Here is a 60948-nt window from a genome sequence, read left to right on the forward strand (position 1 = left end):
CAAGCCTCTAACAGCAAGTTAGTGAATATGTCCAAGGCTGCCAAATATCAAGACCATCAGCTTAGACATACCCAAGACTTCTGATGTGTGCTCCCAGACTGCAGCATCATCACTATTGAGCATGTTGAGATGAGTCAATCTGGAGGCAATGTAGATCCACTCCACATCCGTAACCCCAAGCCCTCCTTTACTTCCACTCAAGGTTGTTTGATCTAGCCACATGAACACATATATACTGAACATTTCTGCCTCTCTCTCAGTCTTAGCTCTATAAGATGGCTCTATCCAGAGTTTGCTCGCTCTCTATCTCTCGTTCATACACTCTCCGCCTCTCTCTCTCTCTCTTTCTCTCACTCACACACACACTCTGCCCCAGCTACCCTTAATGTGTGCTAGTTTCCACAAGCGAGGGGGAGTTGGAGAGACAGAGAGAGAGAGAGAGAGAGAGAGAGAGAGACGGAGATACGAAGAGAGAAATAAACCTCTAAAAATACATCCCTCCTGTCCTCCTTCTCTCGCAAACGATGTTATCCGTGTGTGTGTGTGTGTGTGTGTGTGTGTGTGTGCGTGTGTGTGTGTCCTGACCTGTTCTTGCTCCTGTGGAGGTTTTTTTTTTCTCGCTCTTCCTCTGGTATATTAAGCGAGTCTGCACACACAGCTGCCTACTACACCGGTGCCTTACAATGCTCCTGCTCCGCTATCATTCAGCGCTCTCTTTCTATCTCTCTTCTTTCTTTCCCTTTCTCTCTCAGACACACACACGCAAGCGTTCAACACACTCTCTCTCTCTCTCACACACACACACACACCGTTACAGAGCACTTTTAGACCCACTCACACACGCTCAAACACACTCGCAATTCACTCTCTGAGTACTCTTGGGCTTACTCTTATACTCTCAGGCTTTTTTCTTTGCTGTACGCCCACACTCACACACACACACCTTCTCTCACACACCCATTCCTACTTGCACATCGTCCAACACACACTCACTTGCATCAACGGTTAAACTCATTCACTCACACACACATTCTCACTTCAATTGCCCTTTTTCTCCCATACAGTCACCGACGAAAAACACATTCACTTATTCAAACATTTGCCCACACTCACCTTCATGAACACGATGCACTCTCCACCCACTTACTAAACCGCTTAAACATCCACACACACACACACACACAAGCACACACAGACACACATCTTTGTCTCGTTGCTGCCTGTGGACTATGTTACAATGCTGATTCCAAGGCAGCGGATTAAAATTGCATTGCGTCTGTGGATGCCTGTTCTAATGCTCAGGATTGTGGTGGCACACACTTCGGTAAAGTATGAGACACTCGACACACGCACACACACACAAACCATATTCACCTACTTAACACAGCACAGAAACGTATTGAAGTTTTTGTGGCTTGTTGCTGAACTGATTTCATGTTAGTTAGATGTTAGCTGGATGCTAGTTGTTCCTGAACTAACTTCTTGGCAAAGACATGTTGCTTAAACTTGTTGCTGAACTATTTTCCCATGAGATACTTGTTGCTGAACTGGTTTCCTGTTAGATGAATGTTGCTGAATTAGGTTCTTGTTAGATAAATGTTGCTGAGCAGATTTTTTGTTAGATAGGTGTTGCTGAACTGGTTTCCTCTTAGATATACTGTATGTTGCTTAAGTAATTTCCTCTTAGATAGATGTTTCTGAATTGGTTCCTTGTTTGATGGCACTGAATGTTAATTTGTGTGTGTGGGTGTGTGTGGGTGCAGTCAATGTGTAATTGGAATGACCTTCCCACTCCAGAGCAGGGTCAGCTATCGTCATCCGTAGGCTGAAAAGTCATCTTTTGTTTTCTACCCAGAGAATCACATCCCCTCCCCACTGCACTTCATAGAAAATCCCATCTATCTCTCTCCTTTGCTCAATTCTATTTCTTTACTCTTACATGATCATTCTATTGCCAAGGCGACATGGCTCTGACCCTTGACCTCCTTACTATCAGTAGCTTGTAACGTTGGTAATCTAGGACCCTTATTCTACTGTTGTACTTATTGTAAGGCTTTCTGGATAAGAACATCAGTTAAATGCCTAATATGTTTAAAAAAAATGTAACATCAAGAGCCAGACAGTTGGCAGGATAATGTTGCATCTCAGAATTTGAGTATCATCCGAGGTAGAGATGCACCTTTATGTTTTATATACCAAACATTGGAAAATGTGCAGTAATGGAATAAATCAGATTCAAAGTAAGAGTTTAATGTGTGCTTGTCCCACAGATCCAGGGCTCCATCCGTCCCCATGCCATCATCATTCTGCCAAACAGCGCGGGGACGGAGGTTCTGGTGTGTTACGAAGACGAGGGCGTCTACATCGACACCTACGGCCGCATCACCAAGGATACAGTGCTGCAGTGGGGGGAGATGCCTGCGTCAGTCGGTAAGTTTCATTCATACACACAGAGATACATACAGGGGCACACCTATAGCTGGCGTGAAAGTCAAACTCGCTGTTGAATTTTAATGAACTTATGAGCTATTTTCAAGATGTATACTGTATATAGCATATTGGAATAGCCCTGCCTTCAACTGTTACTTCACTTACTGATTCTGGATCAGTAGCTGTCCTCAGCACTGGGAACACACACTGAACCCAACCTTATGGAGACAGATTTGGGACAGGGTGGGCTAAAAATAAGATGGAAGTGATTCTGCATGGTGTGTGTTGGGTCCAGTAGATGGGTCATTATTCTAGGATAGGGATTGTCTGTGGGGAATAGATTCTCTCTCTCTCACACACACACACACACACACACCACACTCCCTATTTCTCTCTCGCTCTATATATATATATATACATATACGTCCAGTCTATAGATATCTTTCTGTATTTCTGTCCTTCTCCATCTCTCTCTCTCTCTTGCTCTCTCTCTCTCTCTGTCTCACACACACATAAGGCAAAAGTGTTTATTGATTTTCATCAAGACATTTAGTCTGAAGGTATGACAGTCTCTCTACCTGTCTCTGTCCACCTCCTGTCCACCCCCATCTCTCTCTTCAATTCAGTTCAGTTCAATTCAGTTCAATTCAATTCAATTCAATTTAATGAGCTTTATTAGCATGATATATGTATGTCTTTCTCTCTCTTTCTCTCTCTCTCTCGCTCTCTCTGTCTCTCTCTCTCTCTCTCTCTCAAATTCAAATCAGCCTTATTGGCATGACAGGAATGAGTCCTGTGCTGCCAAAGCAATACAGTGCTTCAATTGTAATAACTCCCCCCCCCCCCCCCCCTCTCTCCAGCCTACCTTCAGTCTAACCAGGTGATGGGTTGGGGGGATAAGGCCATAGAGCTGAGGTCAGCCAACACAGGGAACCTGGAGGGTGTTTTCATGCACAAAAAGGCCCAGAAACTCAAGTTCCTGTGTGAACGGAATGACAAGGTAGGATTTACATTGCACCCCCAATACATAGTGCCCCATTTTCATTCAAAGATTAAGTTATTCACATCACATACTTGTACTTCTCTGTGTAGTTCAATCTATCGTGATATATTGTGAACATTTATTGTAATTCCTAAAACTGAATCTCCCTCTGCAGGTCTTCTTTGCTTCAGTGCAGTCGGGAGGCAGCAGTCAGATTTACTTCATGACTCTTGGACAGAACTCGCTGTTCAACTGGTGATGCCTGGATCTGTTACTCTGGGATCAACTGGTGGTGTCTGGATCCATTTATCCTGATCGGTTCTGCCATTGATCTCTGGGGGTGGAAGACGTCATACAAGCATTAACAACACATTCCTGAATTCATTACTCTGTCTACAGTCTTGTCTACTTCATTCATCTCTGTTCAGGCGTATGTAAATATGCCCGGATCCACAGCTCAATTGATCAAATGGAGATGAATCTGGCTTCAGCAAACATGCCTGAATCCACGACTTCATCCTTATCTAGAAGCCCGGACCCACAACTCCTTCAACTGGATCAAAATTGTTTGGATCTATAACTCAGCGATTGAGTGGATATGTCTAGCTTTATACATTTTAATATACCAGAGTCCACAGCTCCCGCATCCACTGCCGGTGTTTAGAAGTGCAGCTCTGTTTTGAACTAGCAATGTCTGAAAAAGCACACAGAGAGCTTGTTGCAGCGATGGCTGTCACATGCCTGAACACCATGGTTACCTGGAGCTGTGTGCGGTGTCTGTCTCCCAGCAGGATTCAGGCTGTTTCCTCACTGCCACTGCACCAACTTAGTGGAAATCTAGACTCATTTTGTGCCTCCAGCAAAAGTCCTGCTTCATCAAAGCATGCCTGGAAGCAGATTTGATGGCTTGATTCAGTTGATCGTGTGGTGATGTCTAGGTTAACGGTCAATATCTGGCTTCAAAACTCCAATCCTCATATACCTGGATCCGTTCCTCATCTCTCATCTATCAACACTCCGTTCAACTGGTGATCAAACCTGCTCTGTGTTCAGCTCATCTTGCCTGGATCAGTTACTCCTGGTTGGTTGAACGACTCCCTCCTCAGCGGCTCTAGCCTGTATCGATTACTCAGCTGATCATGTCCGGATCCATTCGCTCATCATTTTAATAATGCCTGGACTCGCAACCCAATTGGTGTATTATTGGATCAAATGCTCTCTTTTCAACTGGTGACACCCAGTTATTATATCTGGATCATAATTTCCCCTAGCACAGATCAGCGGAGTAATGTTTGGATCAATTATTCTCTGTGTGGTGTTCAACTGTTTGTGGCTCGACTACAAACAAGCAGCATCTGGGAAAAAGGAATGAAAACTGGAATAACAGAAGTCATTCATGAACCTCATTCATTCCATGGACATCATCTGTGGCACTGGTTTTCAAAGACTGGGTTGGGGCCCAAATGTGGGCCATAGGAAGATTAAAATCAGTCCCAAAATTATTCTGAATAAATTGGTATTCCAATCTAATTGACTATGTTATGTTGCACAGAGAGAAAAGATTCTAAGATTTATCATTCCAAATGTTGATCTCAATGTCAGGTGGACCAAAAAGGGCAAGTTTTATGTTTTTTAACCATCATATATCTTAACTATGGTTATGTATTAAGATTTGGATTGAAAACTTGAATTAGGAATTGCTCCTTGGGCAAAAGTTTGAGGCAATGTTAAGTGGGCAATACCAACAACCATGTGCTTAAGCATTTTTGTGCTATATTTCTTCATTATAGTCACTATTTTATCCACAATGACTTCTCCCAGTAATCAATCCCCATCCCCATGAAGGCAATGTTGTCTATCTCCAGTACCTATAAGATGTTGCGTATTTATTAAGGCCTTTAGTTGTGTTACTTGTTTCTATAATCATAACTCCAACTCCAAAAACATATTATTCCATTATTACATTGAATCCTTATTTTGTTGATTACCATTGAGTATTATTAGAAGGTATTATATTATGCACTATCAAAGTATTTTTGTTATTGATTGAAATATTTTCCTGCACCTCAGGAAAAACATTTTTTTTCTTTGGAAGGATTCATTTTTTGTCCAGGGGGAGCTGATCCCAGAACTGCTGCCAAAACCAGTGTTTGTTGTTTTCTGCTTCAGGGTGACAATGAGTTAAAGGTAACACCCTTGACGTCATAGATTCCTTCAGATATTTTTTTTGTAATTAATGCGTTGATGCACACCTTATAATAAGGCCAAATGTTTATTTCAGTGCGTAGATGTGGCGATATAGAAGACACTGTCCTAACTTGAACACATAGTTCTAACATCCTTTAGACTATTTCTAAGATCATAGTATTCCAAGTAAGTCCAGTTCTCTTTCTGCTTAGCCTGGAATCAGAAAACCAACTAAGCAACAATTCGCTCTTGATATACTTACAGCAGAAAAGTTACATTGCATATTTTGCATTAAAGTTAGTTAGGCATATTGTATAACAACAGTACTTGTAGACCCCTATTTGAGCATTCACAGTCCAGACTTGGACCACGTAATTTCAATATGTTATTACTCTTTAATAAGGACCTTACTTTACTGTAGGAACTACAGTTGTTATGTACAGTATAGAGGATGTACACAAATATAGAAACAAAACAACTATAGCCCCACAGTAATAGGCTATATGCTTTCCTGTACAGCTTAGAGGGTGTATATAATCTCATACGTTGCACTGTTTTATAGATATTTTATAATCTACAGGCCATCTTTATGTATGTGTACAGAATTACGGGCTTGTTAATGTGAAACTCCACCGCAAAACAGTATTCATACATACATGTTATTTCCATGATCTTATTATGTTCAGTGTTTATGAACATGAACAAGCCACAAACCAACCAAAACCCTGACCTGTTGAGAGTCCGGTTCATGTTCACAGTGTCCAAGATAATAGAATTTATATTGTGAACTCTGTTTTTTGGTGGATTTTCTCTTTATGTGTATAATCAGGCCCTTTGCACAATGGCCACCCTGTACATGTTTTCTGTAATATAGGCTACTTTGAAATGCTTTTTATGGTTCAAAGTGGGAAACATTTAAAGCCATTCTGTTGTCAGTATTAAAGAGATTACTATCTAACTTTGGTTTTAGATCAGGAATTCCTGAACTACCCAACATGGGTCGCACACCTGTTTTTGGTGGGTCTCCAAAAAAAAAAAGTATTTTCAATAAGCTTGGGTCTGAAGAGATATAATGAGCTGGGCTGAAAAATTGAAAAGGCTATGTTGCATGGTTAAAGCCATTCTATAATCAATATTAAAATGGAGATCACAGAATTTATAATGTTAGCCATGTGTTTCTTGACATTTCTATCATTGTCTACACGATCAACTCTTGTCTAAAGCAAGAAACCAAAGAACCAAGGCTTTGATATCTTGGTTTGCTTGATTCTAGCTGTGGGATACTTCACAAATCTAGACTAAACTGGCCAAAATGCTAGAAATAACACATTTGAATAATGTTTTAGGGCAGATTAGCTCTTTAAAAAGTTTGTAACTAATGTAGATTTTTTGAGACATTTCTCTATAAAATCATCTATATTGCTAACCTTACAGAGTTAAAGGTATACTATGATATATGACTAAATAGCAACTAGCCCAACACAGCAGACCATGGAAACCTGCGTAAGCTGTCCTCCCAGGTCTGATGTGTCTGGCTAAATCACAACAAAATATATTTAATGTTGCTGAAATAGCCTACATATATACTTTTTGTAGACATTGTTAGGTTCGTTAATAGTGGAAAAATTATTGTTTTTTACCTTCAAATGTGAATTCGCAAATTGTCAATTAATTTCTGATCCAGTTTTCATGATATCAGTATTCATCAAACTTTTTATTTTTTATTTGTATTTTTTTTTTTTTTTTTTTTTAAGATTTTGCTGATAGCATTACTTTTGCCATATTTTGTGTTATGTTATCCTTTAAATTGTTTTTATTCTTGAATTGTTTTGCTACCAAAATGGCGCTAAATGTTTTATTATCAGTGATATGTTAACATTTAGGATTTTTTATGGTCTTGAGAAATATTGCAGCTGGTTCTGTAAGAATATTTTGAACTGGAAAACGAACTTTTTGAACATGACTATGATGTTATTGCTATGTTGTTACCAAAAAATCCTCTTTGTTTCAATGGAAGAGACAGTATTCGTCCCTGAGATGCAACTGACCAGCTAGCTAGCTAACATGGCTACAGTAAGCGAATGTACAGGACTGTAAGCTAACATGGACAGGCTTACAGAAGTGCTAGCTAACATGGGCTAACAGACACAGAACTACTAGCTGACATGGACAAACAGATGCACAATTGCTATATAACATGGCTAGGATAATATACAGGCTTGTCTAGCTGCACAAAAAGTGTCACCTTATATCTGCATGGACATTTTCCACAAGATACACCATACTGCACAGACCTACATTTCACACTTGCATACATTTTATGTTTTGAGATATGAATCAAAATATACAAAATTGGCCAAAAAAAATATATCTGTACACAAAGATGACATTCATTCAAAATACATTTTGTTCCTATGCACTGTTGACAGCATCTGCAAGTATCCAAAATATGACTGTACATGTACAAATAAATTTTGAAACATTTCTGTAAACATATTCAGAAGTATATGTGAGCTCTATAGACAACAAGCATTATATTTAGTCGGGCACTGTGGTAGCTTGCGGTCAGCTTGGGCCCGGTCTGGCTGGTTCTGAACGGTGGCGGGCCCAGCGGCGGCCCAGCCGGGTTTGGCCGGGTTCTGCAAGACCCTGGCCATCTGAGTCCAGGCAAGAAAGGAGACCGGACCAAAACTGGCCCTGAACTAAGCACAGCTCTCTCCTCTGTGGTTCTAGCGTCTGGTCAGCTGTGGCTTTACACTTATAGGAATGTACAGTAGAACTAGCCAGCCTGCCTACCTGTCTTTGCTGCACTCCACTGTCCAACACATTCTGTTTGTCATAAATATCCGGCCGCCGACATTAGTTGGCTAGCAAGCACAAACACTTGACACCTAATGAATGGTAAAAACTAGTTCTCTCACTAGTTAGCTCTCTGGTGGATCCATGTGGTTGAATCCTTGCTCCCGTTCCAGTTGAGAGCTCACTGCATTGCAAAGTAAGAAGTTGTATGAATCTCTTTACAGTTTGGTTATTTTAAAGCAATAATGTATCTGTTTGAACATTGATGTATCAGTGTTATGCAATTATATTATGTTGACAGATTTTATCTGAGTCATAGTTGGATTTTGGCCAATTTTTGAATTTAGTCTTATAATGAATGATATTTGGTCTATGCAGTGAACAGTAATTGTCACAAGGAAAGAAATGGTTGTATTGAATCTGGAACACACAGGTTAGCGTAGACAATTCTTATAGAGTTTGAGCTCAGTGCACAGGTTGTATTTTTGGCATTTAACAACATATCAATGGTCAATGTGTTTGCTGCATCGTTCTTCATCCTGCTTCAAATAACAGGTTAGAAACCAGTAGAGTTCTGCAACTAGCTGATCAGTCTCACAGTCTTCTCCAGTGATGTGTGATTTATCTGGCTGCATCTATTCTTCATCCATAGTCGCTTTGTTTGCCAAGTTTGTGAGCCGATGCTTGGCCCGTATCTGGGCAACAGTCAGAGATACAGTGAGGATGGTCCAGCGGGTTATTAATAACAGAAATTAACTGGTTTCTGCTGCGCTTCACGTCCCTGTGCTGCACATTTTCTGCAGCCACATCACTAATTAGAGAGAGAAGCAGTTTGAGAGTTCCGGAGAGATCAGTGCACTTCCGCCTACACCTTAGACTGGTTAGGATGATGATAGATTCTGTTTCAGGCTCCCGGTGACTCACATCTCTCTCCAACTCTCTCTCACCAGCTCCCTTTCTCTCACTTTGTCAACACGTCTCTGCTCACTGCTTCTCATCATCTGCGTCTCTTTCTTGCTCTCTCTCCATCATCTCTCACCTTTCCCCCGGCTCTCTATTCCCCACCTCTCGTTCTCTCTGTAGCAAGTTCTCTCCATTTGCATCTCTCTCTCTCTCTGTTCTGTCTCTCCATCCACCCCCAGCCCTGTTGAGGCATCCTTCAGTCAATTCAGGAGGAGTTTTATTTGTGTTAGTGTCAAGGGATTGTTTGGGGGCGAGAGTGGGAGATAATTTTTTTTCTATATCACATCAGCGGATGTGCTGAGAGTGACAGATGTGATACATGAGGCAATTTGGATGGACGGCACTCTTAAAAATGCACTAAAACAATACAGGATGCGTCCCAGTCTAAACATTTAGCTATGTTGAAAATCACTTTGTGCGAAACATAATATTACCCATCTGCATGGCATCAAATACTTTCGCGTGAATCATCAACTTAAGAATAAGATTTAGAGTCTTGAAAAACAAGGTATATGAACACAGCATGGTTCACACTTCAGCATGGCTCAGAAGTAGTTGGACCAGTTTTCATGGCTTGAATCATAGTTGTTTAAAGAAAACCCACTTCCAGAATTGACTGAATTGAAACTGAATCGGCCAAAGGATCAAAGAACTGAACCCAACCCTGGTTTCTTAGTTGTTTTGTGAGGCAGGTCGAAGCACGATGCAGCAAAATGCCAATTATCAAGCTGCAAATGTATGGTTTGCTATATTCCATCTGTTTAAACTGTTATTTTTCAGCCTGTGTATGAGCAAAGGTCTGTGGCTGAACTGTGCAGTTCTCAGGAGAGGTGTGTGTGTGTGTGTGTGTGTGTGGGAGGGTGATGCGTAGGAGGGAGGGATGTGGTTGGAGAAGAGGTGTGTTTAGCAAACAAGGATGCAGTAGAAGTGTGCGAGGGACTGAAAGATGTAGGAGGTAGTTGGTGGCTAGAGTCAGGTGTGGGCGGATTGGAAGAACATGAAAGTAGCTTTAAAGCCCTAATCCACAATTTCTATTAAAAAAATCAATTTAACTTGTAGGGATGTTTCAGGTGTTTGACAAGAGTGAAAATTGAACATAAGCTTTTTATAGTCCTTCAGAATACATGTAAAACTCATAGCTGCCTATGTATGAGAAATTCAGTCAATTTGAGAGTGAAAAATACTCTTCAATCAATCAAAATGCAAGCAAAGCCAGTGATGGATTGGGGCTTTATTGATGATGATGGTCATGGTGAGGATGATGATTAGAGGAAATGAGGTAGAGAAGGAGAGGAATAGAACTGTACCATTAGATGTAAGTGAATAGCCTTCTTAGGTTTGAATATCCAGCGTTCCAACCACATCGCTCACTCAACGGCCATTTAAAGCTTAGTGGTTGCTAGTTCCAGCGCCAATGGTGTTGCAGCAATAGACGGGACATATAATAGTGTTAGATTGGTATGAGCGATACTGCCCAAAAAATCAAACAATTAATATACTGTAGGCTATTCTATCTCAGTCGCTCAACTCTGAGAAAATGAATCTACTTGCAATGTAGACACACAGGACAACTGTGTTCCTATAAGTTGAAAAATAAAAAGAGATTATAAAAGGCCAAATATTATATAGATGAATACCTAAAAATATATATTCCCTGTCACTATTTCATTCCTGCAATGTACTTTTTTTTTTTTTGCAAAGAAGATAATTTTGTTCTTTTGTTTGTTTTATTTTTGCACTGGACCTATGTGTGATGCGTCATATACTGTACCCCTCCTGCTTTGAGATGATGACTGAACAGACACACTAACTGGTGTTTTCATGTAAAGAGACGAAAGACGGTGAGAGAACAATAAATATGTTGAACAGAGCGGTGTGCCGTGTCACTGGTTGCTTAAAAAAATCATACTGATTTTCCTCATTGTGGTGATGACTTTCCGTCTGCCCACGACTTCAGTTCAATCCACTGATTCATCAGAAACCTCCAGTCGAAATGAACTTTCTTTGTAGCTTCCAACGCATCTAAAACACATTGACTCACATCTTTGTCTGTTCAAGATACAGTATCCGTCATTGTGACGAAGATGTTGTCGCTCTTGTCCTATTTTGAGAAACACCGGCAGCAAAAACATTTGGCATTTTGGTTTCCCTATGACGGCACTATCCACACTTTTTTTTGTCTTTCGAGGCTAATAATCCATTCAAGACAGCTGAGCCACCATGCTAGCAATATAAATGATGAGAGGACGAAATACATACATGGCTTACTCCAGTCCAGTTTCTGTGCTAACCACAGTACTGAAACTGCACTTGTAAAGGTTGTTAATGATCTTAGAGCCAATGCAGATGCTAACAGGCTCTCAGTTCTAGTAGTGTTGGACATGAGTGCAGCCTTTGATGGTGGATCATAACATATTAATCCAAAAGACTAGAAAGCTGGGTCGGCCTGTCTGGCTCAGTTCTAAATTGGTTGGTAACACTTTACAATAAGGGTACACTAAGTTAAGGGTTAGTTAATGCTTAATAAGGGTTAGTTAATGTTTAATAAGCATTAACTAACCCTTAATTGACAGTTAACTAATGTGTAATTTACTAATGTGTTCATGTTAAGGGTATTAATTTATACATTATTTAATAGTTTATAAAGATGACTATTAAATAATGTATATATTAATACCTTAGTTAACATGAACACCATTAGTAAATGATTACCAGACACATTAGTTAACTGTTAATTAAGGGTTAGTTAATGCTTATTAAGTATTAACTAACCCTTAATTAATGTACCCTTATTGTAAAGTGTTACCAATTGGTTTGCCTCTTATCTGAGAGGTCAAAATTTCTCCATCTTCCTTGGAAATGTTAACTCTGAAAAAGTAGACATAGTGTGTGGAGTCCCACAAGGGTCAATTCTGGGACCGCTGTTCAATTCAATCTGTACATGCTGCTTCTTGGATCTGTCATTCAACGCCATAATATGTCTTATCACAATTACGCAGATGATACACAACTTTATATCTCTTTGTTCCCCGGTAATCTTGATCCTGTCAGCTCACTAATCAATTGTCTTCAGTTAAACAAAGATAAGGCAGAGATTCTTGTGTCAGAAGTCTCTTCTTTATCTAGATTCTCTCATTAAAGTGCAGTAACCATGTCAGAAATCTTGGTGTCATGGATGCAGATCTGACCGTCCAATGTCATATTAACATCACTAGAACATTTCCATTTCCACAAAGAACATTTCCATATCCACATAGAAACATTTCACAAAGTTCAGATTAATGTGTAATTCATCTAAACTATGTCAACCCCTAATGAGCCTCATCTTCCTCATGGAGGCAGAACACCTAAAAGAAATGTCTTGAGCTGACTGTCTGTGTGTTATTATCGAACTTGATACTTTTTTGGGACTTGGGTTAGGCAATGATCATGTGGGCTGTTTGACATCTCAATCGCAACGAACCAAAGATGTATTATTTTTATACCCCTATCTAGCTGTGAGAACATAATAACAGAAAATTGACAATGAAAGGCTGCTAATGAGGTTTAGTGAGAATGTATTATCTCCGGGAGGAAATTCCATGGCAACCCACACAAACACAATTCAAAAGAAAGATTAATACAGAATGGGAGACACATTAAGGTTTTCAAACACAGCGAACAAAGAGAAGACACAGAAAGTGATTTCAGCAAGAGACAAAGATGTGAAAATATGTCCTTTCATGGCACAGTCATTAGGTTATGAATATGACCAGAATGAACATTCAGAAGCCATCTTCATTCATCATTTCTCCATTGACCCGTGTATCACCTGTGTAGTGACTGCTAAATAGTGAGCAGTAAAACGCTTCCAGACTGTCTCAAAGTGTCCCAAGTGTTTCTAAAGAAGCTGAGGACAGGAGGTGAACCAGGAAGTAAAAGAATGTCGTCTTATGTTTCAACCCCCCCCCACACACACACACACACACACACACACACACACACACACACACACAACCAACACTAACCCCGTCTCAGCTGACTCCACAGTTCACCAGAGAAGCAAACACTCAAATATAGACCACCACAAGTACACACTTTTATGTATGTATGTGCACACAGATACACACACGTCACATTGGTGCAAAAAATACAGATATGTTATACGCATATAATTAAGGTAGAATCAATCATTTTGCAAGGCCTTTTACCTACATATGTGCTTCAACAATAGTACAGCATGTCTATCTCACACACACACACACACACATCACCCCCATCCCAGCAGTAACAGTTTCATGTCGACAACATAGGATCAAATCTCAGTTTATATCCTTACAATAACACATTCATCAATTCAACTTTATGGTTATTTATTGGAATGAACAACACCAACTCTCTAAACTTTCTAAAAGAAATAAAATATGTGTATATGTCATATTGAGATAACCTGGCTTATTGTCAAAACACAAGGGTCTATCTGATCATACAGTGTGATCATACAGGCTGTCTATGGAAGTCTTAAATGATAAAAATCTAAACTCCAGGCCTTGAATGCAGTTAAATAAAGCATTTTTAAAGTATTATTTAAAGTATTATATTCAGTTTTAGAGGTCTTACAAATGTTGATTTCCTTAGAAATCAACCCAGTCACACACAGCCACAGTATATTCTCATGGGTCTACAGTTGCTTTCATTTTCACATTCATTCAGCTGCAAAATCGGTCATAAATGTCATTCCTCATTTTCTCTCTCTCTCTCTCTCTCTCTCTCTCTCTCATCCCTGGTTACCGGAGGTCTCATGTATCCCCCGAAGACTGACTGGCACCAGTCGTACGTTTCCTGGCCCCTGTCTCATACTCTCGGATGAAGTTAGGTCATCGACTGTGCCGCCAAACGCATCACAGCCACCTTTGAAGCATTTGAAAGGGGGCAGATTCTTAACAGATTCTCTCCTGAGGCATTTCTGCTTCATTAGATAGGATACAAGTGAGAGAGATGACAAGATGGGATGAAAAGGTGGGAGAGAGATGGCAGGGGTTCATGTCATGGATACCCCAGTTGTTCAGATTTTATCCCAGGGAGCCCCGTTTGGGAAGGTTTTTATTGTTTTTGATTGAATATTGAATTGTGTAACTGCTGGCGAGAGTGAAACCATGATTAGACTAGAATAGATGGGCAGAGCTGGAGGTCAAATTACCCAAATGAGAGGCTGCAGCAACTCAATTGAAGGGTATATGATATTGAAGCTAAGACCTGCTAAGACCTGCTCACAGCGGTTCGCATGTCAATAGCTAATGTTAGCAGTCAGTTACTTCATCTTGTTAATGTTATTTCATCTCCAAACAAACAAGGTCTAACTGTGTAAGTTGTAGCCAACAACTAGTTTAAACAACATCTGGCTTAAAGGATAAGTTCGGCCATTTTGGACTATAATTTGTCTCTTACATACCTGTAGTACTTGGACCTACAGACAGTATTGGCTCCAGAGTCAGCTGTCAGTTGAAACTGTGAGCTTAGCTGTTGCTAGGCCTCTTGCTGCTAACAATGAGTCCAAATGGGGTTTGTCAAATTATCTAAAAAAAAAAAAGCCGTTTGTAAACGGAAAAGTTGCAAAGTACATAAATTAAAATTAGCTCTGATTTCACGACACAGTTCTGCCATTATGAACACTTTCACGAATCAGGAAATCACAGAACTATTTTTCTCTCTTCTTCTTACTGGCGCTGTGATCTAGTGGACGGGAAGATGACTCTGGGGAACACTATCCACTGAGTGGAAATAGTGCGGTGCTGCTGCTTTCAGGGCTGTGGATAGAAATACGTCGGTTGGTCGCCATATTGTTTTCGCAGACTTTTTTGGAGATATTTTGACAAACCCCTTTTGGACTCATTGTTAGCAGCAAGAGGCTAGCAGACAGCTGACTCTGGAGCCAATACTACAAGTTTTACAGGTATGTAAGAGACAAATTATACAGTATATAGGCCTAAAATCGCCAAACTTATCCTTTAAGTCACCTCTTTGCTTGTGTTAGCCAGACACAGCTAGCATAAACCTGTTAAAGTAGCGCCACACGACATGAAGCATGAAGTTAGTATATTACTGAGACTCTAAATGCTGAAAGTCAGCAAGACTTACACCTGGTTGTTAATGTTAGCAACATAAAGTAGCTGACATTAACTAACATTTGGACAGGAACCACTGGTGTCAGCAAGTCTACATCACAGAAAAATGCAGTTGCCTTTGACTTGGAGCCAAGGGCAATTCCAGTGTGTATTTTACAATTTTGTCCAAAGACTAGTTTGCCATTGTTTATATCTGATTTGCAGTCATAGTGTTCCCCACCCCAAGTATGTTGTAAATCAAATATGGCCGCCACCGTATGAATAGGGCGAATTGTGCCGTAATTGTGCATTAGTTGTGCTTGGGGAAAGGGGTGAGGGGGCATTTCAGAGTTACCACATTCTCCTCTTCGCTGCTCGGCTCTACATTTGCCCCTTCAGTACCCCCCCAACCCAACCCCTCCTGCCCTCTTCCCATTCCTGCCTCAGATTCCCCCTAACCCCATTCCACCACCACCACCCCCAACACACACACACTCCCCTAGCTGTGTGTGTGTGTGTGTGTGTGTGTGTGTGTGTGTGTGTGTGTGTGTGTGTCAGCTCGTCTGGAGCAGGGAGCGTCCGGCCACCAAGCCGTGACTGGCAGTCACACAGTCACACAGTCACACAGTGTTTTTTGCATTCAGCATTTGGATCATTCACACTTCTTGTTGGATCAGTACGTCTGTTGTTTCTTGTTTTGTTTTTTTTAATCCTGCTGGGAAAAGGCCAGACAGGTAAGGAGAGGAACGTTTGGATTGAAGCTCTGTAGAGTCGGAGGGAAGTTGTACCATGGCCTGTTTCACTAAATGATGGCTGGATTAAGAAGGGACTATAAACACCAGAATTATGAATTACTATCCACATTGTGACTGTTTCAGTGCAGGGTAAACAGGAGGGAAATTAGATCCGGGTTACATAGGGTTACAAACCAGATTTTTGGTTTGTTCTTGTATAAATGCAGACTAAAGTGCAACCAACAAGGTTTGGTAAGGGTGGAAATTCAAGAGAGGAAGGATCTGTGTCATGGTTTATACATAGCTCTCTGCAGTTAAAGATACTCGTTTTGGTTGGCACTCAGACCTTCAAGAAACAGTAAAGAAAAAGACCAAGTAAAGGCAATCAGCTATTCAAATGCTGCTATTCAGTTGCTGTTGGGTTCTAGGTTCCTCATACTGCATGTTACTGTCAGCAGTTAATGCCTGCAGGAAATATGAAAGAACTGAAGTAATGTTGGAGTGAGTGTGGTGAATGAGTTTGCATTCAGAAAGAAGAGGACAGCTGTGATGATCTGTCTAGAGCGAGTCTTTAGACCCAAGCTAAATTTATATGCTGTGTCATGTGTCTGTGTACCAGGGCCACAGTCTTAACCTAGTTAACTATCTATCTATCTATCTATATATCTATCTATCTATTTGTCTATCAGTGCCAAGCCCAAAGTCTTAACTTAGTTTTATCTTTCTTCTTATCTATCTTTCTGCTTGTGTCTCTACCTGTTTGTGTGTGTGTGAGTCTATGTGTGTGTGTGTGTGTGTGTGTGTGTGTGTGTGTGTGTGTGGTCGTCCAGTATGCAAACCCTTCCACAATCCCAACTCCAAACTGTCACAGTGGATGAAAAATCTGTTACATCCGTTTAGGTTTTAAAAGGGTGGAAGTGAAAAAAAAAAAAAAAAGTGTGTCAATTATATAGCCTGCGGAGTGAGGCAACACAAGGCATACCAGCCAAAGCTGAGTGGGTGGTAGGGGGGGGGTGTTCATCTGTGCAAGCCTGGCATGCCTTCATGACGCTCTGTTCAGCCGGCGGGCCGCGGTTGGTGGACAGGGGGATCAGGTGACCCGGTCCGGGCTAAATCGGTCTCCCCAAGCAGACAACTTGAGGAGTTAGGAGAATTGGAGAATTGGAGGTAGAGGTGGAGGTGGAGGAGGAGGTGGTGGGGGTGGGGGGTTAAGAGCTTTTCTGAGTGATGCAACTGTTAGAATACAAAATAGGGGCTCAGGCTTCAGTACAAGACATGGAGGAAGCCTATAGTTTTACTATAGACTTAAACATAAAACATCCAAAACTTTCTGCTCCATCCAGAGAAAACAAACTGGACTCACCAACAATGGTTAAACCTGCTGTGAAATCATCTCAACCCTACCAGCCAAAAATTTGGGTCGGACGAAATTTCGGTCCAAGGAGCGTTCAGTTTTCTGATGCCACGTTACATGATTTCTGGGTAATGAAGTCCTTCAAACTCCCAAAAATTCAAAGTTATCTCCTAAAGCCACTTGGGGCCGCCAAAGTGCAAAGCTGCCCATTGCAACTTTAAGCACTCATAGGTGCCATAGGACATACATACGTTTAGTTGCTTTTGATTGTGTTTGAATAAATTATTTACAGATCGTTGCTGTGAGGTGAAAACCTCCTATCTCCAAAATGTCAGCTTTTCAATAACTAAGAAAAACAGCCTTGTTTTTGCTTCACCACCATGTATTTTTGAGTTTATCCAGTTGGTTTTCAAAGGGTTTAATAAGAGAAAGCGTTGTAGAATTTTCTCAACCCATAGAGGATGTGATCCCTCAATTGAAGCTAAAACATGAAAATCACAAAAAATGAAATTACGATGTTTTCACCTGACAGAGACAATATCTTGTAATATAGCGTTTTTTTTTTATTTTGCAAAACTGTAACTCAACAATTTGCAGTAATTTAAATCCAGAATATGTTGCTCAATTTTTTATTTTGTATTTTTTTTTACCTTATTGTTTGATAGAGACTTGGTTGCCCACCTTTGAATCAAGGGGGAGACCACAGACTTATGTAATGATTGCTTACCAGTGGATTTCCACACTGTGCTGCTGCCGCTGCTTCTGCCATGCTAAATCTGTCCACAGCAGAGAGCCGCGGGGGGCTGGAGGGTTTACGGTGTTGAATGTAGGGCTGGGATTACGCAGTGGGTGGTTTGTTTAAATTTAACAAGGTGGATTGTGGGTAGGTATTAGTGTTGGTTTTCCTCATATTCTCCCCTGAAATCCCCTGAGTTCTCCAGGCGGGATGCCTTGTACTCAGAATTTGGTCCCATTTTTAGTCCTCTACAACAGTGCAGTACTATCACTTTTCACATGGGAGGAAATGTTTGGACAGTTCAAATGTTGTTATTTTCTAAGGCAGTGAGTGATGATGAATCAACCTGCTGATTGAGACACATGAGTTTTGTGTTGCAATATGCATAATCAGTGCTATTTATAAGACGAAATGAAACTGTGTTGATCCCCATGGGGAGATTGGGTCGTTGCAGCAGCAAAAGTAAAGGACAACAGGGAGAAAGACTAATAGAATGAAAACAGTGAAGAACTAATGAAACAATAAAGAATAAAATACAATGTAAGCAATTGTGGGGTTATATAAATGTATGCTGGTGTCAATCCAAACACATGTCGACCTATTGGTTGTTACATATAGGGAAGGAGTAAGGATTACTAACATAAGTAACATACTAACTAAGGAGTATGGATTACTAACATGTATAGATTAAGTTGCAGTTGTTATTGCAGTTACTTATAGTTGTTAAATACAGATGTTACTAACAGTCATGATTGCTTACTTAAAGTCACAATGAAACAGCGTTTTGAGAGCATCTTGCTTCCTTCATGTGATGTATTTCCTGTTGAAACAGGATGTTGGGGCGGGACATAACACAAGGAGGGATCATTCAAAAGTGTAAACCAATGGGAGATCAGTGAGGGAGAGAAAGGCGGAGCGGCAGAGGGGCGGGACTGTTCAAAAATCTGTGTTGTTTTATTGTTTGGAATTTGTATTTACGCCTCCTGGTACAGCATGAGGTCATCATTAAAGATACACTGTTTTCCAGGAAGTAAAAGTAATAGGATTTTGACATAAAAATACAAGAAATAAAAGATGTTGTTTATTTATTGATAAATAGGTGTCCATTATGAAACTTAGCTAACAAAGTTAAAGAGTCATTTTTCATTTCATTGTGGCTTTAAATATGGATTGCTAGATTAAAAATATGCACTATATATGCAGTACATATAAATATGCATAAACATAATGTAATAAAAGATTAAAATATCAGTATACCTACAGTATGGAATAGTGGAAACATTATGAAAATACCATTAATAAATGCAGAATATAACAATGAAAGAGGTATGTGAAACCTGAAGCAATGCATATGTGTATTTACAGCAGTGTACATGGTGTGCAAATGTGTGTCATATTCACATTAACAAGTCTTCTATCAGCTTCTACTGTGGCTTCTTCTGTACTAATGCTGAACAGATGCAGGATGGAGGATATTTGCCATGGCAACAGATGTCCAAGTAATTGCCCTGCACTGTTTTTCTCCATCTTCCCATCCATCCATGCATCTGATTCTGAATATTTAAAGCTACAGCAAACTGAATGATGGCATTAACACATCTAATTCTCTGCCACTCTGCCTTTGGATCCACAGTAAATCTAAAACGCTGAATGACTGAGATAGAGACTGTCTTTCCTATAGTGTTCTGTCTGAGCAGAACAGGTGGGATGGGTGTCGTCCCAGCAGGACGCCTCCTGCACTGGTGATAAAAATACCAGCCATTACTCTTCATTGACACATAAAGCCCAGAGCCGTGTGCCGGAGGTCAGCGTGGTCGACTGCATTAGCAGAACATCTGCGCAATGCATGTTATGCTGTACAGTATATTGCATGGGTTTGGTTATAAGCAGGGAAGTAGTGGAATGTGAACCCAAATTCAGTGAGCTCGTGTTTTGTTTGTGGAATAGAGTTTACCATCTATTTAGGCTAACATGAAACTTTAGGATGTAAACTGAAAGTATACATCATAGTAGGTATTATCAAACGTATGTGTTATATGAGGATAGGGTCTTGTAAAGAAAGAAATACTAAAGTAATGCTTTGTAAGGGAAGTAATCATGAGTAGTGCTTTTTTGAAAATATAATAGATTTTCTTTTCTGTTGATGGTTGTTTGCCTTAAGATGATCAATGATTGGAGAGCAGAGTTTACCCTTCTTTTTATTTAGCGCTACATCACTGGTTATAAGCAAGTAGTTCACTCTATACATGATAAGAGTAGTTATATGAATAAGTATTAATAAGAATTACCATGCTAAAAGGATGTGTCATTTTCAACACATGGGTTATTAATACAAATAAGACAATATGAGTGTTTTGCCAAACTGCACTCACAGAAAATGTCCCTTTATGGTAAATGTCCTTTTATGTATGGTAAAACTAATATAACTATTTTTATCAAGTTAACATCAGCAGTGTATAGTAAGCTACATGCATATAACCAAAGAAACAATAATTCAATAAACATTCAATTAACAACAACAAATAACATAGCTTATGTATCATATGAAAACAGCACATATGCCCTACTAATGCAGTGTATGTGAAGGTAATAGCTAAGTTCTGCAGTGTAATTTTAGAAAGTTTATGTGTAGACTGTATTGTAACAGTGCAGCTAACCTCACCTCCTCAAACACAAACCCCACAGCCTGGTCTGGGTGACAGTGGATCTGTTAGTACAATGTGTTTCTTAAATTATGGATGAAGATCCAAAAGAGGCCTGCAGCTCTAGAGCTAGAACACCAGCATGTTTTAGTGGGTCTGGGTCAGTGAGGGACTACAGCTACTCAGTTTGGACATAAGAGTAGAGTTAGGCTTCAGTTTGCTGATATTTGGGCCAATATTGACCTTTAGCAGATATGGTTCAGTCAGTGTGGTCCACCTCTGATATGATGGATATAATGAAACTTTTTGATTACATATTTATTGTGGAATTGATCAAAGTATCTGATCAAAATGTAACAAGTATGTATGAAAATGTATAATCATCATCATCATCATCATCATCATCATCATCATCATCATCATCATCATCATAATATCCTGGGTTTCAATGGAGAGTTTTAGTGTCCCATGATGGTCTAAATGCTGTTTCCTACCTGACAAGAATAAAAATCTGGGGGAATACTTTTTCCTAATCTTTTGGCATGAGAATGGTCAAATTTACATATAGTGAACGTTGGCACAAAACATCAGCTTCAACTCAAAAATATAGGCTATCAATATAGGCTTTCAAAATCCATATCGGTCAAACCCTAGACAAGAGTACTAGTATGTTTTAACAAGTCTGGCTCCCAGAACAAGAGTATGCATCGACTGAATTTGGATCATGATTGCTCTGGTACCACACATTGTATGCAGGAAAGTAGAAAGACATTTTATAACTAGAAGGTCGTTTATTCGATTCAGTCCCAATAGCTGATGTGCCGATCCCTGCTGAAGTGTCCTTGAGCAAAACACTGAACCCCTGCTGGCTGCCTCTGCCCTCTGATCTCTCTGGTGAAATGCATACATGTATGTTTGTGAGGAAACATATCTGGATGAAAACTGTTGTATAGACAGAGATGAAAGCCATTATTTTTTAGCCAGTCTAATGGGTTGCTATCATGTATCTTCTCCATTCGCCTCCATTGAAGATCTGGCTGCTGAAGAGAATTTTACAGCAGCCTGGTCTGAAAAATAGTGAATACAGACTAGAATTCTAGTAACATTTCAGTCCTTGTGTGTGGAGTATATTGTCAGAGTGTAGCGTATTATTTGACTGGCACTAATACTGTATTAATCACATTGGTAGAATATTTTTTAGGTGTTATAGGTGGGAACAGACCTTGAATTGATAGAAAGGGACAGGCTTTGATAATGGACAGAATTATTAAAGCTTCTTGACAATATTTTGAAGGCTATTCATATGGCTGTGTCTGTCCCCAGCAAACATTTTGATGTTGAATACAACGTGCGCCCCATCTGCACCGACATTGAAACTGTGTAAATATAGCACCACAATAAAAGTTGAGACAACATTCGTATCATCCATAGCTGCTCCCTGCATCATTTAGTGAAATCAAGACCTGAAAAACTTTCTGATATCAGCTCAAAACAGTTTCCAAAGCTCTTTTGATATGAAATTTTACCATGCCATATTATATTGGAAAACTTTGTGTGTGCACATTGAACTTGGCCGTCACTCCCTGCACACTGCCATCCTCCAAATGCTTGCTGGGTAATACAATAGCTCTGTAATTGCCTTGTGCTATGAATGCAGCTTGCTGTCATTGATATAAAGCTATTGGTTATATAACACAGAGACAATTGATATGAGGGATTCAGTGGCAGCTGTTGTTGTATCAACAATAGGCTTCAACTTAGGCACACATACAGTATAATCTCACACACACATACACACACCCACACACACACCTGTTAGGAGTGATTATAAGAGGGGAAAACTGGATGTTTACATGAGTGTTCTACATGCTGTAGCTATTTTATCTTAATCTGTGATCCTTTCTCGTCATATTGACAGGAGAGTGTGTTAGTGTGGAGATGTCAATGCACAGCAAACTTTCAGCGGACAGTGTTAATTTAACTCTGAGAGTGTAAAAATCAACACCAGGCCAGTGTTTATGTAACTCCACACCCATTAGAGTCAATTGAACACTTTAGATAGTTTTGAACAGCTGCCACAGAGCCGTATCAGCTCTGTGAGTGAACAAACAACTCTCCAATCAACTCTTGTCAACTCAATAACTGTCACTGAAAAATTAAAAATCTTATTAACACTGGAAAGTTTGCTGTGTGTGAGATCTTGACTGTGTTTCTTTTTCCCTCCTCCCTTTCCAACAATCTATCTATCGCTATCCTTCCTTCTCGGTATTCACATCTCTCAACCAGACACATACAGAGAGATGGACAGACAGTCAGACAGAGAGAAAAAACGAACAGAAAAAGAATCAGGCAAACTGTAAAAAAAAAAAAAAAAAAGGGGGGGGGGAGAAAATGAGCAGAAAGATAGCAATAGAGACAACAAGAAGCAAAGAGATAAAATAATTGAGAAGGAAATACAGAATATATAAGAATACATAGGGAGTATAATTTAATACCATGCCTGTATTGCCCTTTAGTAAGTGGCAGGGTTTAAGAAAGAAAGAAAGAAAGAAAGAAAGGAGGCTAAAGCTGGGTCTTGTTCCTGCAGACGGAGGGAGATTTATCTCAGGTCAGAGAGTCTCTGCGGTGCTCAGTAGGCGGCAGAGTTTAATTTAGCCTGGAAACCTGAACCTGAAGCTGCTGCTATCAGCCCGGGGCCCGGGGCCCTCTGTGGGCCCGGGACAGAGCCACTGAGGGGACTGATGGCTGTCATATGGGTATGGCAAGGTGTGGTGCTCGCTATACTTTAAAGGTGTCATTAGCAAATTACTGGTGATACCTCGCTTTAATTACTGTAAACAAATGAGACCATGGTGGAGATGACTGGTAGCCTTAATCCACTAGCACACAGGAACTGATGGAATAAACAGAAGAAGAAGAACTGGGTAGTTAGCATGAGCAGTGATAGCCACCATGGCTGAACAGACAAAGAAAAGAGAAACTCAAACTGCATCAACAGTAAATCCAAGCTCCGCCCACACTGTTTGATTGACAGGTGATCTCTGGGAAGAGCAGAGCAGAAACACCACAGCAACAAAGATGGACACTAAAGAAAAAATAATTATATGTAATGATAACCACTTTATCACTTTAACCTAAATAAGATCAAATTTGATCTTGCAGTTTTTAGCATTATAATAGAGCAAAGACCAAAAAAATGCCATATAGTATGTCTAATACAGTAATTTATCACACTGACCCAATAATAATATCTTGTCAGTCATCAGTCATTGCTCCACTTGTATTCTATATTTAAGCATGTTTGGAAGCTTTGGTGGCAAATTATATTAAATGTAGGGACTTTACCACAGTTTCTTGTTTAGTGAACTGCATGACTTAGAGAGCTGATAAGTGTTTCAGTTTCTCCTTTGGTTCCTAGCTTAGAAAGTTTTACAATACAGGAAATTCACATTACTATTGATGAGTACACTGTCTGAAAGTGTCTACTTCTGTCTAAGGCTGTCTGAAAAGCTTTCAAGTCCAGTTTTTGATGGTTTAATGTTCTACTTGAGCTGAAGGTTGACATGGTCGTTTATAGGCTGATTATGTGTCATGGTCCAGTGCTTGTATTTCATTTGTACGTTTGTGTGTGTGTGTGTGTGTGTGTGTTATATGAGGAGGTGGAGGACTGGTGAAAAGGAGTTGTCGGGGTTCAGTTTCTGTCATACACGTAACATGTTACATGCGTCAGACGTGACAACGTTGCAGCCGAAGATGTGTTAAAGAAGCGATGGTTGTATACGCCCCCTTTTTCCCATATCCAAACACTGCACTGTTGCTCTAATACCAAGAGGAATTTTTCTATTTCTATTTTTCTATGAGTAACCGAAGAGGGAAGCCAAGGCATTCTTCTTGACACAAAAACAGTGTCTTGGCTTCCGTTTTTCAAGTGTTTTTGTATCCTCCACTTTAATGAGACTTTAATGGTTTGGTGGAGCATGCAGCAAGGACACTTGGGTATTCCCTCTCAACCACCAAGAGAAATCATTCAGCTAATAGAGGGATTTTCCAGCAAAAACAGACTGAGCTTTGTGTTAAAATACGCCTCCATCCCCATCTCCCTCCCTCTCTCTCTCTCTCTCTCTCTGTGTGTGTGCTAGGAGAATCTTCTGTCTATATAAATAGCTTGTTGCCAGTATCCAACGTCAGGGCGGCTATCTGGAAGTGTGTGTGTGTGTGTGTGTGTGTGTGTGTGTGTGTGTGTGTGTGGGGGGGGGGGGGGTGTCTTCATATTGTTTTGATTATACTGAGTGAATATTTAGTCTTAGCACGTCAAATGGTCACGTGTTAGACTGTCATAACCATAGACTGTAAAAACTAGACAATAATCTGTTAGAATAAAGTAGGCTTTACAGTGAGAATGAACTCCTTGAGATACACATTAGTTTGACCTTCTGATTTGAATGACTCAGATTTGTTGGATGACTATTTATACAGACAAGCTCAGGAAACCTCATCTCATTGCTTTTGATGCGGAGCAGCCATCAGAAAATCCTATTTTATAATTTTGGGTGAAAGCCTTGTCACTAAATTGGATGCCTTTCATGATGATTTTCAATTGAAAGATCACATGCTCCTCTATGGGTTGACCTCTTTGGCTTATGAAACCCTTTCAAAACCAATTGTATAATTTCAAAAATGCATGGTGGTCAAGCTAAAACCAAGGCAGTTTTTCTTAGTTCCTGAAAAGTTGACATTTTGGATGTATGATTTTGCATTTTCTTGGCCTTTGTAAGGGTTTTGTTCCTTTGAAATACATGATACATCTTCAGCTATGAGTTTACTATAGTCTTCTGATTGTGTTAAAAACTGAACTGAAGGAGAAAGTCCTGTTGGTTCACTTTCAATGTTCTTGCAGTGTTGTGGGTTGGAATTAGCTCATAACCTGTGTTGCATGTCTTTCTCTCTCATCTCTCCTGCCTGTCTCCACACACACACCCGGCCCAGCCAGCTGCTGTCAGGCTTCAGCTTATCTAGGCCTACTAGCACTGCTAATATCTCTGTTTTATTAAACCTTTATTTATCCAGGGAAGGATTTTGCTGAGCATGCATGCTCTTTCTCAGCAAAACCCTGCGTATTATTCATAAAGTTGCATAAATTCACACCTGGGCATTGACAATTACAATGTTGAGGAAAGGGAGCATGGTGCTCAACATGTCTGACTCTGCTTCTGTCTGCAGACGGCGGCACTGCCTCCTGGAACGCCTGAAACATGGCACAGTAAGTTAGACACACACACACACACACATACATACATACATACACATACACACCAAGGTTAGACAAAAACAAGATAAACACTGAACATTGTCATAAACTAAACGAGTTTGTGAAAAAATTTAAATTAAAACTGAACAAAAACTATTTTGTCTAGATGTAAAACTAACAAACACATTAAAAATATAGTGAAGTGTTTTTAGTTTTGGGCTTTTTTGTTTATGTGCAGGGTAAAAAAGAGAAGGAATTTGGGGAGGAGAATTTTTGCTGAATAATTGAAAAATGTATGTAAATAAATCTACAATTTCACGTTTGTATTGTAGAATAACTATGGCAAACATACACAAAGTACCTGTTCTGAACTTCTATCATTATACCTTTAATCAAGAGTTCACATCAACCAAAAATACTAAAACTATAACTGAAACGAAATAAAAACTAAACTCGAACCAAACATTTGCATTTGTTAAAAAAAAAACGGAAAAAATAAACTAAACTAAAACTATGAAACCCACACTGAAAACTAACCAAAACTAAACTGAAACTGACACAGAAATTGGAGTTTATGAAAATAAAAACTAATCCAAAACTATAATAGCCCTGACAAACACACACACAAACATACACTTGTTTTGTTGATAGTGTCCCATTAAATAGAAACCATGCCAAGCTAGTCAGTTAATATTGATGGGGAACAATTTTTTAACTTGCACAAAAATCTCAATGATTTCCATTCCAAAGTAATAATACATTTACATTTTATAATAATAAACTTATTTAATACAACACTTTTCAAAAGAAGATACAAAGTGCTTTATAAAAAAAATAGAACCAAGGACCCAGACATACATGTCAGGCATTTATCATGCTGATAAAAACAAATGTGTATTTGATTGTATCTGTATTTGTGTGTGTGTGTGTGTGTGTGTGTGCAGCATCCAGAATGTGCAGAAGAAGACCAGCACCATGTCCCTGACCATCTCGTCCTCCTCCTCCTCCTCCTCGTCCCGGGAGCTGTCCTCCTGCTCCTCCACCTCCTCCTCCTCCTCCTCCACCTTCCTCGCTCAGAGACACTCCAGCCTGGTGCAGCCGCTGTGCATCAGCACCCAGAGGGTACACACACACACACACACACACACACACACACACACAGCCCTGGAACAAAAGCACTTGAATGCTACTAACACAAAAATACATGTGAAAATTGCTTCATGCATTATTTCTTTTTCTCTCTCTTTTTTCCGAATTTTCCAATTGATTTTCCAATTGAAATTCAATTCTCCAATTGAAATGAAATCAAATTGTGATTAAATTAAATTAAAGTGTATAGAGCTACTTTTGATAATACAGTGATGATCTGTTTGCCTCTTCCAGACCCAGAGTCCCTCGCACAATCAGCAGTATTCAGGGAATGGAGTGGCTCCTACCTTTGTTAAGGTAAAACACACCTATCTATACATATATACATATACACTGTATATAATGTAGAATGATAAAGGACATTGACGAAATTAAAATACTAAGACTATATGATTCAAATACTTTGAAAAAGACTGTTATTTCTTACTTATAAGTAAGAAAAAATCTCTTCTAATGTCTTTCTCTCTCTCCCTCTCTCTATCTCTCTGTGTCTGCATCCCATCTTCATCTCCATCTTCATCTTCATCCCCTCTGCCAGTGTCTCCACGATGTGTCGACAGTGAAGGGCCAGCTGGTGGTCCTGGAGTGTCGGCTGAGGGGAACTCCCCCCCTGCAGGTCATGTGGTACAGAGAGGACGAGCAAATACTGGACTCCGATGATTTCAGGATACTGCGCAAGAGTGAGTGTGTGTGTGTGTGTGTGTGTGTGTGTGTGTGTGTGTGTGGGTGTGTGGGTGTGTGTGGGTGGGTGTGTGGGTGTGTGTGGGTGGGTGGGCGGCAGAGAAACGTCCTAATCCCTAGAAAATAAAAAGGAAAGACCCCTGGCTACGGCTCGGCCCCATTGCGCTCACATGGATGTGTCGTATTGAGCGAGGAAAACATTTACAGTGTGATAATTATCTAAGTGGGAGGCTCGAGTGTGCAAGTTGGCAGGAGGGCCGAGCGATCAGTGACTCGTCCCCCGCGGGTCCAGTCCCTCGTGTGAAGAGAGAATTTATGATGAAGCATAGAGCATAGAGCATATCAAAACCAAAAAGTTGTCTAACAGAAGGGCTCAAGGTTTTCTTCAAGTGTGAAGTATCGATTTGTGAAGTTGCTGATACATGAATTTAGAGTTTCAAAATGACATTTGGAAAAAAGTGACACCTTCTCTTGCCTAATTATTGCTGACATGAAAGTAAAACAAATTTTTGGAAAACTATCATCTGCACTTATGGACTGCTAAGTGATACACTTCAAAAATAAAATAAAATAGATGTATAGCAACTTGGAATGAAATCCCTTCAATTCTAATCTGGATAAGAGCAGCAGCTAAATGTCATACATGTGAAACTAAGTTCAATTCAAAATAACTGACATCTGTCTCTCCTTGTTTTCCCAGAGGCCAGTTCTGCATCAGTACCAGGTGAGCAGGGGTTACATAATGTGACAATACCAACCTGGGCTACTTTGCCCAGGTTGGTGATTGATAAGTGATTGGTTAATATATTGTGGATAAGAGCGGCAGCTAAACTTTGATAAGGTGCTCAGTTTGTGTTAACTGCCACAAAAAATAGGTAAAACTTATAATAAATTGACTCCCTATGAATGTTCAGTGAAGCATTTTTGCCAAGTGACGCCAGACTAAAGGTCTAAGGCTATTGGATTGGTACTTGGTATCATATTTCATATCATACAAGTTTAGTACTCAGAATTGGCATCAGTGGACAGTGAAAAGTGTCCACTGTTTTCAGTGTCATGCACTTGTTGTTTCTTCCAGGCTGCATAGATAAATGTTGCCACATACAATCCTCCTTTTCTGAGGCATATCTCCTTCATAATCAGGGTTAAAGTTAGGGTTAAGTGTCACATGAAGTATGTTTTCCCGGACTTTACAGATAGGGTTAGGGTGTCACATTGAATCCAACTTTTCAGATACAGATCTCAACTCTTTCATAATCAAATAATTAAATGAAATGAGCAGAAATAGAGGTCGTTTTGCTATAGAGCATGCTTCTCAGTGTGATATCGGTGGTAGCCTACTGGGTGCACTCTGCAGCTTGGCACGCTAGCGGCTCCAAGTGGCAGCGAGAGGTAACTGCTCCAAAACTGTTTGGACTTTAATAACCAGAGATCCTGTAAGGTGACATCAGTAAACTGTGATGCTTTCTACCAAAGGAAACCGAAGAAACGAGAGGCAATGATCTGGTGAGTCCAGCTTTCTCTGGACAGAGTGCTGCTCACTGCTGTTTAGGAGACAGTTTGGATTTTGCTCTTAAGTTTGGATTCATCTCTTCCTTTGTGCTGAGATCTCTCACCAGTATTCATACCCAACACCAGAGTTTCATTCAGGCAAACAGGTTGAATCTACAACACCTCAATTAGTGGCGATGAGACACTCTTCTCTGTTGCAGCCCCACTTTGTGATTTAGACCGCTAAGGCAGGTGGATTTTTACATACAAAATCTTGCCAAATGCTGTGAAGTCATTCGTAAAACTATGGTGAAAACACTGCTGTTGACACCTGAAGAGTTTTAATTGATGGAAGCAAAACTTGATACGTTTTGAGTCCTGCTGTTTGTGTGCACCTCTGCAGAGGAGCTGTGTACGCTGGTGATCACAGAAGCCTTTCCAGAAGACTCTGGCCTGTTTAAATGTATGGCCCTCAACTCCTTCGGCACCGTCTCCTGCTCAGCCATCCTGGAGGTTTACAATGGTAAGATGTCCATCTATATGCCAATCTGCCTATCTCAAACCTATTTGGCTATACCGGGAATGATTAGTCAGTCTTTTGTAATAACGCTCTGTGTATCCCATCTCCTGCAGACCTGGAGGAGCAGCTGGAAATCGAGGCCGTCCACCAGCAGGAGGGGGTTTCTCTCCGACAGGAAAAGGAGGAGGTTTTCCAGCAGCAGTGTTCCTCTGTACAGGACTCTTCCTCAGAGCGACAGAGCGCCGAGGAGTTTCCCCCGCTGCTGCCCGACTCCTTAACCCTCCCCCCTCCCGAGTGGCCCGACAGCCCCCTGGAGGATACTAGCATCCCCAGCGTTGCAGAGTGAGTAGATGGTACACACACACATGAATCTGTCAGTGTAATTAAGTGGAAAATGAAAATATCATTTTTCAGAATTCAACAGGTTCTCTGGTTCTGGATTAGTCTCTTGTTTAAACATGTATGGAAATTTCTTCTATTGTGGTGTTATTCATTGGGGAAATGACAATGAGGATAGTATTCTTAGATTTTTTGAGATTTTGGTTTTGGTTTCCACACGTATCCCGGTTATTGTGGTTCTAGATTTGCTTCTAATGCAGGTTGTCATGCTAAAACTTTCTCCTGTTCTTGCTCTAAAAGACTCTTATTTTGAAGTCAAAAGCAATTACTGTAAGCAAACAAACAAATAGATAATAAATCCCTTTTCCACTTTGCCCTTTTTTCTCTTATTTCTTTTTCTAGCCCTTTGCTGTCACATTCTATGGTTACAGGCATATTGTCAAGGCACCATAACCTCTGACACTTGACCTCTTTTAATGTTGGTGAAGCTTATTCTCCTGTTGCACTCAACATTAAATGACTGGTATTTGATTGTGCTAAAGCATTAGACCCACTAGTTGTATTTTATAGAAGACTTTGGCTATGTTATATGTTGCTGTTTTCTTTAAATTTCTCATTATTAACAGCAGTACTGGGAATGTTTTTTTTACACTGCTGTAGTTCTGATGTAAGTCCACATGAGGTCCCTGTTGCTTTATTCTGACACCAGGCAATTTTCTCAGTCTCTTTTCTTTCTTTCTTTCTTTCTTTCTCACTTACATACCCACTTGCTTATAAACTTACAGTAGGCGACTTACTCACTTAGGTGACTTACTGAGGTAATTATCACACCCCTGAAAGTGGAATAGGGAAAAGAATCTGTACACTTTATTTTCAAGGCATTAGCCCATTGGCCCTTCTCACGCTGCATTTAGCTTAAGGAGAACTTATTAACCTTGTGCATAATAGTGCATTGAAACAGGGTTAAGCTGACTCTTAGCCCACACAGGGATCAGGGTAACAATGGGATTACAATTTGCAGGGTGGGAAATAGAATGACATTTAATTATTGTTTTTTAATTTTCATTGATTAAAAAAAAAGGGATTTGTGCAACATTTGGTAAATGCTGTGCCTGCTGTTCTCATATTAGTGTAAAACGCAGCCTCTCGTGCCTTATTGCTTAATTTAATAACGGCTTTCAGTGTGATTCAGCCAGTCATAACTGATAATCACAACTATCCGTTATAATTCAGCTTCAATGGTTCAATTTAGACAGAGAACTGAGATGCTAGCTAAATGAAGTGGATCTGGTGACGAGCCCGCGCTCTGGAAAATAAAATACATCAGCTGGGACTTGCGCGGTCACGTCACTCCGCATACCCGGCGTGTGCGCGCACTGTCACCTGTTGCAGTCCAGTCCTCCTTTCACATCAGTTTGGACTCTCCTTCATACAGGGAAAACTACATTACATTTAACCACTGCTGAAGTTTATGGATAGTTCTTTGGCGTAGAAAAGTTTACCAAGGTAAGACATTATCTTTGGATGGTTTGGACGGTTGACGGTTGACATTTTAACCCGCCGCTAACTTTCGCTACTCGAAAGTGCGGAGCCATAACGGCTTTATTTCCACCGGGACAAAAATGTTTAGACCTAGCTACATTTCTGTTTATTTTATTGAAGCTTCATATGTGTTTTTTTAAACGCCCAAATTATCGTAGAGCACTTGGCAAATGAACTTCAGGCTATTTTGGGGCTTGTGTCATCTGTCTCGGTCCTCATTCAAACAGGCTAGGAGGAAATATCAAACGTTCAAATGGAGTTTTTGTACAGGCAGCTCCGACCTTATTCCTTCAATTTCTTAATTATGCTAATTATTAAGTGAAAATATGTTGAATATGTCGGACCCCAGCCTTTGTCTTTTATAGCCTCAAACGTGTCAGTGACCCCCAGATATATACAATTTCTGTCATAAGAAGCCCTATCTGAGAGGTTTCATGTTGTTTGATGTGATTTGATAACTGGACAACGGTTAATAAGTAGGCTAACGTTACTGTTGGTAGGGAGTTAACAGTGGAGACAGTGAAACCTCTCACACACCCCTAGCCTATATCACTCTCACTTTCCTAGCTTTAAATGAAATAACAGTGAGATAAAACTATTCCTAACTTTGCTGGGGACCCTCTGGAGCCCCTCTAAGCACCCCAGACTGGGAACTGCCATTAATATCTGTCTTTATTGTGTTGAGTTGTGTTCTGCTGCATGCCGGACAGTCCATGCCATGGCCTGCTGGTACCCAAGTGCCTAGAATGGGCTATGAGCTCATCTGTAATGTGAAGTGGTGATATGGGCTGTGTGTCCTTCAGAGTTAACCCTTTACCAGCACACTCATAGAGGCAGAGCTCATACTGTGTTCAAGAAAAAAATATATATTGTCGTCCTAAAATAAAAATTGGAAGGATACCATACAAATTTCAGCAAATTTCTAAAATATCAGGCAGGCACTACAGAATTAAAAATTAAATCTAAACTACAGAAAATGTTTAGTAATGCCATAGGAGATAAAACAAAATACCATAAAGAACTGTAAGATCATTATAAACTCACAATTGTGTAACACAAACACACTGTAAGTCCCTATAGGAATATTATAATGACTTTTGTTACACCTGCGTTACATGCTGCATCACTTTAGCTTTTCATTTATCTTTACGGTCCTTGATAAATAAGATCAAGTTCAATAAGCATATTGGCTTGGTTCATATTAAACAGCAGCAACTGTTTCACTGAGGCGGTATAATGTGTCCATTCCATATTAGTGGTTGGAGGGTATGATCTCATCTGTAATGTGAAGTGCAGATATGGCTCCTGTGTCCTTGACAAACCCCCCTTCACAACAACAGTTGTTCAGAGTCTGTTGGCGAGGATTTCAGTTTTAAGGTCATGTTGAGTTCCTTTGGCCAACTTGAACTTTGGCCGGTTGCCTATGTGGTTCTTAGGGTGAGCGGGTGAGGAACTGGACTCATTTGTAATATGAGGTGCTGCCATTGGTGCCAGTCTGTTTCCTTCAGTAAAAATAACCACCTCAGATGAATGGTTTGACACTGTAGGCTAGTTTGTATGGCTGGGTTAACATCACTTTCAATTGTGAATTCAAATATTGAAAATGTGGCACAAGACCTTACGTCTAACCTATTAAGAAAAGTGTTCTATAGTGTTTATATAGGCTATTATTTATTGTGTTCTTAATTAAAACAAATAAATTATATTTTGTGTCTGATGCATGAGTGTCAGCCAGGTATCATTGATGTCCTGCCTCCTAAAGGAAAACTCCACCCTCAGATACTCTTACACTGTTATCATCAATCTGTGATGTTCAGTGCATACCAGGAGTTACTTTGTGTGTTGTAATTTACTTTTTCAGTGTACCCACTTTTACTCAACATGCCTTTTCTACTTCTACTTCAGTTAGTTTCCTACATTTCCCAGAATGCCTTTCGACAACCCCCAGAGAGTGTGCCTAAATGCGTGTAGGTGGAGCAAGCAATAGCTTTCTGGTCTATTGAGGCTACTGTTGGTGCAGAGATTGGCATCTCTTCCTCTTCTATGATGGATTTCTCCTTGTATGATTTTTGAACATCGGTGCAAATTCGTGAGTCTAGAAAGAAACTCAACAGACACCAAAACCTGACGCTGACTGTTGATGTTTTAGATAGATGCAAATTGTCCTGCTATTAAACTCCATTGTAGCTGCACTGGAAATGTCGTGACGTGACGTGACGTGACGTGACGTGACGTGACGTGACGTGACGTGACGTGACGTGACGTGACGTGACGTGACGTGACGTGACGTGACGTGACGTGACGTCTTCTTTTGGCCAGTTAGACACCCAAGAATACGAAAAATACACCACCATTTAACTGAAGAGATGGAGAGAAGTTTCTTAGTCTGTGTTAAGCTGAACTGAAGAGTGAAGGATGATTCTCTCTAAAGAACCAAGAGGTGTCAAATTAAGAGCAATGAAATTAAGTTTGATTGATCATTAATTGCATTCATTGCAGTAGTTAAGGTTGACTTGCCTCAGCTGCTAAATATTGGACTTATTACATTTCCGTGGTATGAACTGCTTCTATGTTAAAGAGTAATGACAAGTTAGAATTTTGCTTAGTGAAGCAGGATTACACAAGGCAACAGTAAACCTGTCGTCCTCCACTAATGATGCAGACCCTCTCCTGCTGGCCAATCAGTAACAAATATGTCACCTTGTTTTGACCTGTAATTATTAATACCCCCCTTGGGTCAAACTTGGGTTATTTTGAAAATGCCAGAACACAGTGGTGACATGCATCAGATTCATCAAAATCGAACCAGTGGAGTCTGAGATATCGGTTTTGACGGACAGATGGATGGATAGACGAATGAACGAATGAACAAAAAGATACCAATCCATAGTCCCTCTCTTGATGAAAATGATACATCTCACTACTCTTGATAAAAATGATGCATCTCACCACTCTGTGTTCTGACATTTACGAAATTGCATCGATTGGCCCGAGGGGGGCGCTACAGTTACAGGTCAGAACAAGGTGACAAGCAGGTTGAACCATCAAAACAAAGCTAAATTCAGAAATTCCAATTAAGTGTTGATATTGTTGTCCCTCTGTTTTCATCGGTCATACAAAGGACTTAGAGAGTAGCACGCACCTACCCACAATGCCATGCAGTGCGTGTCGCAGTGGTGTGTGTGTGTGTATGAATTGGGGGTTGGGCGTCTGCACCTGCCAGCTGATGTCGGAATTCCTAGACCGATATAGCTTCGGCCACTTTATCTCACACACACACACACACACACACACACACACACACCCTAACACTAACATACACATACATTACATACACATACTCTCATTAAAGCACACTAACAAGATAACATATACAGTACACACATGCTGATTAACACACTAGCACACACTTAACTCACTAACTCAATCACTATGCACATAATACACACACACCTAGTCCACGACACTGAGGCAGGCTAACATCCACACCATGCACAGGCTCATGCACACACACACACACACACACACACACACTACATAACATGACCACTTAACCATCTGTATAGGCAGAGGCCCTGTGACCTGCATGGGTGAGTTTTGGTGGAAAGAGCAGATCTTGACACTCAGAACATCAGTATTAGTGTTCTGAATTATCAGGTTATCTGCGGACTCTTTAAAAAGTATGAAAAAGTCTTAAAATAGACCATCTAAATGTAAGGCCTTGAAAGGTATCATGTCTCTGGTTTTCTTTGCACTGTGGATTCACACTTAGATTACAGAACAGAGTTAGTAGTACAATATGCAAAACATGTTTTTTTCTTCTTCGAAATCTGCTTCACAAAACACAATTGGACTTCCTCTCTATTAATTTCTTGCTATCCTAAGGTAGACACAGATTTAAATAAATACAGTCACAGGAAACATATAAGAGCCATTTTCTGGCCAACGGTTTACATCCAGCAATGTGATCTTATAAAATCACATTGTGAGAGTCAGATCTCAACAGTTGTGTTGAAACGACAAGTGTAACCATAGCTTTTGTCAGTGATGGATATGCTGATTCTTGCTACTGCTCTCTTACAGTACTTCAGATAAAGGTTGTAAGCTCAACATGTTGAAGTTAGCTTAGTCTTGCATTGCCAGACTTTTCTCCACACTTCTCTGTAGCTCTGTAACCCAGCTAATGGGATAACTCTAATTCAAGAGTTTCTACCAACACTAGTGCAGCCTCCTCCGCTCTCCCCTATGTGATTGTTTAACCTTGACAGTTCCTGCTGTGATCACATCAGCCGCCCAGCAGCAGTCTGGTGGAGCGAGACAGCAGGGAAACCTTTTCAATTCTGTTTGATTCCCACTTCTACAGTATGTCTCTCCTAGCGCTCTCAACTCTGTCTCAGTGCACCCTCGGTTTGGTTCATTACATCAAGGTTTCTCAAATGTTCTCATGTCACGGACCCCCAAATAGACACACATTAGGCCACAAATCCCCATATGAGAAGATGTTTGTTAATGATTCAGTTTTGAATTATGTAACCGTCTATACTGTACATGGGAAGATAATGTGGTGAGAGAGAAACCTATGATTAGAATAAGACATTCTGTATTTGGGATAATTACGAGAGAAATAGGCTAAATTGTAGTGAATTTAAACTATTTTAACTATTCATTTTGCTGGGGACGCCCTGGTGACCCTGCAACTCCCTTAAAGACACATGGAGGATTTCATCACTACCAATTTTTTAAATTATTTCAGAGAGAGATGGTAATTGCTAAATAATATACATACAGAGTCAAATTTGATGAAAAGCAATGGGCTGAAATGCTTTCATTCGCATTAAATGTCATTTGATATCAGTATCAAATTCTAGGTCAGTTGACACTGGCATTGACCAAAGGTGCTTTGTGGCCTCATGAGACAGGGAGAGAAAGACAGAAGAACAGCGGAAGACTGTGTGTGTGTGTGTGTGTGAGTCAGAGAGAAAGAGAGGGATAGAGTGAGGTTGAGACAAACAGAGAGTTACTGCTATTGTCATTATGCCCCTGCGTAGCCCAGGCCACGTGGTAGCCATGGTAACAACATTCTTTCCTACTAGAAAAGTAGAGGACCAGCCGGGCTCAGTATTACAGGAAGTAAACAACCGAGTGGGCTGAAATGGGAGCAGAACCATAGAGCTCTGCTATGCTCATTAGACGGTCCCACTGGTGCCATGGCTGCTGAACTTCTGCATTTATTGTTGTTAGAGAAACTTGATCATTTTGTCCCTGTTGACATCAGTCATCATTTAGACCTTGATGCCAGCATCATTCTACTGGTGCAAACTGGAGCCATATGATGGTCCTATGGACATCATGTTCTCTCTTCTAGTGTTGCATGCACAGAACTAGAATGACTAGAATTGCCATACCTAATCAAATAAGCACTCTTGATTGGTCTTTTGACTGGTACAACTCAAGATGGCTGCCACAGAATGTTTGATAATACCAGCACTGGTTTGTTGTTTGAGACTCCGGGAACATCATGTGTTACTATGGCCATGGCATTCCTTCCTGGCCATGATATAACCCCACAATCAGCTATTCTCTGTTATCTGTTGCTCCTGGGCTCCGGTAGAGGAGATTGGAGAATTGCGTTTTATTTACTGCAATTATAATGCGGAACAGGTCTCAAAATCACACTCTAAAATCAATAGTATAGCCAATCTATTTTTGAAGGTCTACAATCTAGAAAAATGCAAAAACGTATTTTAATCAATAAAATGAAAAAGATTTTTCAATCAATGCGTTAAGCTTTATTAGCCTACCTGTTCCCGTCTTGTGTTTCATTTCATGGACAGACAGGTGTTGGATTGCAGCCTGGGCTACAACATGGTGGAGTGAAAAATGCAAGGGCCTTGGCTTGTTTGTTGCAAGAGATTTGTAAACGCTTACTGTTTATGTAGACTTTATGTAGAGGCAATTTTACACACAGCCATGGACATCAGCTGGGTATAACAAGGTGTTGCATTTGCTATACCTCAGCCTCAGGTGAAAAGAAGCAGCAGGTGAGACACTGTCTCTGTCTCTCTGCTAACATGTCCCTGTCTGTTTCTATCAGCTTCCCAGAGCCTCAGCCAGCCAACTACTCCTCTGAAGAGCTTTTTGGACGCAGCGAGGAGGAGCGTGCCCTGAGCTCAGAGGGTCAAAGGTCACTGGAGGTCACGGTCCAGGCCTGTACGCCTAGCCCTCCACCTCCCCCCTCGCCGCCACCACCAATCCAAGTCGAGGAGAAAGCCCCCGCGCCCAAACTGTTCACCCCGAGCAAGCTCAGTTTCACTGTAAGTAACTTTGTTTCTGTTTTTGTATCATTTTTCAATAGCAGGGTTTCCATCCAAGTATTTTCATGCAAATTATGATATGTCAAATTAAAAAGGCTGAATGGAAGGCTGTAAAAATACCTGTCCATCACGACCTCCCAAAAATGTTGTCTCTTTCTACATTTAGGAAGCCTGTTTATTTGCTTCAACTGAGCTGATTGAAATGCATCTGATTTTTATTTTTTCAACATGTCAAAAGTTGACTTAAAATTTGCTTGACAGTGGAAGGAAACATACATATAGTAGATTTACTGTTCCCTCTTCTCTCTAATCTGACAGTTAAGTATTAACTGTCAGATTAACTGTCAGATTATTAACTGAATCATACTGGGTCATACTATGGTATGTTGTGTATGGTATGTAATGTGTCATTTTGCAGTCTTCATCTCAGTCATATCTCAAATTAATTGGTTAAGTTCTATTATAATCCTGATTTCCTCCTCTCCCTCTCAGTCCTCATCCCAGTCAGGAAGCAACATCATGAACCTGTCGGACCTCCCCACCTTCACTCCCAGCGCCTTCCCTCCCAGCGGCTTCAACTATGAGCGACCGAGACATTTCATCCAGTCGCAGCCGGCCTTCCAGGCTCCCAGCTACGACAGCGTGCAGAGGGAGGCCCAGCAGAACCAGAATAACTCCCAACAGGACCTGAATAGTCCACAGAATAGTGTGAATATTACGGAGGCGCTGGGTCAAACTAAAATGATGTCAGCACAAAGCCAGTCTGTTTCTCACAGTCAGTCGGTCTCTCAGTCGGTCTCTCAGTCGGTCTCTCAGTCTCTGTCACAGACTCAGTCCCAGTTTCAGTCACTAAACCTCAGCCAGAACCAAACCCAATATCTGGCTCAAACCCAAATCCAGACCCAGGCTAACGGCACCGGCAAGTCCTCCCCCTCTTCCTCCAATCTCAGCTCTCCCATCCTCACCCCCGCTTCCCCAGCTCCGCCGCCGCCTCCTTCCTCCACCTCCGCCTCGCTCACTCCCTCCGTCTCCATCTCCTCCCCCTCCTCCTCCTCCTCCCTCCCCGCCTCCTTGTCCTCTCTCCCTCGCACCCCCATGCGCTCCACCATCACCCTCACCCCCAGCGTGCCCAGCGCCACCGGCCTCGGCAGCGCCACCCTGCCGGCCAACCAGGACACCAGGTCCGCGCCCGCCGCCTTCCTCTGCTCCGTCCTGCCCTCCCAGTCCTCCTTCTCGCCCTACTCCCCCTCCAAACTGTCCCCCATCTCCGGCCTGCCCCTGTCCCCCTCCTCCCCCACCCGCTCCCCGCTCTCCCCCTCCAGCCCTCTCCTCCCCGCCCGGGCCGCCTCTTCCTCCTTCCCCCAGCAGCCTCTCCCAGTCTCCCCCTCCCTCCCACGCTCCCCTCTGTCCTCCTCCTCCTCCCCCTCTTTCCCCCAGCCCAACCCGCCCCACAGTCAGAACAGAGTACCGCCTGCTGTCGTCTCCCTGCCCGCCAGCTACAAGGGGACGCCTAGCATGTGAGTCACAGCGTACATCTATTTTGAAGATGTACACATGCAGTACATTTACAGACAGACACAGACTCATTTCCCATACTTGCATACCATTTCACACACACACACACACACACACACAGGGCTTCATTTTTTGGTTGCTGACATTCACCATGTGGGCAAAATCCTGTTTCTGGTTTCCCATGGAATTTCTGTAATATTATGGAATTTAGAGAGGTGTATTCCAGACAGGGCAAGTCAGGAAATACTCTGAAAAAGTTAGATAATATCAGGAAATTTTACAAATGGGTCACTTTAAAGGAATATACTGGAATGTATTTTATAGGTTGGTTCATGCATTTATTATATTAGATGATGGTGATGTTTTTCACAGCAGCCCAACTACAGTGGAAACCATACTGTTCACAAGAACCTTTCTGAGCTGAAAAGCAGCATTAACAAACCAGGAAGGAATAACATGTTTTAGGTCATGGAAGTGCTCCAACTTAGTTATGGAAAGTTATAAGTCATGGAATTTCACATCAGGACCACAGTGGGAACCCCGCTGTTTAAGCATGCATGCCAAGCATTTCTAACAGTCTAACAGTCTAATCTGCAGTTTAAATGCTTTTGTTAGCATCTATTAGGAATAATTTCCAGACAAATGTTAGTGTTTTGTCTGATAAATGACTTGTAGGTCAAAGCACCTTTCAGCCAGGCTGCCAGGGACAAAGGTTTATTCCCAGATAAGTTTTGGATAAAGTTTTGTTGTAGCATTAAAGTTAGTTGATGCCTTGCCTCTCCTTTCCTCTCACTATCTCTCCTCTGTTTTGCTCTGTTCCTCCCTCCCTTTCTCCTTATATATAATTGTGATAACCTTGTTTTTGTCTCACTCTCGCTCTCTCAGTCTTCCGAAGCCCATCCTGAAGAAGTCTGTCGCTCCTCGCCCTTCCTCCGCTCGCTCCACAGATGAAGACATCCAGGGCTCCAAAGACGCCCTGATCCAGGATCTGGAGAAGAAGCTACGCTCAAAGGAGGCCAGGAGGAGAAGCAGCCAGGTACCGGGCTTTGTGTGTGCTTACGCGACTCCTGCTGTGCAGAATCCCTGCCCTACATAACGTGTTGCATGTGGGAGAAGCCTTTGTTTTGCATTTCACACACCCCCCCCCCCCCCACACACACACACACACACATACAGTACATTTTTTGAACATTTAAATGCTAACAAAATTCACAACTGCGATATTTTGTCAAAAAAATCACAACACGATTTTTTTGCCAGTGTTGCACAGGCTGAATTGTGTGTCAGTGTCTCCCCCTCTATACTGAAGCTGTCCTATAAGCAACATAAGGCTACGTGCATGCAAGTGTGTGTGTTCCCTGACGCTGTGTGTGCGCGAGACAATATATTAACAGTATAGATGCCTCCCTTCCAACAGAAACTGTCCTATGAAGAGCGCATGGCTCGCAGGCTGCTGGGTCCAGACAATGCCACCTACATGTTTGACCAAGACAGTCTTTTAGACTCACAACTCGACCAGGTACGACGTTGGTTCCTGAACTTTTACTTCGTCTGCTGACTCCAGATTTAGGCCCAGAAACCCTTGCAAACTAAACAGTGTGTCTTCACGTCGTTCTGATGTTGAACGCAGAGCCAACTCTGCTGCACTTGTGAGCTGCTCAGCGACAATTAAGCACAGGCATTCACAGTGGCTCCAGTCCAAAACCCATTAGCTGTAGTTTTTCCATTAGGTAAAGACCACATATTATCACAGTCGTTTGAGTTTGAATGGCTGTAAAGGGACCCCATTTTCCTCTCAGGGCCTCCTCATGGGCTCCCAAGCCTAAGGTTGAAAAAGCCTGGCAGACATTATAATACTGTATAATCAGTAGCCTGGAGGAGCTGCCTCATGCTGTCATTTTGACCAGTTGACTGAAGCATGCATGTGTGTGCGCGCGTGTGTGTGCGCGCGTGTAGGATTGTTCTGTCAGAGAGCCTCTCCAGCTCACGGGGCTTTGCACAAGCTATTCTGTTTCCCTCTCTCACACAGCATGCACACACACAAAACATGCAACACACACACACACACACACACACACGCACACACACACACAAAACATGCAACACACACACGTCCTCTCTAGCCAACAAGGTTTGTCGGCTGCTATTTCTAGCCTGCTTTCTGAGAATGAGCCCCTTTTCAATGGTGACAACAGGACCATTGTGTCAAAATAGACACACACACACACACACACACACACACACACACACACACCAAAAACAACACGTGTGCCCCCTAGCCCAGTCCCCCTCCTGGCATTTTGTTACACAGTTGGTTGTCAAAGCTATTTCAGGGCAGAAAGGGTAAACGTACCATTACCTCTGCTCTACCTCACATACATGCACACACACACACACACACACACACACACACACACACACACACACACATTAACACCAACAGGGCAAGTTGTCAAACACTTAAATGGTGATTCCGTGTGATTAGATGTATTTTCAAGAGGACATTTATCTGAGAAAAGCACAGATTGACAGGTTTGATGATTAAATCGACTGCTGCAATAATGGACAGAAATAATGGTCGAGTAATAATTGATTAGGTGTTGATCTGCGCTTTGTTTTCTGTGTTCCAGCCAGAGTCACCAGAGGGAAGGCACACAGGAGGACTATGGTAAATGTATTTAATGTACCGATATTGCATACAATCAGTCTCACAGTGCTCGCAGTGGGAGCCAGGATCCTGGGATTTCCCATCCAGATTCTTTCCATCCTCTTCCAGGAGTGACATGAGTTACCCAGGAAATGAAATATTGCGTAAATCTATGCAGTGTAATGCTAAATCAATCTGTTTTGAAAAATAAGAGGATTAAAAACTACAATGGTCTTATCATCTCGGTTTTCAAATTTGTCCAGCTCATGAATATCTGGCACTTTTTGTTTCTGCCTATTTGTGTCTGTGCAGCGAGCCTCAAGCTGCTCTGTGCAGCCATGCATGCATGCGGCTTACGCTGCAAAACTATCCATCTTAATAGTCATTTAATGTTGTACTGAGCCTTAAAAACATATTTTTCTTGAAACAAGTGCAAAAAAGTCTTCCAGTGTGCCGAGATAAATCCACAAAAGCTCTCGAAATAGATTAAACGGCATTGGAAAAAAGTGGAATTATCTCACCCCCATTGGCATTTTGTTTTCACTTGTGCCAAGGAAAACAACATTTCAGCACTCAACACAAAGACAGTGACTTATTAAGATGGACATTTTTGCAGTGTCGTGGGAACCACTGCTTAAAATATATCCTAGGCTTAGCTTTTATTATATTGCTACATAACACAATTTTAATGGGATTCCGGGGAGAACCGGGAGAGGGAGGTTATACTCTAGGGATGGAAAATGGGTACATTTTCAGGAATATTTTCATCCCTACCCAGCACTAATATACCCAGTGTTAACTTAGCCTCTACATTGTGTAAGTTAAGTTTCTCTTAAACCTATTGAGTGTTCTTTAAATACCAATATAAATATCATGACAATGCTTACTAGCATTTTTAGGGTCACTTTTTTCCCATTCCATTGACTGACAGTAGGCTTGTACAGCCTTCCAGGCGAGACAGACACTTGATCCGCAACAGGGTTAGTATGGGGGTTAGCCTGGTCCAGGTTAAGTTTCTGGATCAACTGCGATTGTGTGTGTGTTGAGTTTGTCTTCACTAGCCATCCTGGCTCCAGTCCTTCATACAGTATCCATGCTGTCAGAGGTCAGAAACGGAAGAGGAATTAACGTGTGTGTGTTCATGTGTTTCCAGTAGTGGACTGGAAAATTCAGTCATTGAGTCAGTCATCACAGCAATTATGAATGAATAATATCTCCCTCTCCCTCTCTCTCCCTCCCTCCCTCCCTCCCTCCAGGGGGAAGCACCACTCGGGGACAGATGACAGGGGAAACGAGGGCTCGGCTATCCAGGAGAAATGTTACGCTCCTCGCTTCCTGCAGATCCCCCCAGACCTCACTGTGGAGGAGGGACGCTTCTGTAGGATTGACTTCAAGGTGAATCTCACATACACGCACACGCACACACACACACACAGATAAACACTGAAGGGCTGAAAGATTCTGTATTATCAATGTCAAGGTTATTAATGCACTCATACTCCATGGGTAGAGCCAGGCAACACTGCCAGGGTGAGGGGTTCAGTTCCCACTTGGGGCAACACATTCTAAAACATAATCTCTTCCTTCCCTCCCATCAGGTCGGAGGCCTCCCCACCCCAGACGTCTCCTGGTACCTGGACGGCAAAGCCATCCGTCCGGACGACTACCATAAGATGCTGGTGTGTGAGAAGGGGATGCACTCGTTCATCATCGAAATCGTCACCGTTCACCATGCCGGCGTGTACGAGTGTGTGGCCATAAACCGCGCCGGGGAGAGCAGGTTTACCATGAGGCTCGATGTAATAGGTAAAAATGTCATTTATTTCTGTCTGTTATGTCAGGTTGTGTGTCCGTCCACTAAGATACCTTCTTCGCTACCTTTAAAGACATAACATGCTTTCCTTAAGCACATGACAAGCTCCAAGCATCAAACGGACAGTCAATAGACCAAATCTTTTACTGCTGTCATGTAGCTTTTTTCAGTAAACTCTCCTCTTGCTACATATACATTCTGTTTTCACACTTGTGAAAGAAAAAACAGACACCTATGACTAGTGTGTTAAATTCAACAAGGTAAAGGTGCACTGAGCAACTTTGCACATTGGCAGCCCCAAAATGGCAGTGAGAGGTAACTGTTTGAATTTTGAGGACTTCATTACCCAGAAATCGTGTGAGGTGAGTAGATAATGACTGAAATGTAATCTGAGGTAACCTAATCCTTTAAGTTTTGACTTGTCACTTCCTGTGAGTGACACCAGAATAGTAATAATAATTTGGGCAAATAGGGTGAATCTATGGCGTCTATATTAGGAGGAATGGGACACCCACTATGTGATTTAGGCTGATAAGACTGATAATTTTTACATAAAAAATATTGCCTAGTGCTTTAAATTGTCATTGATTTTATCCTCTATTTGGATCTATATCTCCAGCACCTCCGGAAGAGTTTTTTTTTCCAGAGTGGCGGCAAGTTTTGTACCACCAGAAGAAAAAAATGTCTTTTGAATTGTTTGGAAAATCTTGCAGTAGTAATGCAGGGCTGGATTCTATTCACATTCAGTTCAGCCAATTCAGGAAGAGGGTTTCTCTTCATATATTTAAAAACTTCTGGCACGAAAACATTCTCCAGCCTCTATCATTAGCAAATGAATTGCAGTTTCCATTTACGTTTTGAACTGATTCAGCTGAAGGTGAGCCGAGCCGGCGCTGGTAGGAATGTCAGCTGTAATATTAAGTTCTGTCAACTCCTCCTTCCTCCCTGCAGCCCAGGAGGTTCTCCGTCCTCCCACCTTCGTGCAGAAGATGTTGAACTCCCGAGCTCTAGAGGGCGACACTGTGAGGTTAGAGTGTAAAGTGGACGCCTCCCCTCCTCCTCAGCTCTTCTGGAAGAAAGACAAAGACATGCTGCGCATCGACCCCAACAGAATGAGGTGGGGAAACTAAATAAATACATAAATAAATGAATGAATATTACACCTAAACCCCTCTAAAATGTGTTGGAAATTCTGTAGCACTCTAGCGCCTACTATGCCTCAGCAAATTGCCCCTCTGGGATATTGAAGCTATAAGTGTGATATTAAGCGCCTTTGGGTGTCACTGTCTTAACCAAGATCCACCAATGTCCTTCTGCAGCCCCTCTTGAAAATTAAGTTATTTCACATGTCAAACAAAACTGTATGATTCTTATACAGATAGTCTATTCAAAAGAATGGGTTCACACTCATGTCTGTCATAAACTGAATTAAATATTGTTAAAATATTCTTGAGTGCAGCTCCATTGTTTTGAATAACCAGAAATTATATTTCACTCACATTCTGCTGCTTCATCTTGTGCACCTGCTAACAATTTTTGCATGGGATATGCATGATGTGCTTATACATCATGCATGGGAGGGAAAGGGAGGTGAGTCAAGAGGCAAATGTCATTTTGCATATCTGGGTGATTTTTGATAGAAAACTGAACCTACACAGACACCTTATTGCAGTAGAAGTTAGCTCACCCCAAAGTCAGCAATCTGAAGTGACCAGGCACAGTGAACAAAGTGAATCAAGTGGACCAAAATTTTAAAATATATTTATTGTGCACAATTGAATTTATTTTCTTGTATGTATGCCATTAAGATTATTTTAACTGTGCATGCATAATCGATATTTTGAACATGTTTGTGTGTATCTGTTTTAGCCTATGTAGGGACAGTTTGGGCACTGTAATGAATTTTACATGTTATTCTTTGTCTCTCTCTCTCGCCCTCCACAGTCTGTACCAGGACGGTTCAGGCAGGCAGTGCTTGTTGTTAGAGAGACTGATGAAATCAGATGCTGGTTGGTACACTCTGTCTGCCATTAATGAAGCTGGCATGTCTACGTGCAACGCCAGGCTGGATGTAGGCAGTAAGTACGCTGTGTGTGTGTGTGTGTGTGTGTGTGTGTGTGTGTGTGTGTGTGTGTGTGTGTGTGAGTGTGTGTCCATCTATGCATATTTGCTTAGAAGAACCATCTCGCGTTGTATTAGCTAGCACAGAAGTTACCATAGCAGCCCAGGTTGTAAAATCAAACAGCAGATGGAGAATGTCCTGCTCTGTACGCTAGAGTGAATCCAGCTCTATAGCCTGTAGCACGCCAAACAAATGCTGTGTTATGTGATCAAGTGGAAACTTAATAAATGTATGAAGCTGTTGCCCTGTTCAGCTTACCCAACTGCATACTTGGCGAGTCAGAGCGATAAGAAGACTACAGAATCCAACCAATGATGAGGGTCAGCTGACTAGAGACCAGCAAAAACGACAACACAGCTATTAGATTTCTGCTTGATCACATAACACACCATCTGCTCCATGGAGAGGGCTGACAAAGGCTAACCACACAGACAACTATCTGTCCCTCTATCAAGCATTACCTGTATTGATTACCTGATTAGTAAACCTGAATAACCAACAGAAGTCCAGTGAAAGTAATTAGGCCAATCACCTGAGTACCTCCATTAATTACTTTCCCATCTGGAATGATCATGCCACTAACGTTACCAGCCATTCCACTAAAAACTCCAGGAAAAGTTACCTACTATGTGGGTCCTATGTGATGGTATAATGTCAATCCAGAGTGCCATTTCAGATATTTGAGCCAGTTATTACTAACAGTTTAGAACTGAGGACATAGATATTCTTGACTATTGTTTTTTTCAGACACATAATACAAAGTAGCGCACATTCAGATTTTAAGCTACACAGTGCTATTACAGTATGAACTTAGCTTTGATAATCAATAATCTGAGGTGTAGTTGAACTTGTAGTCAACTGACAGCAGTCAAGTGACTTATCCAGTCTCTGGGCTCCTTTGATAATATTCATTTAGTTTGGATTGAACTCTAAAATTGTAGGTATCATAAGATAAGTATTATTTGCCCAGTAACCCCAGTGATATATCGGCTTTCACTGCGTTCTTTCTTCTCATATCCACGGCAGGTTTCTATGTTTAATAGCACCAGGGATAATTACATTAGATCCTCTTGACTGGTAAATGCTGTCTGCAGCGTCTACAGTGAGTTAGATCAGTTTGACTTGGTGAACATATGGAAGTGGAAAAAGTGACTGGTGAAGTCTTGTGACATCAGTTGACATCAGCGTACAACTGTGTGTCAGTATTTAGCCCGGAGTGAGAGAGGGAGAGCTGCTTGGTCTGAGGCATTAAAGCTCTATTCCTGAGTCAGAATTTAACCAAAAGGGTAGACTTTCCACTTTAAGACAAAACTTGTAACTTACTATTACAGATATTTTTTTCATTTTTAGTCTGACTGACAGAGCTGTTGTGTCATTTATTTTAACCTTCTTTCATTTTAAAATGCTTACCTTTGTGCGTGTATTTAGTTTGTAGAAATTGGAATAGAAGACATACTGCACATTTTTAGTTATGATGATGAAATCAAAAACTTATAAAAACATACATACAGTATGCTGCTGCCAATGGTTTGTCTCATGTAGGGGTTTTAATAATAGCAGAAAGAGAGAGGAGAGAGATAGGTTTGGATCTCAGCCTCCAGAGAGTTCACCCAGGCCTGTAACTGGAGCTGCCTGAGCACACACACACACACAAACACACACACACAGATAGGACTAGCTTGCGGAAAAGGCAGGGACAAACCACATACACATAGCTATGAACATGGACACATTCATGAAGACACATACACAACATACTTTATACACACTCCCAATTCACACGCTTTCTACAGTGATGCAAGCCAACAGATGACCACATATACATAAACACACACACACACACACACACACAAACACACACCACTCCTTTGGCTCTGTGTAAGGCCATTATATCAGACCTGACCAGGTCCCAGGTGTACGAAGTGTTTTACTGGTCATTTTTATTTAACAAATCCCAAATTTGGTATGGAAAGATCTGTATGCATCATTTTTGCAAATCTGCGTTGATTACATGTCTGGCTCCAAGCCATTCTGTGCTGGACCATGCTATACCATGCAGGGTGGAGGAGAGTTATTTTCAGACACCTGGCATGAGAGGAATGTTTGGCCTGAGTCTGTCCAACAATAAAAGTTGTTACTGCTTCTGTTGGCGGCACCAATAGATTTACTCATTTTGTCCATGTGGATTATAAATAAGCCGGGTATCTGTGGGTCCTTAAAAAGTCTAAAAAAGCTAGAAAAATTATCTAAATTTAAGGTCTTAAAATGTATAAATGCATAAAATGTATAAAAATGTCTGATGTTTCTCACCATGTAATGACAGGTTTCTTAATTGATTGATTGATCAATACAGAACAGGGTTGGTTGTATCATATGCATCATATCAGCAGATACCAGCTGAAACCGGCAAATACCCTGATTCGCCTAGTTATAATCTCTCTATCTTCTACCTATCTGTTTGCATTGTGTGTATTGTGTACTTATTTATATATAAACATAATATATTATGGGGTCTGAAAAGATGATATATTGAACTCACTACTCCCCCTCTCTCCCCCCCTCTAGCTCGTACAGCCCCGGCCATGAAAACGGCGCCCCCTGGCTCCAAGACGTTGAAGCTGCTGTCCTCTCTGAGCCACGTGCCTGCTCTGACCGTGGAGAGCCCCGCCCAGCACACCGCCCAGCACACCGCCCCGCTGTACGAGAGCGAAGAGCTCTAGAGCCACACAGAGCCCAGTCAGCATCCCCAATCACCCGTCATACATCAGAACTGTAACACCGGGCCGGGACGCAGAACCAGACCAGAACCCGTATTAGCTGTAAACCTCAGAACCGGTACTAACCACGCTTTGGGCCAGAAGCCACTTTAACCACGTGTTGGAGCAGACCTGGACACATCTCGCACCTCAGAATAATTTAAATTTGTGTGACTTAATTGTTTCCCACCATTATTGGAAGAAGGTGATCTTTATTCTTACTGCTCAGATGCTTTGAAGAAATTGAGCCTTCACAAAGCAGCTTAGCATAGGAGTGCTGATCGGAGACCAGTTAAATTGTTAAGTCAGGACAACGTTTTTATGTGAGCTGACCAGAGATAAGTGCTCTTACTCAAAGACTCTTTGTGAAGATCAGCTCCAGACAAAACAGTAATTAGTGTCCCAATTTAGAGGTTTAGTGGTGGAGTGACAGTAACTCAACACAGCTCCATCATCCACACTGGCCTTTTACAAGCAGGGAAAACAAATAGCACTTGGGTTTAACTCATTTGAGAGAAAAGTGCCTTTGAAGTTACAATAAGCAATATTCAAGTTGTCCATCTGCTCCTGTTTGTGTGCCCATCCCTCTCTCTCTCTCTCTTTGCCTCTCTGTCTCTCTAGCTGTTTATTCTTCCTGGCTGCAATGCTCATGTTTGATACATGTCTGTAAGCCTCTTTCTCTGTCTGTCTGCCTGTCCTATTTGCTCTCAGCAAAGTGGTGTGTCTGGGAAGGGGGAAGCAGCTTAGCTTAACTACAGTACCCACAATCCAACACTGCCAGGGCGCCTCACCAGACCCTCCCACATCTGTCAGATGCTGCACTTTAGTCCTGACAACACTCTCCTTGTCACGGTCTGTCAAACCCCCTCCCTCCCTCTAGCTTGTTGATAATGATGACGATGAGTTTGTCAGTGTTTGAACCTCATAATCAAACAGTACCGTCAGTACTGTTTCTGAATTACAGCTGCTGCTGCTTCTGAGGATGTGTGTCTATAACGCTGCATTTACACTGGAATAGAAAATCTGATTTGTAACTTTCAATGACTCAGATCTGATGTTTTTTCCCTCGTTTAAGCATCAGATGTGGGTCACACATGGTTACTGCTCAGATCCTCTGCTCCCATATAAAGCCAGCCTAATAATATTTGTTTTTAAAGTCGGTTTCTAATATACAGTGTATGTGAATGAAGGTATTTATTTGAACTGAAGTTATTAGTGACAGTTACGTATGCAGTTGCCTTGACAACAGTGTTGGGACTTTAAGGTGCCCCTCTTTAGGCCTGAAAATGGCCACAAGCAGAGGTGTATATCAAATGAGTTGGGCAAACGACAAAGGGCTGCCATTTTGATACCTGGCCTCTGTGGCTTTACACAAGAACACAAAATCAGGTTTTTGCCCCTTAAATCATTGATTTGTGCATGTATACATCATTGATTCTTGACACTTATCAGTGAAACATGGGTATCAGTATGCCAGCCTATGCCCAGATTTGCCAAACTCTCCTGTTACCTACAACTCTGACCAGAGCCTTGTATAAAAAAGGCTCTGTCAACAAGAGGCTTGATTTGCCTGCTTACCTTGGAACTCTTTATTATTGCCAGCCAGGGCCCAACTTCCCCAAAATCAGATTTTTAATCCTGTGTGGTCCGGGTCCAGTCTGTTCATTTGCTTCTTGTGTGAATGCAGCCCTTGTTACAGTGTAAACTAATGGAGTTGGACAGCAATAGAAAACCACGTTTTAAACCATATTTTCGCCTGCATCTGACGATTTCTACATGGTCACCTTGTGATGAAAAGATTTGGACCACACAGGGTAAAACATCAGATTTCCTGCTGCTGTGTTAATTCAACTGGAGTTGCTCAAAGCACCAGCAAGGTTTTGGTAAATCAGGCCCTCCCTGTTGATAGATTTTGAACTGCAGGTAGTAACGTGTGTGTATTCTCCTAAAGTACTGTTTGTTGTGTACGATGATGGACATATCACTGGATGAATGAGGAATAAAGTCTCTGTGACCTTAGCCCCGCCTCCTGCTGTGTGTCTAGTGCTTAGAGAGACCGTCCTTCAACGCAGGACCCGGGTTCAAGCCCCCATGTCAGTAAGCATTCACCCTGCTGAAGTGTCCTGGAGCAAGACACTGAATCCCTACCGGCTCCAGGACTGCTGTTCTGTATCTGAACCTGACCTCTGACCTCTCTGTGGAGGAGGCCAAGTGAGAAGAGGATTTTACTCTAGAACATTTAAACTATAGACTAGTCATTTCTAATATTTTGTTTAAATAGAGCTCCATTTTATATAGTCATATAACCCACATTGATTGTCACCAGCACACTGGGAAAGTCGTCACGTCGCCCTCTGCTGGCTGTGTTCAAAACTCACTGACAAATGCTTGACTTCTCCATAGGTCATTTCATATAAAACAGACATATACAGTGACTCTATTTCTTATTTTTATTAAAAACAAGAGTTGTCAACAACAATATCAAAAATCACATGTAACCTGTTTCTGGCTATTAGAGGACAGGTGTGTGTGTGGAGGCATAGACGGTAGAATGTGTTTTTACTGTGGCTTCAAACACCATTCGACTGCCACTGAAGTGGAACCATAATGAGACTGTTTTAACAAAGTGAAGTAGCGAAGTGAAGGACCAGCACTGAAACTGTTGGACGCTACTTCAGTATAAACCACCCACTTTTACTCAAAATGCTGCAAACACTCCTCTGATTCCAGGCCCAAGTGAAGTAGAACAACAGTGCAACTGTGATACACCTGGCAACTTATTGGTCAACATAAACTGAGACAGAGGGCAAACTATACAATAGAATTCATCTGGGCAATTACAAGGTGTCACATTATCAGTGTAAGTTATAAGACAGATCCTTCAATGTTGCCTCACAGTGTTGTTGCAAAAGTTGCCATGTGTAACTCAGCCTTAAAATACATGATATGCAGGCAACATGTTGAGGTACAAGAGAGGGGCAATGTTGCCTTCAGTAGGGACAGGGAGGAACGAGTGCCACACAGTGGAAACCATATGGATTACAGTATGGACTATAAGGAAGAGCATTGTAATGAAATGCTCCTATTGGTCATAATTGCTGCCTCAGAATGAGCCGTGTGTGTTAGTGTGTGTTGGTAGAAACTACCAGCCTCATCATCACAGCTGTCCTCTACATTATAAAACACAATGACAGTTCAAACATTTGTATATACACAGTAAAAAGGAGGGACAGGAGAAGTAAAGAGAAAAGGAATACAAAAACATGAGAAGAGACTAGTTCCTGGTTGGATGGGGTCTGGTCCGGAGGCCTCATTTATGGAAAGGTCTCATTTCATCTTACTGCAGAAATCCAAATCTTTATTTAAAAACTGATCTTAACACCAGTTCTTGACTTTTCAGAGAGGTACATGACTATTGATATGTCATGATAAATAAAATTAGTTTGGGAGCTGAAGCTGGTTCATATGCACCCAAACCGGCTAATGAGTTTTAATTCATAGATATAAAAAGGTGCATACACAGTTTTTATACCGTTCTAATGAATTTTACTAATCATACATATAGCACACCAATTGAAAAAGATACTAAGATCAAGATGAAATCCAAGTCCATTTTCATGAATGAGGCCCTGGTGCACTGACAGATGGAGAGAGTTGGGGGTTGGAACAGTTTGTGTGTTACACCTCTGAGATTTCAACAGAAAAAGAACTATTTAGATGTGGTTTTAGATGTGGAATAGCTGAGGTGTGACTGATGGATCTTGGCAGACACTGGAACAGCCTCTAAAGGAGGCGTGTCACATGCAAGATGAGATCAATCAAGCACTCGTGTCTTTTCCAGCTATCAAAAATGGATTTGAACTACATGTCCGGAGGCCTTTTATGCCTGATGGTAACTGTTGCTGTAGTTGAGACGTTTTTACCCTTCTGTGAGTGGCTTTACATGCACAGTATTCTGTAATACAGGGCTCCAAACTGACAAAATGACAAAAACTGCACTTGGGATGCTTAGAATTGTGGTTTGGGACGTCTTAACTTAAACATGGGAAAAGCTATTTATTGCTTAGACTGTTCTAAATCCAAGCAAAGTTGTTGCTGCTGTCACTGTAAAAAAAAAACGTGACTAAATGAAAATGGGCTGGTTGAAAGATCATCAATTTTCCTCTTTCAGAAGTGAAATACATCCTATTAAGCATAACCACCAAAATGGTTTAAAAAGTGCTATTAACAAAAACTAGATATTTCATTTGGGATTGTTTACATCCACAACTGGAACTATATTTTGGGACGGAATAGAAAAAAGTCAGTTTGGAGCCCTGATACTAGCTCATACTGTGTTGAAGTTTTAGTATAAGAATCTTTCACATCTGACTCACCACTATCCTTTTGAATTCTTTTGAATATTACAATGATCTTAAACAGACCATCAAAACCAACAGTAAACATGATACGACCTATTGATGCTTCAGTATCCAGCATACTAACAGTATATCCCACGTATCGGGTTTCTCCTCATTAAAATAAAGGATGAGCCTTTATTTTAATGACAGGCGACAACTGAAAACATAAAACTGTGAGTACTGCTGTGATTTGGTTGACATGACGTTATGTACAAGTCTCTGCCGCTAACATCACTTCCCTCCTGTTGACTCACAGCGGAGGAACAGTCGTGATGCTAGTGTTGAAAGAGGTGTGTTTGTGAAGAACCTACTGAGGATGACGGAGTCCAAGAGTCCCTTCGGTCCGTCCGAAAATATTGTCCAGCCAGTTTTTTTTTTAGTTCCTGCTAAAAAAGGAGGAAAAAGTCTGTCCCTTTTCGTCTGACTCCTCCCTCGGGGTCAAATCTCCACGTCGCTCTCTTTGTCATTGTCGTGGTCGCCGTCGTAGAACTCGTTGGCTGCCTCCGGCCTGAGGGAGTGACATCATCGACGGATGGGTTAGGTACAGAAAGGTAAATCGAGTGACAGTGTGTGCGAGTGTGTATGCATTTGTCTTGTTCAAACCAGAAGGACAGAGGAATGGTAAAGTACAGTCTCAGATTTCTTCAAAAAACGGGAATGCCTCTGTGTGTGTGTGTGTGTGTGTGTGTGTGTGTGTGTGCGTGTGCGTGTACCTGCTATAGTTGTCCTCGGCCCCCCTCTCGTCGGGGTCGGGCTCGTCGTTGCGTTCGTAGCCCAGGATGTCGGAGGGAACGTCGTGGATCTGGACACTGGGCGCGTGGTTCAGCATCTTCAGGTTCTCGAACACCGTCTGACGGATCTGCTCCAAGTACTGTGCACACACACACACACACACACACACACACTTAGTTGGGTCTGAACACTGTTGTGTGATTTAGCATGTTTATGTTCTCAAATACAATACAACATATCTCCAAATATTTCAAACACTACAGAGAGAGGTAGAGAAAGGTTTCTGAAAATGATATGTACGTTTTAAGACATTTGAAGAATTCCTCAGACCTCAAGACTCAACTCTGTTTTTACAACATTTTCATAGATGTGTGTGAGATGCTGTCTCACCTGTCTGGAGTTCTGGTTCTCTATCCTGGTGCTGACATCAGGATGCAGCGTGAAGTCTGGAGCAAAGTACTCAAAATACTCTGCAGACCAAAGGAGAGAAGCGGAGGAGGGATTAAGAATTAAGAGACGGAAAATACAATTATTTCCCCCTCAAAATACATGACAACCAATCAGTGGAAAGTGTATTTCCACTGATTCCAGTAACAGTAACAATACTGTTACATAATACCACGGCCTCGATTTTGATTGGTTGGATAATGCATTACTTAGCAATAATCATATGCTTTCATGTACTCATGTATGCTCATTAAAACATACTAGCACTGTGATAATGTAAGGACCCAACAGAAACTGACCCCAGAACCATTTGGGGTCCCAAACCATACTTTAAGATGCGTGAAGTACAAAATCAAAGTAACTCACAGCTGTAAACATGTAGTTTATTAAAGTAGAACTCACCGCTATAAGGCAATTCATCACTGATAGATTCATCTACCAACAGAGAGGTCTCATAGGTCCTGGAGCAGAATAGAATAGAAAACTCATTTAGAGGTTGTTAATTTATGTCACAGAGCCATTCCTTCACCATATAGTAACATATGTAGTCAATCAATAGATGACAACCTGCTTCCTCATTCACCTTATGATCCAAACTGCACATTTTGTATATAAACAACCAAATATTTTTCCCACTGGCTGTACATCAGGTAGGTTCATACTCACCAGCAGCGAGCCACGTTCCTGACTGTGTATCCTCCTCCTCCCAGGACCAGCAGAGGAATCTTAAAACTCTTCACAAACTCCACACACTCACTGCAGGACAGAGACCATGACACACATTAATACAAGGAAGAGACCCTCCCCTACTACTATTATCATCATGTTTTAAACCCCATATGTAATCTATAGACTAAAGCCCTGTATATGATGCATGATGGCAGATATAGTATGTTTCAAAAGAAACATTTTCCCCTGTCCTTGTACACTCAGAATGGGGAGAATGGATTCAAATACAAGTCTGATTGATTCAATGTTTACAAAGATTACAAATGTAAAATACATTTCTACAGCTACAAAATAAAAGTACCTCAGATTTATCTGTTGCATAGTCTCTACCCTTGAAGCAAAAGCTCAGTCAATCAATTTGAGAACGAAAAATATCTTCAATTCGATTATATTTTGAGTCAATGGGTAAAGGAGATGCTGTACTCTGATTAGTGAATGGGGTTTCACAGTAACCCCGTCTTACCCGTGTCCTCGTATGCTGAGGTTGAAGCAGCCCAGTCTGTCGCAGCCTAGGGAGTCTGCTCCACACTGGAAGGAGAGCGACAGCTAGGTTTACATTCAGACTAATAATTATTTACTCTGATTCCAAATGAGCTGACCTCATCTTAACAAGCCTAACACAGCCTAGCTGTGTTTTTATGCACTCTAATAATTTATTCTGATGCCTAATGAACTGACCGCATATCAACCACTCTGTGTTTACACAATAGGACTAATTCACTCCCTCTCCAAATGAATTGCAACTGGCCATAGTCCCACTGAATATTATACAGGATAAATAATCCATTAGCTATGATGGCAAGTGTTAAATAAACAGATGGAGAATTAGAGACTGACCTGTAGAACGATGCAGGTCGGCTGGTAGAAATCTACCACCTGTTTAATGACCGGCTGGAACAGCTGCCTGTAGCCTGGGAGACACACACACACACACACACACGTTGGTAGACACACACCTTTGTACTAAAGGTTCAGCATGGCTCATATGATGACAAGTTGACAGAAGTGTGAATCTCCACACAGCTACTGACACAATATCATCACATAACTTAGACCACAACATGATAATAATAATACAATACATTACATGTTGTGATTCAATAAATTTGATTTTTGACTTTTTGACTTTGTTGTTGTTGTTTCTTTCATTTGACTGCAGTATAAAGCTAAAAAAATGCCAGTAAAAAGCCATGAATTGATTTTTACAACTGGAATTCAAGACCTTTCAAACACACTTTCAAAGATCATATTTTCCATTTTTAACCACATCATTGTGTAGAATATTATGATGTGGTCTTGAACACCAAATACTGGCATTTGTCATTATAATATCTTTGGATAGGTATTACAATACTACACTTCATCAACATCACCTCTCTGCATTAGCATACTCCATAAAACATCAGATATGAAAACCAGCAGCCGTAGGAAAGGAAGTGAGAAACAGGAAGCAGGAAGTGGACTCACTCTGGTCGTCGATGCCGTCTCTGAGGGGAACGTTGAGGCAGTAGTACCGGCCGCTCTCCGCCCCGACCTCATACATATCACCTACAGCAAATACATACATGCTGTATTAATACACACTTACCCACAAACACATGTACATTTTATTTTTTTTTTTACCTTTAACACATTTTTTTTTAAATTAAATTCTCAGATGACGGAAGCAGCACGTACCTGTCCCTGGGAAAAAGTAGTTCCCGTATTTGTGGAAGGATACGGTCATGACACGGTCGGTCAGGTAAAAGGCTTCCTGCACGCCGTCGCCATGGTGAATGTCTATGTCGATGTACAGAACCCTAGGGTGGTATCTGTAACACACACACACACAATGATACACAGACAGTTAAAGGTAAATGTCTATTTTGATATTCAGCACCCATCGGTGTAACCTGCACACAAAACAATACAGTTCCAATACAGTTGTGTTCTTACTTGAGCAGCTCCAGTATACTGATGACGATGTCGTTGACGTAGCAAAACCCAGACGCCTGCAAACACAGGGAAACCATGTCAGCACTTTCATAAGCAGAGAGCAGTAGTTCACAATAAAATATAGAGCAAGGCAGAATGGACGATACCAATGTAAGTGACTTTATTCTTACCTCAAATTTCTTAGCGTGATGCAGACCTCCGGCCCAGTTGATGGCGATGTCACAGATCTGGAAAAACAAAAGGAGAAACACCGTCGACAAACGGTCACAAGATCAACATGAAGGACCAAGACCTGTGAAGAGGTCGGCCTTGATAGAACAGGACCATAGCTGTGGAGGAACAACTGGTCTACTCATTCTAGTTCTGTGGATAAGGTCAACCAGTCAGTTTGGTCAGGTTGTAGTCCGGGGCTGCTGTTGCTTCAGTACAACAAAGAAGTGTTAGCAATGTCTCAGGGTGAGATGTCCAACATGCTAAAGATCAGCTGGCACACACATGTCAGTCTTTAATCGCCTCTTACTTAGCAACAGCCATGCAGCAGGACTCTGGCATTAACATGGCTGCAGCTGAAATAATAACCAAACTCTATTAAATCAATGCTTATGGTCCTCATAACAGGAAAACTGCTTAAATGGCACAGGCCATTGACTTTCACTGTGGTGAAACTTGCATCATAGTGAGTGTGTGTGTGTGTGTGTGTGTGTGTGTGTGTGTGTGTGTGTGTGTGTGTGTTACCTTGTGGTTGAGCTGTGTAGCTCCCTGTAAAGAGGCTCCTGTGTATCTCGAACAGAACTCAAACAGACCTGGAAACACAGGACTGACACACACACAAAACACATTTCACAAATAGGTTAATCAGTTTTCTAGCTATGGGGATGGTAGAGATGGCTATTAAAAGGGAGAGTTCAGGTATTTTAGAAGCCAGCTGATCACTAATGAAGCCCATTCTTAGGGTGGTCGAAAATGTTTTATGTCATGATTTTTGTTTCTGAGTAATTTGCATCAGTCTTCTGTTAGCACTTGCTAGTGTAATTTAATGGGCTATGAAACAATTACTCTCAAAATTGCAAGCAGCATATTCCACAACAGTGAAAGCATTTAGGACTTCTGAAAGCATCTGAGACCCTCCAAACATGCTGGATATGGGGTGTATGGATCTATAACCTAACTCTTTTTAGATAGAACTGTTTTAGGAACATACTCATCATCAGAAGCCCCAGTTCTTCCCAGTGCTTCCTAATATAATGTTCAACAAGTTTAAGCTCCCAGGCTACAAAAAAAATACAGTTTGACCAGTAAGCAGAGTTATGCCTTACAAGGCTCCAGGGACCGAAAACTGAATCAACTTTACAAAAACCTCCAGAGCCTCAGCCTGATATTGACAATAAGCCATATGAGTTTTGAAAATTGTGATTGTGTGATGAATTGCAATACATGTCACATATTTTATTAGCATTTACATTTCTCAAAACAAAATAGATTTCACTGCTTACCAATCGTCCCCGACGTTGAAGGTGTTGAGGCTCTTGGTGAAGCCCTGCATGTTGTTGGGGCTGACCTTCTGCAGGAAGTCTATGTAGTCCTCCGAGTGGAACCGACACATGTCGTGCTGAGACGCCTTGTACGGCTTAAACACCTGACAGAACACAAGAAGTCAACTCAGTTCAGTAAAGGACAAACAGAAGCGATGGAAAATATAAATATAGAATAATAGTTTTAGCTTTGCTCCGACTCCTATGCTACCTGGCAGAGGTTTTTAATCAAAACTGTGAGTACATGCTTTTTCAGTATGGATGGATGGATGGATATTATTCTCTGCTCACCATCATTTTCTTGTAGAGTCCATAGTGCAACACCAGACTGTGAGTCAGAGACAACCGGTGAGGCTTCATGGGGTGGCCAGCACCTAGGAGAGACAAACAATTTACAAATTATAGTTTACATCTTTAGCTAATACCCCTTTTAGTTGAGTGACTTCCATTACGCCCAACAGTAGAATAAGTCATATGAATTCCACAATCACACGAAGCTGAGTAAAGAATGGATAATACAGGGAATTAAAGAGCAATAAATCAGAGAATTATACAATACTAAAAACTGATAAGGATCGATTTTTCAACAAAGTTAAATGTACGCAGAGTACATTAATAAGTTGCATCATTGTATTCATGGTTAAATCACTAATAGAGTTAAATAGAGCTAAATATTAGACTTAAATAACTTCACAAAAATGACATAAAACTAAAAGGCAAAATAAATAATGTGAAAACATATTCTATGGATTGTGTGCAGAAGTACAAGTGGAATGTCCTTCTTTCCTACCAACCATAAGCACTTGATATTCTAACAGTACAGAGCATTTCAGAATGGGCTTGATATTTTGTCTCATATTCTGAATAATTAATAGTCTGAATAAGCTTTAGCCTGGACTTAATATTAGTCTGATGCATAGTTGATTTTCACGGCATTCCTGAAAGGCTGGGAATCGAATGCATAAGATTTTAGACTAAAGAAGAACGAAGACTGATTTTTTAAGACTGAATGCAAAATATATCATAGAAAGCTATTGAACTGTGGATGTCCAATTCCCTATGATTCAATTGTTGAGGAAACAACCATCAAAGTTATAAGATATATGCAGATGGAAAGCAGTCAAATTGTCAAACCCTGGTCTTCATTGCGAGACGTTCTGCTCATCAAATGTTCAAACTACTGTTTTGTTTGATATATATCAAGAAATGAGAGATTCAATGATACTATATGGAACATTACAGCCAGTGCACGGTACACACACAGCTACTAAGCTAGCTAAATATGTTGGAAAAATGTAAAGATCTGAAAAATCGTGACGTAATGAAAACCAGGACAATTTATGCATATTACGAATGAATGAGGGTGTTGTGCTGAAGTCAAGAAATGATTAAGATAAAATAAACCGGAAAAATCACATCCCTGAATTGATTAGCATGTAGCTAGCGTTAGCAGCTAAGCTGCTAAGCTAAGCGGCCTGTTTACTACGATAACCAAACTCACCGTAATGAAAGTTCCCCACGTCCGGGTCATAAAAATACGCGGTTCTGTTGGACATCATCAGGAGAAATTTCTTTTGAGTATTTCCTTTATTTTGCGAAAGTTTTGCAGCTATAAAACCGGCTGTTTTCTTTCATTTAGCAGGTAGCCGCCATGGTAAACACCGTGTACAGTACGTCATCAGATGGGGACAATAGTGACGGAGAGGGGAGGAGGGAGCGGAAATAAGCAGAAGGCAGGAAGGAGGTTTTGCCAATTTTAAAATTCACCTTTTCTGACTCTTAGTGCTGAAGTTAAAGAATTAGTAAAGCTGGCATAACTTCTGTATTCCGACAATAAATATAACATATTTGTCTTGTCATTTTGCCATATATTTTATTGTTTTTTAAACAAGTGCATGACCATTAAAACCCACTAGTCTTAAAACTAGCATAAAATATTAACTAGTTGACTACCACTATGGAAAGCAGGTCTTGGCTGCATGAAGGACACAAAAGTCCACTACGTTTTTGCGCTAAACTTGCCAACGTTAGCTTGTTAGCTATCGTTTGACAATCTTTGCCACATCATTTCTGGCCTGCTGGCACTTTGAGAGGGCATGTGAACCACAAACATCCCCAGATTTGCT

General features: G+C 41.2%; 3 protein-coding genes across 3 annotated transcripts in view; 2 read left to right on the forward strand and 1 right to left on the reverse strand.

Annotated features, from left to right (window-relative positions):
* LOC139933137 (mitogen-activated protein kinase kinase kinase kinase 4) overlaps positions 1-3818 on the forward strand; it is a 62224-nt gene extending 58406 nt beyond the window's left edge. The window contains exons 30-32 of the mRNA XM_078289290.1: positions 2271-2430; positions 3291-3430; positions 3588-3818. Of these exons, the coding sequence (XP_078145416.1) occupies positions 2271-2430; positions 3291-3430; positions 3588-3671 (384 nt within the window). The 3' untranslated portion in view covers positions 3672-3818. The remainder of the gene's footprint in view (positions 1-2270; positions 2431-3290; positions 3431-3587) is intronic.
* A 23198-nt stretch (positions 3819-27016) lies between these two features.
* Positions 27017-49381, forward strand: myot (myotilin). The gene is made up of 16 exons (XM_071927120.2): positions 27017-27280; positions 27542-27604; positions 27846-27987; positions 28689-28712; positions 29883-30002; positions 30113-30341; positions 37975-38194; positions 38687-39711; positions 40595-40745; positions 41127-41228; positions 42340-42377; positions 43613-43751; positions 43955-44162; positions 45121-45286; positions 46114-46247; positions 48857-49381. Exons 1-16 carry the CDS (start codon positions 27017-27019, stop codon positions 49009-49011), a joined length of 3180 nt encoding a protein of 1059 aa, XP_071783221.2. The 3' UTR covers positions 49012-49381.
* A 4127-nt stretch (positions 49382-53508) lies between these two features.
* On the reverse strand, positions 53509-60476 carry hdac3 (histone deacetylase 3). Its single transcript, XM_071927122.2, has 15 exons — positions 60324-60476; positions 59114-59196; positions 58784-58926; positions 58026-58107; positions 57461-57517; positions 57291-57346; positions 57033-57166; positions 56823-56903; positions 56193-56266; positions 55819-55883; positions 55293-55382; positions 55029-55087; positions 54570-54649; positions 54161-54318; positions 53509-53955 (listed from the first exon to the last, which is right to left on the reverse strand). Exons 1-15 carry the CDS (start codon positions 60379-60381, stop codon positions 53886-53888), a joined length of 1290 nt encoding a protein of 429 aa, XP_071783223.1. The 5' UTR covers positions 60382-60476; the 3' UTR covers positions 53509-53885.
* Between the last annotated feature and the right edge of the window lie 472 nt (positions 60477-60948).

Source organism: Centroberyx gerrardi, chromosome 16 (assembly GCF_048128805.1).
Source record: "Centroberyx gerrardi isolate f3 chromosome 16, fCenGer3.hap1.cur.20231027, whole genome shotgun sequence".
Classification (NCBI taxonomy): Eukaryota; Metazoa; Chordata; class Actinopteri; order Beryciformes; family Berycidae; genus Centroberyx; species Centroberyx gerrardi.

What these genes read in the sequence shown, in the direction of transcription:
- myot (XM_071927120.2), top strand. Translation starts at nt 27,017, where the DNA reads ATGTCAGGCATTTATCATGCTGATAAAAACAAATGTGTATTTGATTGT. An exon ending in CAGTTCTGCATCAGTACCAG is followed by an intron (nt 28,713 to 29,882) that starts GTGAGCAGGGGT and finishes GCACCTCTGCAG; the next exon opens with AGGAGCTGTGTACGCTGGTG. An exon ending in CGAGCAAGCTCAGTTTCACT is followed by an intron (nt 38,195 to 38,686) that starts GTAAGTAACTTT and finishes TCTCCCTCTCAG; the next exon opens with TCCTCATCCCAGTCAGGAAG.
- hdac3 (XM_071927122.2), bottom strand. Translation starts at nt 60,381, where the DNA reads ATGATGTCCAACAGAACCGCGTATTTTTATGACCCGGACGTGGGGAAC. An exon ending in AGTATACTGGAGCTGCTCAA is followed by an intron (nt 57,167 to 57,290) that starts GTAAGAACACAA and finishes TGTGTGTTACAG; the next exon opens with ATACCACCCTAGGGTTCTGT. An exon ending in AGAACCAGAACTCCAGACAG is followed by an intron (nt 54,319 to 54,569) that starts GTGAGACAGCAT and finishes GTGTGTGCACAG; the next exon opens with TACTTGGAGCAGATCCGTCA.